This window comes from Bidens hawaiensis, unplaced genomic scaffold (genome assembly GCF_021521415.1).
Source record: "Bidens hawaiensis isolate Kalapana, Puna unplaced genomic scaffold, B.hawaiensis_p1.1 tig00035007_1, whole genome shotgun sequence".
NCBI classification, from domain to species: Eukaryota; Viridiplantae; Streptophyta; class Magnoliopsida; order Asterales; family Asteraceae; genus Bidens; species Bidens hawaiensis.
This window is the reverse complement of record NW_027496071.1, coordinates 71,959-144,047: the sequence shown is the minus strand read 5'-3', so window position 1 is coordinate 144,047 and position 72,089 is coordinate 71,959. Positions and strand designations below refer to the sequence as shown.

Sequence of the window (72,089 nt, the reverse complement as noted above, 5' to 3'; positions counted from 1 at the left end):
GAATGTGTAATTATAACCTACATAAATCAACCAATGGGAGGTTGTGTGAGTTAACTACAACCACTCAAAGTTGTTAGGATTGGTATTGGAGAAATCGAAGTCAATTCTAATCATTCTACTTTACCAACTGCTTATCTAGTTAAATTGACATTCTCGGGGTAGCATGCTATTAAGCATAGGATGGACTTGAAAATATGCATGCTATTATTCATTATGTCATAGAATGTGTTCACTCCAAAATAAGGATCATAATTCTATCATATATTATTAGGACAAGTCTATCACATGCTTAACTATTAATCATCAAGGAACAATGGAGTGGATTCTAGATATTAGATGGTAACCTTCGCATAATTGAATAATTCGTTTAGAATTTCTTATCTTGGTCACCTATATATTATCTATAAGTATTTATATTTTATAAAAAGTTCGAAAATCAATCCCAAAATGATTAAAACCTCTTATTAAAATAAAACGATTTATCATTAGAAACATTTGTGTCCACGGATCGATACTTGGTTCTTACCAATACTATTCTACATATACGATAGGTACACTTGCCTATTTTGTGTGTGTTTAGTCTTTGTAGAAATCACTTTTATAAATTTAAAACACGATCTTGTGCAAAAACTAAATATCCAATCCTTCATATTTTACTACTACACGCGCACACGCATCAGCTACACTGAGTGAGTTCTAGTTAATCATACAACATACAATCGGTTCACATACTTGCACACACGCCCGAAGGTGTGTACATTATTCATACTTACTTTTCATACCTAACTATCCATCCTATTTAAAGAGTCTTTCGCCCTATAACCTCACAGATATTATGAGGGTCTGGTCCCTAACATCACATATATTATAAAGGGTCTGGTCCCCACCATCACAGATATTATAAAGGGTCTGGTCCCCACCATCACAGATATTATGAGGGTCTGGTCCCTATCCTCACATATATTATTATGGTCTGGTCCATTTGTTTCCTGCAACTGTACCATACCTGTCTCTACATACCTTCCATGACGACACGTGCAATATCCAAAGATCGTTCACGTGCCATCAGCATATCATACATACATCATATACATTCATATGTTCATCATTTTCACATCTTATATATTTATCATATCTTTAACTTCCTCCTGACGGTACGTGCAATATCCGAAGATCGTTCACGCACCGTCAAGAAATCATCATACATAAATCATACAAGGCATACACTTACCACTTAAGGTAAGTGTATTAACTATCACATTGAGTATGCACATAGCATCGAAAACATAACAAGGAAGTGGGGCTAGAAACTCACATGAATACGGTTACGTTCACCGTTAATGGTAACCCCTTTCCTTAGTTGTGCACGACTAACTGTATCACAATTACACGTATCGATTACTATCACTACCATATCATCTTTCTAGTTTAATTATTACCCTCAACGAACGGGGGTCCGGGGGCAGCGCCCCTGGCAGTGGGGTTCTAGGGGCGGCAGCCCCTAGCGAGGTCCAAGGGGCAGAGCCCCTGGCTGGGGTTAAGCTGCCATGTTAGCTTGGAAAAATTTTATTTTCATTCGTTGTCTTAACACATTTTCCATTAGGATTTTAAATTATTTTCTAATTCGCTAACTCATTCTCTATAACGAATTAGGCCTGATTCGTTAACTAATTCGTTACTTTTCATTCAGATTCGTTACCCTTGTTCGTCTTTGATAAATCCCCATTCGTTAACCTGATTCGTCATCTTATTACCATCTGATTCGTTAGGTTAGTTCGCTACCTTTCCTGATCAGATTCGCTAGCTGATTCGTTATTCTGGTTCGCTGTCTAGTTCGTTATTTGGGCATAACGAAAGGGGTGAACTGATTCGTTGTTTGGGCATAACGAATTGGCGAACTGATTTGTTATCTCGCCTTAACGAATTGGTTAGTTGATTCGTTACCTTACACCAATCTTATCCAGACTTTGACCCTTGGGTCAAAATCAATAAGAACACGAATTGGTCAACCATAGCCAGATATGCAATTAGACCTTCAATACTTAACGAAAACCCACCAATCTGGTATCGTTGGATTCTGAATTGCAGCGCCTACAAACCCTAACCCTCTGTTCGTCCAAATAATCATGTTTAAGGGGTGCGATTTAGGCACATATGGGCGCGGTTCAACCCTCGATCAATTAAACACTCTAATGTTAACGAATTTCATTGTATAATGTTTCGTTTGATTCGTTTTCATCACTTTTATGCAGATCTAGGACTACCCCCAAACAAATCCGACCGTAATGAACGATTTCTAGTTATAACGTACCTTAAACGAGTCGGTATTCGAACATGAGCTGGTCTTTGATGTTGTTTTGGTCCGTCACTACGTTCCAGCACCAACAAGCTCGGGTTTTCGTCTTCGGATCTTGGTTCGGGTTTGTGTGTGTTTTCCAAGGTGTAGGCTATGGTGTAGAGATGGATAGAAATGGAAAGGTTTAGGGTTTAAGGGTATTTATACTCCTTTAAGCCCATATACCTAAGACCCATTCCATCTTTTATTCTATCTTTTAAAGTCCAAGTCCACCTTCTATAGTTTATGTATTTAAACCGATAACGACACACTATAAAATAAACGAAATTTATTTTATTAATTCTTATCAAAAGTAGGATGTTACAAATCACCAATGCTACCCCGGTTCTCAAATCAAATAGTAAGGAAACCGTAAAGAGAGAAGTAGTAGAGGCAGAGAGAGAATGAAAGAGCAAAGTTGTGGTGCATGGGTGTATGATGTGTTATTTATTACCCCCCCCCCCCCCCCACCCATACACCTAGGTTATTTACTGGGACTCATGGACCGGCCTAAATAGACAATTACATAGTTTATGTCCTTAGGCCCAATACAACAAGCTAAATGAAAGTAAATAAACAAATACATGATAAATCCATCTAATGCATAAATCTACTACAGTAAATAAACAAAACGAGACCTAACAAATAATAGCACCCTGCATGGTGTTATGGTTTGCCCGCCAATGTTGTGTTGAGATGGCAGGTGGATGCCTCTACCATCTCTACAATACATGATCTAAACTAGTTAAGAGTAATTATGATGGTTCTATCTTATTATTAAGATTGGTTAACTTCTTATAAAATAAATGAAAGTGAAAATATGGGTATATTTTGAATATATAAATTTCAAATAAGCATCTTGAGTATTGCTCTAAATATATGTTTATCATATCAATTCTAATATTTTATCATATTTATCATTAATTGTCTTCAGATTTTTATTTGTTATTTTATGTATTTTTTTTACTAAACTCATCACTAATAAACTCTATTCCATATTATTAGAGAATTTTGGCACCGAGATCTCTAACTTCTTTTTTTAAGGTTTCTAACAGCTATACAAAACTACATACAGAAAGTAGCATTGAGAGAAATTTGCCGTGAAAATTAGCTATCATATATTTCCGATAAAATAAATTAGGGAAAATCTCCAAAATAGTTGTTTTCACAAAACATTTTTCAACTTCAGCCAACAAAATATTCAAAATAGTCATTCTAATTCGTCAGATCCGACGGAAGCACAACCCCCACGGATGGGTGTTCAAATGTTCCGTCAGATATGACGGACATGGTGAAGGCTCCGACGGAAGATTAAATCGTCATCTCTGACGGTGTAAAACTTACTTTCGTCAGGTCCAACAGTTTCACCCATTACACTATGAACTCTAGGATTCATCACTTTCTTGCGTGGATTTCTCGACAACATACGTGATTTGACAAAAACAAACATTATGGTTTTTTCTCTTCGAAAAACTAAACGATTAATTTACACTATATATTTACTTAATTTTGTGGAGAAATAAGAAAGATGGAGATGAAGGTTGTTTATGGAGGTTTAGGGTTTAAGATGCAGGAGATGAAGTATTTCCTTGGAAGACACATCCTAATCCGTCGGACAACGAAACAACGTCGTGTTTCGTCGAATCTATTAATATGCTGACACGTGGCGAGATTTTTAACAGTTGTTGCTAATCCGTCGGAGGGGGCTGAGCTTCCTTTGGATATAACGGATTATAATGGCTATTTTGGGTATTTTATTAAAACCATGGCTAAAGTTAGAACTGGCTTGATTAAAATGACTATTTTAAGGATTTTTCCCAATAAATTATATATGTTACACATTTCATAATATTTATGATTTATGCCTGCAAATAAAATGAGAAATAATTAATTGTTAGACACTTATTCATCTAATATTAGATTCATGATGTGTTCTAGTCTATACATAAAAATATAACGAATTGATCCATATTTTAACTGGTTTTCTATTTCAAATTTGTTAAAAGTTTCGGTACTGAATTGTACGTTAAGTATAAATTTGCATATTTATATTTTTGTGGAGTTTGGAAGAAACAAAGACGGTTGTGTAGCGAATATTTGATTGCTGAAAAAGAAAATGAAGGATGATACGCACTATATTTATGGATATATATGACTAGGCATGGATGCATGACGATCAACATTATGAGCTAAACTTGTGTTATTCTCTAGGTTTTAAATGAATCTTAATTCGGCTTCACTTTTGCTTGACTTAATTTGCTTGGTTCTTAGGCCAAACGTAGTGGGTGAGGGTTGGGGGCGATTGGGGCGAGGAAGGGCTAGAACACCCCCCCCCCCCCCCCCGGGCGATAATTGGGCAAAAAAGGGGCGGGGCGGGGTTAGTTTGTCGCCAGGTGTAGAAGAAAATAATATTATTATATTAGTATGACCGTTGTAAAATGGTCAAATATTTATAAAAAAAATTAAAACAATATATATATATATATAAACATACACCTTCTTCATTTCATTTCCATTTCATACACAATTCATACCCAAATTCTTCAAAAAATTTAACAAAATGAATCCTACAAACAACCCGAACCAATCGACACTCGTGGAAGTCGCCGCTACCATGAGGGAAATCATCAAAAAACAAAAAAAGTGTGTCGAAGAACTCAACGATGTCATGAAAGAAACCAACAAACAACACGAAAAGATTGACCAAATGTTGGAATTGCGGGAATTGAGTGAAAAATACGAATCCCTCAAAGCGGCCAGGTTACACGAAGAGGCCGCATTATTGCAACGACAACGAATTGAAAAAATGCGCAAATATTATGGATATTAGTATGTTATTTAGTTATGTTTTTTAATATTTTTAGTTATGTATTTTTTTTATAATTTTAATGCATTATTAGTTATGTTTTATAATTTTTTTGTATTTATTTTTAATTTTAATGCATTTTATCTAATTATTTAAATAAATTGGTTTTTATTTAATTAGTTTAATTATAAAAAGAAAATAATAAAAAAAGACATTGTGGACCAAACTTGTAGCCCCTACACCATTACACCTTAAAAACAAATTTCCACTCCATGCTAACTGGGCGTCACGTGTCACAATTTGCCCCAAATTATAGGCCCTCCACTACACATGGTCTTATGAAACATTGTTGATTTTAGTAAAGCTTTGACTTTTGTCTCTTACATGTGTTTAATTGTATACATGTGTTTATTTTCTATATCATCAACTTGTGTGATTATGTTGATCATGAAATGTAGAACTACCCCCATGTGTTGATATAATTATATTTAGGTTGATGATTTTTATTTGCGATATAAGGTTTGAGACTAGAACTGGTAATTGACAAAATAGATTATATAACTGATTGATGAGGTAAGCTACATTATAATTTAGTCCAAATAAAAGATCTACTGTTAGGATCTTTCCTAGTTATTGTTTGGTTAATTAGAGGCTTACTAGCGTAAGTTGCGTTAACTTATTTGTGATTACGCAGTTCTAACTTATAAATTGGTTTGATCAGAACTTGCTTCTTTATTTGAGGTGGTTAACATGTGTCTATTGCGTATGGCTTTGCTTTTATCATGGGATTATGGCCCGTTGTAGGGATTTAGCCTTTATAAGCACTTCAACTATGAACTACATGTTGATTCTCATGGTAATTTGTCTTAAATGTGGCGAGACTTTTAGTCCAATTGTGAAGCCGATGAAAATTGTGACCGTACTTAGTATCGCTCTCTCATTCTTACAAAATTATTCAACAAGCGTCACAAATGCATTTCTCTATGCATGCTAAAGGAAACAATTTACATGTCTGACCCTTGGGTTTTCGGTTCTCATATTTTCTGAACATGTTTATGTACTTAAAAGGTTACTTGCATGGACATAGTACCAAAGATTCACTGAGTATATTCTTTCTCAACATTTTATTCTTGTGGGCACAATACCAAAAATATCATAGTACTAAAAGGTCAGTTCCACGGGCATAGTACCAAAAACATTGTGTGTATTCTTACCACATCCTTAGATGCTCTTCATCAACATTTTATGAATCTTCTTGTGAAATAATTTGCAACAAAGACCTAGGTCCCCTAAGTTACATCTTAGGAATTGTCTTCACGAGCCATAATAATGATCTTTTCTTGTCTCAACAAAGATATGCATCAGACTTTCTTAAACGTGCATGTGTGACCAACTGTAATCCAACAATCACTCGAGTACCAATATTAAACTTTAGCGTGGCATCTAGATAATTGATTGACGACTCTACCTCCACATGAGTCTCGTATAGGGTTTACAAGGCATAACATTCACTTAACCGTATATTACGTATTCAATGCAAAATGTGTGCATTCATATGCATGCATCTCATATCGTCTAGATTACAGCTCCCAAACGCATTAATTTGTATTTCAAATGAACTTTATCTTATGGCCTCGCTCTTTCTAAGTCCATAATCGCATCATTAGTATCCCACACAGATGCAGACCGAAGTGGATGCCCATGCACTCATAGATCGACATCGCGTAATTGTGTGTATTTGGGCTAGAACGTGCTTTCATTGTCATCCCAAAGGCAACCCACATTGTCTCGTTCTAGTACAAAGACGGAATATTGAGAGGTAGCCAATGTTACATCCAAATATGTTGGCTCCGTAATCTTCTTTTGGAACTTCTAATCCCATAAATCACGCCTCTATCGTTTATTGTGATAATATTATAACTATGATAAAAAATGTATGGTCTGATGTCGCGAACTTTTTATTGGTCCACATGGAAGCACGTGGTTATGCCATGGTAGCATGTTATTGCTGTTGTTATTATTATTATTATTATTATTATGTTTTTTTATTTTATGTTATTATTTATTATTTTTTTATATGTTATTTTTTGGGCTTACTAATTTATGTTTACTATTAAGTGCCAATACCGAACAAATTGGCGTCGGTTTGCCACCACAATGCGATACTTTTTTTTGCTTCCTCGCGGGTTTTGAGATTCCTTTTCTTATAATATGTGAAATTTGTTATATTTGGGCGTTAAAAGAATTTATTTTTGGCTTTAGTTTCAGTGTCGTAACCTGAAATCGACTAAATTCGCGCCAGTATGCGGCCACAACACGCAGGTCTTGTATGCACGTGTTCTTCATGTTCCATCAACGTACTAAACACATTAAATTGAATATTCTCTTTGTTTGAGATAAAGTCACACAAGACCAAGTATGCACGTGTTCTTCATGTTCCATCACGCTATCAAATCACACACACATATATATATATATATAAAAGGCTTGTCCCGTGTTATGTTTGATGATTTTCGGTCCATTATTAATATCCGTTAGCCATCTCCAAGGATTTAAATACCTCGGCCGAGTCGAAATAAAAATGCATGTAAGCCTTAACGAATAACGAAATACATAAGCTAATTTTTATAAACCATGATTAATGTTATAACAGTATATATAACAAAATATAATATCAATGTAATACCTAAATTTTCGAAACCATAAAACTTAATACTTATACGAGTTATTAATACAAAATTTATTAAATAAATATATAGTTATTTTAACATATACTTAATTTCTAAAAATTGTTTATAGGCTTTAAATGGTATGTTGAAATAAAAATTAAAGGTGATGTATAACTAAAACAAAGGGAAAATTATCCAAATAGACAAGTTTGACTAAAAAATTACCATAATAGGCATTTTTATTTAGCCTACATCTCTCCAATCATTGGTTTTTTAACCAATAAACAACTGGCACGTCACCGAAGTCGGCTAAGGCGGCTAAGCCTTAGCCACCACTATAAAAAATAGCTTAAACGAGTTGTTAGGTGCTGAAACAAACTGAAAAATCGCTTAAACGAGCTGTTAGGTGCTGAAACGAACTGAAAAATCGCTTAAACGAGCTTTTGCTATTAAAACGAGCTGTAACGTGTTGAAAACGCGCTGATTCGTTGGTTCAAAAAAAAAACTTACCCGAAACCCGTTTTGACCCGTTCCGACCTTGACCTGTTCTAACCCGAACCTCAATTTTCCGAACTCTTTTTGCAAATTTTCGGAATTTTCAAATTATATTTCGTATTTTTACTAATTTACGCAACTTTTAAAAGTTATTATGCAAAGTAAAAATATTGAAATATTAAAAAAAACCTAGATTACCTGCTATCCAGGTAAAATATCTATGATTAGAACAAAATGAAAGTTAGTGACCTGATTGGAACAAAAGTTTTTATCAGTGACCTGATTGAAACAACTTTCAAAATTGATTACTATTCTATGGAGTAATCCCAAAATAACATAACAAGCCGTCCCCTTTCCAATTCACTTTCCTAAAGTCCTCTTCAACAAGCTTAAAAGACACACATTAGTTTTCACTAGTGCGTTGGGTAACAAATATTTAATCAAAATTTATAAAAACACATTTGATTATGTGCTAGGTCTTTGCATTCCATATGTGAGTTTAACACTATACATTCGCCACCCATAGATCTTACACGACTCGAGCACTACTACAATGCATATTCACGGCTTACCTCACTTCATTGTTTTGTGTGTTCACCACTGTATATTCTAATCGCACGTAGCTACAAATATAGTTGGTACTTGTTAGTGTTTACACCAATATACATATTTGAATGCTTCTATATTATCATGCACTATATTAATCTAGAGTTGATCTTTTTTTAAGCAACTAACTCTATAAAATCCGCATTAACAAGCAGCTAAAGGGGAAACAAAACCAAAATTACATAACCAAAACGGGTTTTTAACCTATAAACAAAACTTATTCTAGCTTTAGAATACCATAAAAATGAATGATTAACAGTATCATCAAAGATAGAATCACGTTTATTTAGGCATGTAGCGAATATCATGTCGTTTTTATACTTCCAAATCATCCCCCAAATAACCATGATAATATCTGCAATGGATCTTCTTTATTAATTACTAATAGTAATAGTATTGATCCAAAAAGCCAAATATGAAGGAGCCAAAGACAAAGAAAAAGTCACCTCAAGCCAACAAGCTCTCGCTTTCCAAAGGTGAACAGCCACATTGTAATCTCCAAACATATGCTCAGTCGTCTCAAATTGCCTCGAGCAAACCTAACACATAATCGAAGGAATATCCAAACCACGATTACATAAATTTATTTTCGTAGGAAAACGGTATAAAAGAATTCCCCATGCCAAACTATTAACTTTCCTAGGCAACATCTGGTTTCTCATTGTTGGAGCTTCTACCTCCAGGCGAACGTGTAAGTCAATCAAGTTGTAGGCTAAGTTTAGCCGCCTTTGATAACCATAGATGTAGGCTAAGTTTAGCCGCCTTTGACACGTGTCGAATTTTTATTGGTTAAAGGTGGCACCCGTTTACTTTTTATAAAATTTCGTGCCCATAAAGTGAAGGCTAAGGCTTAGCCGCCTTAGCCGGCTTCGGTGACGTGGCAGTTGTTTATTGATTAAAAAACTAATGATTGGAGAGATGTAGGCTAAATAGACATGTCTATTTTGGTAATTTTTTAGTCAAACTTGTCTATTTGGATAATTTTTCCTAAAACAAAACTAAAAGGGTGAGTATGTAAATAATATATTAAAATATGAATTAAAGAGCCGAAGCTATTTTTGCCATTACTTGAAATTTGATTTTATTGTCATCTTCTCCACCAAGACTTTCCGTCAAAGTTATCCGATTAACCTATTTCCGGTGACTTTTAAACATCAAAATTAACGACCGATTCTACCAATTTACGATGTCGCTTGACTCAAGATCTTCTATATATCAAACATGTATATGTATAAATAAGTTTGGGCCTTTGAAACTTACGTGTCCCGGCTAGGGTACGGCTCGCACGCCCCCGGCCCGGCCCTGTCCTGTCCGTCTTGACCTCCTGCTTCGTTTGCGGTATATTAAGATATGTATTATATATTTAAAGTCGTGAATAATATCGAACTCCATTTTGATGTAATCGTTTTGGTCTAATTTAACCCCTAACTTAAATCACATAACAAGAATAAACAATATTTTACACCTCGTATCCTACCATATATAATTTACAGAATATAACATATCTCAACTAAAACTAGCACAAGACTTGAAAATGTTTACATCATATGCAAAAAAACACAATTCACTTGTTTACAAATACTGAAATACACATCAATTTATTTGTAAAAGATTCAACTTTGAAAGAGACGGTTGAATTTCAATTTTTAGTTAAAACCAACTCTTGTGAAACATGAACTTATATAACTTCAGTTTTCCTGACAAGACCTTTAAATTTGAATTTTCTAACAAGTTGCTTTGAACTCGCATGCCATGTTTATGCTGGACGGATCTACGATATAAAGTAAACATTTTTTTAATACATATATATTGTTGCTTTTCGACCAAAACTTGAAGTTTTTGTATGCTGAACCTTCGAAATTTTTAAACTTATTTAGAAAAAAATGAATCTATACATGTTGAATTAGAAATTTAAATGATTATCGGATGAGGCATTTTCTCATGGTCACAACTAACAAAGAAACTCCATCGTAACTCCTAGTTTTTACCAGTGATAAATTTAAGTTATTATTTTTAAATGGTTCGGTCCGAACCGAACTGAAAATTAGGACGCTGTGTTACGAGACATACAAGTACCAAAAAGACGACCCTATTGGAAAAAAAATCATAGTTCCATCGCTACATATGTGTTTACGTGAAGTTAATACGGTTTGGCTATGTATCCATACGCGTTGGTTGTTAACTTGAGATCTTGGCACAATTACAATGTAACATGAAAGAATTCATCGACTGAAATTTTCTAGACCCTTAGATTACAACGTGTTTTCAAATAAGGATGCACCTTTTGATATTTTTGTAGGTATCTAAATCTTATGTATTTTTCATTAAATTTTATATGTCAAATTCAAGTAATTAACCTTATTGTGTGATTTGTCATGTTCTAGAAAAACGACAATAATAAATACATAAATTGTTTTTAGCGTTTTCATCAAATCAATCATTTTCAGTGTTACACGGCTCTACCCCCATCTTTCAAAAACGATAACACAAATTCAAAACCTTGAACTTAAAAAAACGAACACATATTTTCAAATTTGTCGGCCTTTTATGTTTTGATCTTTGATAGGCAATTCAAAACTCTTTTACTTAGTTTTAAAGCGTAGCACATATGTATTACAAACCTAGTGATCATTACCATTTAGTTTATATATACTATATTTATGTAGCTTAACTTCATAATATCATGTATTTAAAAAAAATTGTTATATATTGTGTATCCCGGGTGATTAATATTTCACCATTACTAAAACTACAAAGCTTTCATAATTATCAATTAATCCATTGTTAATTGTTATATATTTTCCCTTACAAAACACTCATTTGGTGATTTTAGTCTTCTAAATATCATTTTATTATAATTGGATTTATATAAGACAAAATGAGAGTAAACATTGATATGAGTTAATAAATGTGAAATACACGATCTATCAAGTCTATTATGGTTTCGAGCTCAATAAAACATCAACAATTTAAAGGGATGAAGCCCCAATGCAATGAGGGTATAAAATGACAACGCATTGGCAGGGTTCAAAGCGGCGTCCCAAAGGGGTATCTAAGCCTATTCTCGGTTGAATCGGTCCGGACTAGTTTGAAAGACATAGGTAGTAACCCTCTAACGAAGTTCATACTAGTCAGACCTCACTTTGCACGAGGCTTAACGTGAACGATTAATACTAGAACTTAGCAGTGGAAACTTAAAATAATTCACTAGTCACTAGAAGTACAAGCGTTATACTGGAAATACATAATGCACCAGTGACAGATATACCACAAGGGGAGAGGTAGCCTCCGCTACGGCTCAACTTTTTACCGGTAGTGTAAAAAAAATTTGGCCAATTTTCGTGTTTCGTTACGGCTGGAAAAAAATAACGTTACCGCTAAGATTTTAAGCCCAACCAATCTATGTTTTAAACCCAATCAAAAGCCAAAACCCAAACAAAAAAACCCATTAACCCAACCAAACCACCTTTCACCACTTCACCTATCTATTTACAAAATAATAATAATAATACAGTAGCACAGTAGCAGCGCAGCTCTGCTACCTCCACGCCTCCACAGTCCACACTCCACACCACCGCCGGCGCACCTCCACGGCTCCACACCCACCGCCGACGAACCTCCACACCACCGCCGAACAACCACCACTGATGTGTGTCTAATGAATGCTTTTTTCTAAGTAACTCACAACTAAGCTTTAAATTTATAAAACAAGACTCCTAAAGAAACCACACAAAACCGGCAAGTGTACCGATCACTAATAGTATAGAACTAAGGAAGTCCGAGTATCGAACACAAGGACACGTGAAAACGTTTTAAATACTTAACCCTAACCAAGACTCACCTAAGAATATTTAAATGATTTTTAATAATTAACTACCCGACCTAACTTACTTTAACTAAATTAATTAACTAAACTTAACTTAACTTAACTAAACATTTGATAAAACTTACGGACTTAACTGCAATTGGAGAAAACGTCTACCTAGGTGAAGAGGTAGGTCCCAGCAGAGCCCAGTTGAACCCGCAAGACTCACCTTGAAGAGGGACGTCTGCGCAAAGACCAACTCTCTTCCTAAGTTTATTAAATTCTTGTAAGTTGAGTTATTTTATCCTTATTATTGAATTACCCCTCTCTTCCTAAGTTTGTAATTAGATCGAGCCTTAGTGAGGATTGTGATTTTGATACGGACCAAGTAATAAATCATTATGGTACGTAAATAAACAACCGTAAATTAAAAGGCTAAATAGACGTTGTTAGGTTTTCTGGTAAAACTGACCGTAGGGACCCAGTTGCCTTGATTACATCTATCTTAGTTCATCTTTAGAAGCCGGTTTCAAACACTTGTTACCACCTGAGCCATCCTATACCCGTTAAGTCATCTTACCTAGGTGATTCGTTTTCTCGGTATCGTTAAATTCCGTTAAGTTTCCAATTAGTTTTGTTAAGTTTCACCGTTAGTTAAGTTAAGTTAGTTTAGATATATAAGTTAAACAAATATATTATTTAGGCAGGACTTGAGTAGGGTTAGTAATCTGAGCCACCTCACGTGTCTTTGTGTTCGATACTCGGACTTCCTTAGTCCTTACTACATACGATCGGTACACTTGCCGGTTGTGTGAACTTAAGTTAGGATATTCCGTTTTAATTTAAAGCTTTGTTGTGAGTCGTAATTTTCATAGACACATTTTCGCACATCACTAATTCAATGTTAAACCAAACTTTTCATTAACAAATCAAGTCATGATGATCAACAATCCATATTACTCACTAAAACCTAACAATAAACACCTAAGCTTGGTAGAACTAACAAGTTTAGCCTAACATGATTTTTGGACAGCAGCATATACTTAATTTAAACATCATAAAACACAACCAAAACGTAATTAAACTCATTCAATAATCAATATCAATCAAGCACAACTCAATCTTCAATTTAATTGCAAAAACAATTCAAGTTAAAAGATCAAATCAACTAGTTATGAACATAAACAAGAAAGCAAAGTTTATAAGTGTTTTACTATCAAGTGTGGCTGAGTTATTTGCTAAAAACGATCTCGATCTGCTATCCCAAGTCTGCCTTAACGATCTCCTTCCCCTCATAGCCACCAAGAAGCTCACAAAAAAGATTTTTCTCTCCCTCTTTGCTGCCCACGGTTCCGATCGGAACTTCTTCCCAAGGTTGGGTATTAATTTTTTGTTATATTTTTGCTTTTGAGCTGCTTCCGTGAAATTCAACCACAACCACAACCACACAAACCTCAATTGAGCTTTTGTGTCCTCACAACAAACCTCAAAACAAACCGACCACACACAAACTATATTTCTTTTTTTTTTTCTACTTTTGTCCGATCGGCATACTTTCTAGGGTGTTAGGGTTCTTTATTTTTTTAATTATCTTCATATGTTATGCATGAAAGGCTTGGATCTTGTGGGCTTGGGTCGAGCCTTGACTTGTAGTATTCAATCTTGATCAAAAAGGCCCCTAAAGTCTTCAAACTTGACACTTTTCTTCATTAAAACTCAAAACCTACAATCAGTTATAAATCTTTATAAGATCATGCAAAAACAATCCATAACTTTTATTTATTAAACAATTAAGCATGTAAAACATGATAAAAAGATACGGAAAGTAAGTGTGTTTTACAACACATCAACCACACTAGTCATGTTACAACTCGGACTTTTCGAAATCTATATTTTTAATAAAAACCCGACCCATTTCGATGTTCGGGAAAGTTTATCGCTTTAATCGAGTTAATTAAACTATTATTATGTTATTATTTAACTAATTATATAAAACATATTTGTAACTTTAAAATTCACCCAAACTTAAACTTTAACCCCAAGTTGTTTCCACCTTCAAGCTACAGGGACCATATTGAAATTTTCAGTTATTATTATATTATAACCTATCCTGGATCCGTTTACCCGGATCCGTTTATCCGTCTCATACCCGTTTATATATCTTGATCAATAAGTTACTATAATCAAAATTTAATTGTGATTCGTTGATCTTATACCATAACCAGCCTACCGACATGTTTAATTAAAGAAACAAGATCATACAATATACGTATTTCTCGTATTATCTAACCGTCTTTAGCCCGTTTTCAATATACATGTAATCAATCATAAAAATTCAATTAAACATTCTTACACCTGCAGCTCCATCTCGCGACCAAACCATTATAAGTAATTTCATTATAGCAGTTTTATTATCGTGTTTGTGTTCGTCATATCAGCTACCAACTGCTGTCGTTGCTAGCCGTCGCTCCATCATCGTTAACTGTAATTGATTGGTCCTTTATGATCGTCGTTGATTAATTTACTAAAGCCCTAACCTCAATAGATCAAACTGATAACGGGATGGTCGATTGAATGATCTAGGGTTCTTAATTGTTTACGGTTCATCGAGTAGTCTGGCTACTGGGCTGGAAGGTGCGGGTTCGAGCCCCCTCCTGACCCGTTTTTGTTTTTTATTTTTATTTTTATTTTTATTTTTATTTTTATTTTTATTTTTCTTTTTCTTTTTATAAATCAACCATTTAATTGAAATATAAATACACTTTGACATTTTATAAATTATAAATTGACATTTTATATAAAACCGAGATATCAACCGGTCATATTTCCGAATCTTGGATTAAAACCATATATATGTATGTACAAATGTGTGTATATATATACTTTAGTTATTGAAATTTGTTAAATGTTTTAATTATTTAAAAAGGAGTTTTAACTTAATATATGTATATCATGTAAATTCACGTATTAAAAGTATAGTCCAAGTATTTTATAAAAAGATTTATATTTTATGTAATAATATTATTATTTATTATTTAATATAAGTATTTAAAAGAAATCTTTATTAATATATATATATATATATATATATATATATATAAACCTTAAACGTGGTTTTGGATTGAAATAAGCAATCCTCGTTATATAAACTATCCAAAAGTTTGTAAATATTTATTTAAGAATATTATTAAAAATATATTATTTAAGCCAATAAAATACCAATAAATCTTTGTAATATTAAAGTTTTATAGAGTGTATCCGATCATTGAATCTCGAACCTTTATTTAATCTTAGTTCTTTCATTCAAATTATATTTATTTCCGCAATTATTCTTTATTAGGATTTCTCGTCGGTAATTTCCGAAGAGCGTGACTCTTGTTTACTATCGTTCTTACCACATTCGTTTATCTCTTGCTTATTGCTAAGGTGAGTATTTCACTCCCATTTTTTACTTATTTTAGATCTTTTTGGGGACATATGTGTATCGTATCATATTTATCTATTATCTAGTATTCAAAACCGCAACTGTTTAATCCTTGTGTGTATATCAGTTTATACTTAACTTGCTATTTGCTTACTTGCTTTGTTTGAATGCTTCTTGCTTATTTCGGCAACCGATGTCCATTTTTATGGCAACGATTTAGTCCTTGCTTGGTAACCAATGTCCATTTATATTGATTGGTTGAGCCCTTTCTTTATGGTTGATTGCTTGTTTACATGTTATGGCTTAACTGTTTATTCTCACGGGAACAGTTTGCATCTTTCTTTATTTATTATATATTATTATTGTTGTGTCTTAAACTGGTGTTTTACTCACTCAACATGTGTTGTCGACAAAATTATATTTTATGCGCATATGCAGGTTATCGTAGAAATTTAATGCAGGTTGGTGAAGACTTAGTGAAGAATATAAGTTAGAAAATAATTAATCAAGATCATTTGTAATATAAGTTGTATTGTTGTATGATACTTGATTATGTACTTGTTTGTATTTGATTTATTTGATAATTGAATTTAATTAATAGATATTGTCATTTAAATATTGCATGATAGTAACCTTGTGACTTGTGGCAATTAGTCCACGCCCCGACATTTCCGTCTTAGGTTGGGGTGTGACAAGTCACCTGTCACCACCGGTCCACAATTACCGCGCACAGGTAGATTTTTCAATTTCTTGTTTAAATTAAAATTAATTTAGGATTTAGGGTTTAGGTTTAAATTGGAATTGAATAGGTACTTTGAATTTTGTTTAGGTTTTTGTTAGGTTATTGATTATTGGTTATTGATTATTGAATATTGGTTATTGATTATTGATATTGGTTATTGGCTATTGATATTAGGTTTTGTTTCAAATTTTGTTTAGGAACTTTGAATCTTTGAAGATTAGTAAACAAGCTCTTATTAAAAACCTGACGTCAAAGAAAAGAAAACGATGACATTAGTTCATCTTCACCAAGTTTAAATATTCCAACTTCATGTTCAAATATGGTTGATGATTTGCAAGAAAAATGAAGATATCGGTCCAAGTTCAAATAATCCTTCAACTTCAAGTCCTTCAATACGTTCAAAAATCAATTTGGATGATCTTCATTTGGATCCCGTCGATAGACCACCTATTACTAGTTTATCATCCTAATCAAATAGAGGGCGTATGAAGAGCATATCTTGTTAAAAAAGCTTTTCAACCACGAGGTCATAACTTTAAATGGTCAAACTATTCTAGTGTCCGGAGACATTTTAATGTCAAATGGTTTGATAAATATGATTGGTTGGAGTATATCACTAAACAAGAAAAAGTGTATTGCTTATGTTGTTTCTGGTTTAATGGAAGTGTTAGTAATCAAGGTGGAAGAGAGATTTTTGTTAGTGGAGGCTTTTGTAATTGGAGTAAACGAGTGCCTTAAAGGAACATGTTGGGGAAGTTAATAGTGTTCATAATAATTCGGTGCAAAAATGTGACAATCTTTTGAACCAAAAGCGATCCTATGAGGTGAATGTCACTAAGCATAGTAATGAAGAAAAGATTGCAAATTGGTATCGATTATTGGTTCTGTTCGTAGTTCGATATTTTTGTTAGAAAATAGTTTATCATTTCATGGTCATAATGAATCTGAAGACTCTTTTTCTAAGGCGCTTTTTCTTGCGGTTTTAAAGTTGATTTGTGAGAACAACTCGGATATTGGTAAGTATTGTTTAGGGAATGCAAAAAAGAATAATAAGTTAACAACTCCATCAATACAGAAAGAGATTATTGATTGCTTTGCGAAAGAAGTAACCAAAAGGGTTTGTGAAGAATTTAAAGATGATGTGTTGGGGTTGTTATCCGATGAGTCTAGTGACGTGTCTCAAAAAGAACAAATGGCCAAAGTTGTAAGATATGTTGATAAGCGCAGAGTTGTTAAAGAAAGTTTAACTGGAGTTGCTCACGTAAATAATACATCTTCTGCAACTCTTAAAGAAGCCATCGTTTGTTTATTATCAAATAACCAGTTGAGCATTGATCAAGTAAGTAATACGTATCATACTTTTGTTACATAAACTTTAATAAAAATGTATTATATATGTATCTTATACTTATAGTTTATAATTGTTCACACAGGTCATGGGTCAAGGTTATAATGGTGCAAGCAACATGCAAGGAAAGTTTAATGGATTAAAAGCTTTGATTTTAAGAGATAATCCATCACCACATTACATGCATTGCTTTGCTCATCAACTTCAGCTAATGATTGTGGCTGTTGCGAAAAAATATGCCGGTGTTAAAGAATTTTATGAATCTCTTGGCATGGTTGTTAATACGGTGGTGTAGCTTCTTGCAAAAGAAAAGATATGATGTTGGAGTTACAAAGAGCTATGGTGAAAAATGAAATTCTTCTTGGTGAGATTAAAACAGGAAAATGATTAAATAAAGAGGTTTCCCTTGCACGAGCCGGAGACACGCGATGGGGTTCTCATCATAGAACAATCACAAGTTTGTTTAAATTACTCCCGGAAGTTGTTGACGTACTTCAAATTTATTAAATTAGATGGAGATAGTGTGCAACAAAAATATAATGCGAAAGGTATTCTATCATATTTTAAGACTCTTGAATTTGTGTTTTTTATACACTTGTTGGACAAAAATTTACGCCTCACAAATGCTTTATCAAAACATCTTCAAAAAAAGAGTCAAGATTTGTTGGAAGCGTCTAAGTTGATAAGCGGGACAAATCAAACATTGAATAATCTAAGACAAATCGGATTTGACAAGATGTTGGCAAAAGTTACATCTTTTTGTAAAAAAAACAAGATTAAGATGTTAGATATAGAGGAAAGTTATGGTAATCAAAGAAACCGAAAGTATGTCATTACCAATCGACATCATTTTGAGGTTGAAGTTTTTAACACGGTCTTGGATATGCAAATTCAAGAACTTGGAAATAGATTTAGTGAGGTCTCAAATAGTTTGTTAGAAAATATGTCGGGTTTAAATCCTTGTGATTCGTTTTCCAAGTTTGACATATCTAAGATAGTGGTTTTTTCAGAGATGTATCTGTATGATTTTACTAACGAAGAAAGAGGGTGTATTCCGGGTGATCTTACGACCTTTTATTACACTTTAAAGGAAGATGCTATATTTGCAAAACTGGGTGGAATGGGTGATGTTGCCCGTGTAATGGTGTAAACTGGAAAACACACAACTTTTCCTTTGGTTTATCGAATATTGAAGCTAGCATTGGTTTTACCGGTTGCAACTGCAACCGTTGAAAAATGTTCTTCTAAAATGAAGCTTATCAAGACGGATTTGTGCAATCGAATGGGTAATGAGTATTTGAAAAATGCTTTAGTTTGTGTGGTCAAAAGAAAAACGTTTGATAAAGTAAATGAAGAAGATGTAATGGCTTGGTTTCAAGCTATTAAAAACCGAATAGGAGGTATTTACAGCCCAACCTAGATCCGCCATTGTTGGTTCGTTAAACCGGTTAGTTTAAATTTATTTATTGTCGTGTTTTTTATATTTGTTTCGTTAACATTGTATTAAATATGGGGGGAAAAAATTTGAGCGCTACGGCTCGATTTCGAGTCTAGATCCGCCATTGTAATGCACGCGGTGTTTTTAAAGTAAGTATTAATTATAAAATAAAGAGTAGTAATCTTCTACATCAAAATCTTAACCAACTTTGAAAGTTGTTCCAATCAAGTCACTGATAAAAACTTTTGTTCCAATCAGGTCATTGAACTTTCATTTTTGTTCCAATCCTAGATATTTTACCTGAATAGCAGGTAATCTAGGTTTTTTTAATTTTTCAATGTTTTTACTTTGCATAATAACTTTTAAATATTGCGAAAATTAGTAAAAATGCGAAATACAATTTTATAATTTCGAAAATTTGCAAAAAGTGTTCGGAAAATTGAGGTTCGGGTTAGAACGGGTCAAGGTCAAAACGGGTTTCAGGTCAGTTTTTTTTTCAACCAACAAATCAGCTCGGTTTCAACACGTTACAACTCATTTTAACAGCAAAAGCTCGTTTGAGCGATTTTTTAAGTTCGTTTAAGCACTTAACAGCTTGTTTAAGCGATTTTTCGGTTCAATTCAGCACCTAACAGCTCGTTTAAGCAATTTTTAAGTTTGTTTCAGCACCAAACAGCTCGTTTAAGCGATTTTTCAGTTCGTTTCAGCACCTATCAGCATGTTTCAGCACCAAATCGCTTAAACGAGTTGTTAGATGCTGAAACGAACTTAAAAACTGCTTAAACGAGCTGTTAGGTGCTGAAACGAACTGAAAAAACCGATTAAACGAGCTGTTAGGTGCTGAAACGAACTGAAAAAATCGCTTAAACGAGTTGTTGGGTGCTGAAACGAACTTAAAAATCGCTTAAATGAGCTGTTAGGTGTTGAAACGAACTGAAAAATTGCTTAAACGAGCTGTTAGGTGCTGAAACGAACTTAAAAACGCTTAAACGAGCTGTTAAGTGCTGAAACGAACTGAAAACCCGCTTAAACGAGCTGTTAGGTGCTGAAACGAACTTAAAAATCGCTTAAACGAGCTGTTAAGTGCTGAAACGAACAAAAAATAGCTTAAACGAGTTGTTAGGTGCTGAAACAAACTGAAAAATCGCTTAAACGAGCTGTTAGGTGCTGAAACGAACTGAAAAATCGCTTAAACGAGCTTTTGCTGTTAAAACGAGCTGTAACGTGTTGAAAACGCGCTGATTCGTTGGTTCAAAAAAAAAACTTACCCGAAACCCGTTTTGACCCGTTCCGACCTTGACCTGTTCTAACCCGAACCTCAATTTTCCGAACTCTTTTTGCAAATTTTCGGAATTTTCAAATTATATTTCGTATTTTTACTAATTTACGCAACTTTTAAAAGTTATTATGCAAAGTAAAAATATTGAAAAATTAAAAAAAAACTTAGATTATCTGCTATCCAGGTAAAATATCTAGGATTGGAACAAAATGAAAGTTAGTGACCTGATTGGAACAAAAGTTTTTATCAGTGACCTGATTGAAACAACTTTCAAAATTGGTTACTATTCTATGGAGTAATCCCAAAATTAAATAACAAGCCGTCCCCTTTCCGATTCACTTTCCTAAAGTCCTCTTCAACAAGCTTAAAAGACACACATTAGTTTTCACTAGTGCGTTGGGTAACAAATATTTAATCAAAATTTATAAAGACACATTTGATTATGTGCTAGGTCTTTGCATTCCATATGTGGTTTAACACTATACATTCGCCACCCATAGATCTTAAACGACTCGAGCACTACTACAATGCATATTCACGGCTTACCTCACTTCATTGTTTTGTGTGTTCGCCACTGTATATTCTAATCGCACGTAGCTACAAATATAGTTGGTACTTGTTAGTGTTTACACCAATATACATATTTGAATGCTTCTATATTATCATGCCCTATATTAATCTAGAGTTGATCTTTTTTAAGCAACTAACTCTATAAAATCCGCATTAACAAGCAGCTGAAGGGGAAACAAAACCAAAATTACATAACCAAAACGGGTTTTTAACCTATAAACAAAACTTATTCTAGCTTTAGAATACCATAAAAATGAATGATTAACAGTATCATCAAAGATAGAATCACGTTTATTTAGGCATGTAGCGAATATCATGTCGTTTTTATACTTCCAAATCATCCCCCAAATAACCATGATAATATCTGCAATCGATCTTCTTTATTAATTACTAATAGTAATAGTATTGATCCAAAAAGCCAAATATGAAGGAGCCAAAGACAAAGAAAAAGTCACCTCAAGCCAACAAGCTACCGCTTTCCAAAGGTGAACAGCCACATTGTAATCTCCAAACATATGCTCAGTCGTCTCAAATTGCCTCGAGCAAACCTAACACATAATCGAAGGAATATCCAAACCACGATTACATAAATTTATTTTCGTAGGAAAACGGTATAAAAGAATTCCCCATGCCAAACTATTAACTTTCCTAGGCAACATCTGGTTCCTCATAGTTGGAGCTTCTACCTCCAGGCGAACGTGTAAGTCAATCAAGTTTCTAACCGATTGAACTAAAAATTCCTTTTCTAACTCCAATTCCAGTTCCAACTATCCTGATCTTTATTTAAACTAACATGTCGAATATAATGACTCAAATCTATATGTTCAGATTCGTTAGTCCCCCCTCCCCACTTTTTCTATAGGCCGACACCATGACCACTCCCACACCCCCATTCACCAGTTGACTACTAAGCAAATAGTTTCTATCATTTTCTAACCTGAATAAACTAGGAAATCTTTCACTAAGAAGCTGATCACCTAACCGATATTACTTCCAAAAAAATGTAGAACCACCGTTTCCTAGTTTCGAGGTTGTTTTTTATTTTATTTTTTTAAATCACTTTCTTTAGCATTATCTAGTTTTGAGTTTTGCTTTTTTTTTAAACTCACCTATTTCGAGATGCTATAAATCTTTTCTTTGCGTTCCTATCACAAATTAACGGGTCACCACGTAACCTATTAAGTTACAAATATAGTATATTTAGTTTCTAGGTACCGTTTAGTCATTGATAATTTCTTAACACTTAATTTTGGCTAGTTATTGGTTGGCGCGAGTTCTATACGTGTTCAATAGCTTACATAGACCTACTTTTTATTCTGTCCAAAAGGCCTTACAAGTCGTATGTTGAATATCTAACTACTCATACGACCCGTGTAGTGACTATATGCCAAGACAGACTCTTCTAGTGTTATACGACATGTGCTTTGGAAAACCTCAAGATTTTAGGACTCGTATGGATCTCTGAATCAGTTATGAGTGTTTCGAGAGATCATCCCTAAATCCAAAACATGCAAAATAGCCAAGTTATGAGTGTTTTGAGGCAGCGCTTGGCATGTATGAATGACAGAGAAAATGAAGTGAGTCATTGTGAGAGAATGAAAATATATGTCTGGTTAGCCAACGTCCAGTGGAATGAAATCAGTCATTACACAAGTGTATCTCATTCCATCAAAACTATCCCCCCTCTCCTTTTTTTTAATTTTGTTTCTCTTTCACTCTACTCTTTTGACAACAACCCATGAGGACCACCACCACCCACGTTGCCGCCATTACCATTGCCACCACCCCCTGATGTAACATCCCGTTTTTGTTCGGTTAATATGATAATAATATTTGATGTTATGAGATGGGCTTGTGTTGGGTTAAGTAATATAGGTAATGGACTTGGGTTATTAAAGGAAAGACCATGGGCTTAAGCCCATGACCCATAATATACAAACTATAATCATCCATTAATCCATTCATTTTCACATATTACATACACCACCCAAAATACACACTTAAGCTCTCTCCCATATTTCTCTCTTTCTCTAACCGAAATCAAGAAGAAGAACCGATCCCGACCCGAGGTAATGATAGTATGAAATTGTATGGATCCAAACCCGCTAGATCTAGTCGCGAAACGACGAGCCGACACCCTCACCTTTAAAGTCACGAGATCCGGATGGAACATGGTATAAACCGGTCAAATAACGAGCTTAGGGGTCACCCTAGCTCAGATCTGGATCGAACGGGACGAAAAAAACGGTGAAAACGGTGCGAAAATACGTTTTTGCGGCCACCGCTCGTTTTTCCGGCGATGACGGCGCCGGAAAAGGTGTACGAGGTAAGGGAACGTCAGAGAATGTTTCTGAAGAATAACCCTAATTCGCTAACGGGGGAATACAAATTGACAACAGTTCGTTATGTCATTTCGTTAATGAAGAATAACGAACTAGCTTCATTCGTCAAGCAATTCGTTACGATTATTCGTTTTAGAGACTAATTCGTTACAAGGGGTCAACTCGTTATAAGGGGTCAGTTCGTTATATAGGTCAATTCGTTATAAGGGTCAGTTCGTTATAAAGGCTAATTCGTTATGAAAGAAAGCATTCGTTAGAGGGTAACGAAAGAGTTCCATTCGTTAAGGAACTGATAACGAATTAGAGGAACTGAATAACGAATTAAACTTTGAAAGAATGACAGAAAGGTCTCTGGACTTAGAAAAGAATGATTTAATTACATAATAGCCATTGGACTTTATTAATCGATGTAAGATACCTTAACGAATTAACGAGTTAACAATAAAATAATAGTTAAGAATTCTAATGAAAAAATGTGTTAAGAGAGTTAATGGAAATAAAATTGTTTTTTGTTTTCAATCCATCAGTTTTCAATCCCACGTCGTTGTCTCGTCTGCGTGTGGTGGGCTTATCCCCAATATCATCGTTGTCGTCGTTCTACCGTCGTTGTAACATCTCGGATGTTTCGTATTTGTATTCGTTTATGTTTACCCGACTCGGGAATGTGATTCGGAACTTTCTTATTAATAAAAACTTGTATTTATGGGTATTTAATTTTGTTTAATTCATTTTATATCCGCGTATTATTCAAACTCGTCAAAAATTCTATTTAATTATATGAATTACTTCAATAAATCAGTAGCTTAAACAAGTTTGAGAATTTTTATTAATTAAAGTCCCAAACTCGGGTTTAGGCGAATGTGAATCCGCTCGATCTTGGTATTAAACCAAGTTTGGTTCCAACACATCACAAACTTAGAAATTTAAATAATATGAAATGAAACTTATGTTAAAATGTTAGGAAATATTTTTGATGATTTAAACAGTGACTAGCTCGTTAAAACAAGAAGTTTGACTTTTATTCGGTTTTACCAGAAACTTGGTTTAATATGAAAATATTTAAAAAGTAAATTTAAAAGATTAGTCATAATAAAGCAAAAATAGACAAAATAAAAAAAATGAAAAGAAAAGAAAAGACAACAAAAAGATAAAAAAAAATTAAAATAAAAAATAAGAAAAGTACAAAATGACACAATTTTTAAGGGATATCTGACGGATTGATCATGACGAATTAAATGAGTGTTTTTAATTTTTCTTGGGTGGACTCTTAACTAAACATAACATGTAATATTTAGTTGACCCAATAATGACCCGTTTATCAAATAAAAAAAAAGAATCTTGACAAACATGTCGACGTTCGAGTGGTATTTTAAGAAAAAAAATAACGAATAAAAGTGAATCTTAACGAATAATACATACAATGAATCCAACCAAACATACATGTTAAAATAACGAGTGTGTGGAGAAGAGTGGTTCCTTCTAGACGCCTCTCAATACATTCATCCATTTTTCATAATCAGACTGTAAGTCTTTTAAGTTTCTTAACTTATTATTATGCACACACTTCAAATTCTCCAAATTCACGTAATTGCACACATGCAGATAGATGGATTAATTCAACTTTCATGCACCTTGATATTGTATAACCCCTCTATTTACAGCTAGATTTCGATTGTTTTGATGTTTAGAGTTAGTGAATTTTAATTTTGAATCAAAATTGATAAGAATATCCTGTGTTTTGATACTAAAATTGGAATTTTAGGCAAGAACAGTGTGAAACCTTTGATTTATACATGAATTTAGGGTTTTCTGTTACGGTAATGGTAACTAGCGAAAACCCGCAACCTGCAGCAGGGATGCGGCTCGAATTTGGTCGGTTCGGTTTGCTACAGTATCAGTACGATGCCTGCACTCGCTATAGTAACAGAGAGAAAAAAACCAAAATAAATAAACTCGTAATATGTTCAAAAGAATATTAAAACATGTTTTAAAAATTATTATTTAAAATTTAATTAAATAAAACAACATAATTATTAACAAAGCAAAACAAAAAAGACTATCATTTTGGACACAAATACCAAAAATGCACTATCAATATTATGTTATGGATATAAGATCTTGATCCATAAACTGTTTTAATGGTTTTTAAGCAGCAAGATTCAAGAACAGATAATTTTGTGCTGTGATAATCAATGGCATTAGTTCCAACAACCGAGACCGATACTGCTGCTGTGTTCACTGAAGTCAACATGGGTTCCCCTGATTCGGGCTCAACCGTTCGGGCCACTGTCATCCAGGCTGCAACCATCTTCTATGATACCCCTGCTACCCTCGGTTCGAGCCACATTTGTTTTAAATTTATTATGTAAATGGATAAATGTTGATTACAGTAACTAAAGTTGTTAATTGTATGAATTACAGATAAGGCTGAGAGGTTACTAGCTGAAGCTGCTTCATACGGGTCACAATTAGTTGTGTTTCCTGAAGCGTTTATTGGTGGTTATCCTCGCGGCTCGAATTTTGGTGTGACGATTGGTAACCGTACGCTTAAGGGGAAAGAAGATTTCAGGAAGTATCATGCTGCAGCCATTAATGTACCTGGTATAACTTTGCAAATATTGTTGCAAGTAAATAGGTTGATTAGAAACCACACTGTTAACTGAAATAACCAACTGGGCCGTTTAATTTACCTTTGGTTCAATTTTGAATTTTCTAAAGGCCAAAGTTCGGGCTAGTACAGTGTTAATCGACCTGTAACATATTATAAACAGACCTGTAACATGTTATATCGGGGCGAAAAATGCTGCTGCGCCATTAATAATTTGTATATATTACATTTATATATATTTATTGCATATATATCTTTATTAAGTTCATCACACTATTGGGCTGAAACAACTAGTTTGCCCACTATTGGGCTATTGGCCTAAAGTAAATGTGATTAACCAAAAAAAGACCATTTTGTGACCCATAACTCATTTTAACTGAACCATTCTTAACCAAAACGCTCGGTTTTTCATTTAAGTTTTAGTTAGCCATGTACATGGGTCGGTTTTAAGCTCAAACCGAACCAAAAACCGTAAATTTGGTTTTTGAGTTTTTGAAAGCCGTTCGCTTTTAGTTTTTCGGTTTTACCATTTGTGCTGGAATTTTTTGGCCTGAAAAAATTGGCCAGCAATATTGAATTTGGGCCTAAATCTGCTAATTAATTGTTTATTATACATCAGGCTAAAAGATTTTGGTTCCGCAATTTATTAAATTCTTATAAATTACTTAACATTCAAAATAAAATATGAAAAGCTTTCTGGTCTCGATTTTTGTATTGTGTTCAATTCGGTTTCACCATTTGGGCTGGGAAATTTTGAGCCACAAAAAAGTTGGCTCAAAATAATGAGAGATTTTGGTCTATATTTTTTTGCTAATTAATGATTAATTGTTTAGTTTAACATCTGACTAATATATATGTGTCACCAATATTTAATAAATTCTTATCAATTTCTTAACATTTAAAATGAAAATCCATATTCCCGGCTCACTTTTTTCGGTTTTAATTACATGCCAAGCCGAATCGCCAATTCAGTTTTTACGAAAATATAAAACTAAATTCTCTGTTTTTGTTCGGGTTCGGTTATTTCACCTCTAGTATTAGTTCATAAGCAACCTAAACCGACCCACCTGTGCTCACCCTTAATATAACTGTCGTCAAGAAAATAATTATATTTTTTGATGTGTTAACTTTTAAGTGTGTATTTGGTGATACATGCAGGTCCGGAAGTTGACCGATTGGTTGCAATGGCGGGAAAATACAAAGTTACTTTAGTGATGGGAGTTATAGAGAGAGATGGATACACTCTCTATTGTACGGTTTTGTTTTTTGATAATCAAGGATGTTACCTTGGTAAGCACAGGAAGCTTATGCCAACAGCTTTGGAGCGCATAATTTGGGGTTTTGGTGACGGGTCACATATACCCGTTTTTGATACCCCGGTTGGAAAAATCGGTGCTGCTATTTGTTGGGAGAATAAAATGCCATTGTTAAGGACCGCGATGTATGCTAAAGGTTTGTGACTTTGTTCTATATTCCAATTTAGAAGTAACAATTTGTTTTTTGTTATTTGTAAATGAGTCGGTTTTGGTTATGATTTATGTCAAATATTTAAATGTAAAAACTTAGTTGAAAAGAAAACGGTCGATCAAATGGTCCAAAGTGTCATAAAGTGCATTTTAACTTATTAGTGTACTTATATAGGTTTTATATCTCAACGTACATAGTCAAATAAAAAAAATAGCTATAAGAAATTGGATCGAATGGGTTAAAAGTTTAAAGTACATTTTATAGCGCATAACACGCTATATTTGTATTAAAACATTTAAATAATTATTGTAATAATATCATGCTTATCGTATGTCGAGAATTAACTATTTATAAAAGAATTCTAAAATTGACGGAATTTTGTAGTCCTACCTAAGGGCGTGAATTTCTGACACTTCACACAAAATTTGCAGGTTTGGGTTTAGACTAAATTGGTTCGAGTCAAATCTCAAGTTGAACCCTCAAACACCTTTAGACGTTAGTGTTAACTTTTTTGTAATTATCTTTATTAACTATTATGTTTATGGTTAAACAGGAATAGAAATATATTGTGCACCAACAGCTGATTCAAGGGATGTTTGGCAAGCATCGATGACACATATAGCCTTAGAGGGTGGATGTTTTGTTTTATCCGCAAACCAGTTTTGTAGAAGAAAAGATTACCCGCCTCCCCCCGAGTATGATTTTATTACTGGAACCGATGAAGAACTCACACCCGAATCTGTAGTTTGTGCTGGTGGCAGTGTTATCATTTCACCATCAGGAGCTGTTCTTGCGGGCCCGAATTATGATGGTGAAGCACTTATTACAGCCGATTTAGGTACGCTCAAAATGTTTGCATTAGAGGTGGTAAATTTTGCTGGTTAAAAAGGGTTACTTTTAGTGCTGGTTTAAATGTAGGGGTGCATATGAGACGAGACGTGTCTGAGCTTGACTAGGCTCGAGCTCGGCTCGTGAGTCGTGAGTAATTTTTCAAGCTCGAGTTGGGTCGGGATCAAATCGTTTATTGTTTTATTATCTATTTTAAATGCTTTTGTGATTTTTTTTGTATATATCTTAATTAAGATTTTTATGCATAACATAAAATATATATTATTTGTTAATTTATTATAAGTTTATACATTATAATGAATATTATTTGAATATATATATTTAATATGTTAGATAAAAGTTGTATAACTAATAAGCTCATTTGGGCTCGCGATCCAGTTCGAGCTCGATAAGTGAAGCTCTGGCTCGGCTCGTTTATTGTTTAAGTTTTAATTTAAGTACATTATAATTATTTTTATATATATTTTACTTATAATATGTATATGTAACATAATATGTAGTATTTGTTATTTTTATCATAATTTTATACATTTTAATAATTATTATCTAAATATATATTTTATATATTAAATCAAGTTGTATAAATGATAGGGTCGTTTAGGCCCGCGAGCCAACTCGAGCTCAATAACTGAAGTGGGGGCCCAGCAGCTCAGGCGCAGGCTCCTTTAAGCTCGGCTTGATTCAAGCTTTTAGTGAGCTCACAAACGACTTGGCTCGTTTACACCCCTAGTTAAATGAGACAGACCAGCAACCCATTAACATGTTTTATTAGTTTATTAAAATTAAACGCATTCTTTTAAAGTTTTTTGACGGTTTAAATGGCTAACATTTGGCATAGATCTTGGTGAAATCGCTCGGGCAAAGTTTGACTTTGATGTGGTTGGGCATTATGCAAGACCCGAAGTGCTTAGCTTGATTGTGAGAGACGATCCAGCAACCCCCGTCTCATTCACATCAGAGGGTTCTCACAAATAGTAATCTTCTTTATGTGTCGACTTGACAATTTGATGAAAATTAACGTTTTTATGCGCTTTTTCGATTATTAATAAATGAAAACTTTTGTATTGATTTAAACGCTTAATCGAGCAAATTACATATAACATCGAAGTTATTTCAAGAAAGAACGGAACCGGATACTATGCGATCTCTTAGATCTTTGATCATTTTGTATCTTTCCATTTCATCTTCATACTCTTTCGTTGTAGATGAACCAGAAAACCCTAAAATGCTCGCTTCCAAACACTTATTTAACTCTCCGCTCACATTTTTCATATCGAGCCCAAATTCCCACTCAATGCAATCGGAGTTACGCCCAGCAACCTCATTTTGCGCGTTTGTTATTTCAGCATTTACAACTTCAAGGGCGTTTTCGTCATTGACCATTTTTCCTATGATGTTTTTGTTTTTGTTCTCGCCTTTGTTGTAACCAGTGCTTTGATACCATGATAAAACTTTGGGTGTTATATGGTATATGCTGTTATCGGCTTCCAAAATTTCCTCGAGTTCACGTGCTAGAATATCCACTTGTTTATGTTTATCCTCATATTCGTGTTTTGCATCTATGAGCTTCATGTGAACTCGTTCCTCACGTAGCATATCAGCAACACGAAGCATTTCTCTCTCTTCTTCTATCTCTGCACGGACCCTTTCGGATTCTTTCTTTAGTTCTTCAAGCTCAACTCTATGTTCTTCAATGTTATGAACCATCTTTTGGCATAACCGATCCAAAACCTCGGTTACTTGTTTTTCTGATTCGGCTTCTTGTGTGGCTTTTGCTAAAGACGACTTTGTGTTTGCTAGCTCTCGGCCTAGTTTCTTGTTCATCCGCTCAGCTTGTCGTCTGAGTTTCCTTTCGGTCTCCAGTTCTCGTGATATGGTTTTGACTGCAAACCGGATCTTGTCTTGCTCTTCGGACTTGTGAGCACTTTGGTTTGATCGTTGTTCTTGGATTAACTTGTTGACGTGAGACCGGGCCTTGTTGAGCTCGTGATTCAATGTTGATGCTAGGGAAATGCTCGATGGATGGTTGCTAGTGTGGTCCGTGTCGTTGGTCCACATGTGAGCTAGAAGTTTGAGTATTTCTTTCGATACTGTGAGCGAGTGCTTGATTTCATCCAACCCATGGGTCGATTTTAACACACAGTCTTTGGTTACGGTTTCTATCTCGCCATATGGTCGTGATTTTCCCTAACGACAAGAAAAAAAATAATAGATAAGTTCAATCTATACAAACAAAGCTTTTTTACTACAACAGTTCACGCTACAGTGTTTATAAATCGTTAAAATTGACCAAACCGTTCAACGTGAAGCAAGTCAGTCGGTTTGAGATTCAAACGGTTTGGTTCTAACGGTTTCCATTTCAATGGCTTGGTCCATCTGTAACTCAGAACCAGCCATTTAACTTTTATTATTTGTAACAGTTATATATATGTTTTATAACTATAAACCACTTTGTCATTTTAAAAGTTAAATGTAAAATTTGTTAGAACCGCCAAATCAAAGCATTTAGCCGCCAAACCGGTGAAACCAGCCTACTTGGCCTAAGGCTGAGGGGTGTGGGGGGCGCGAGAGGGGGCGCGAGTGGGGGCGCCAGCCAATAATATTGTGACGTGTGGCAGAGAGAGAAACTTGATAAGATGGGTGTTGGTTGTGGTGCTCGCGCCCCGGGCCATGGTGTGGAGGGGCGCGAGAGGGGGCGCGAGCGGTTTATTTTTTTATTTTTTTATAAATGTATTAAAAAAACGTATTATTAAAAAAACAAGAAATTATTTAAAAAAACACACATTAATTAAAAAAACACATTAATATCTAAAAAAAATTAAAGTACTAAAAAAAACATTATTCTTATTCTTCGGCTTGGTCTTCTTCGATCAACCTCTTCCGGATACGTTCCTTTTGTTTTTCCATCAGCATTTGGTCGACCGGATTTAGGTTACTGAAGTCTCTTGTAAGGAAGTCCAAATCTCTCATTCTTTTTTTTTCCTTTTTGTCATTAGAGACCACCTCCTTTTTGTCATTAGAGACCATCAGCCATGTTTTTAAAAAAAGGTTTCGAAGATAGGGTGATTTTGGTATGTGATATTGGTTTTGGGTGTGGTATGTGAGAATGGTTTTGGGTGTGGTATGTATTGGTTTATATAGAGGAATATATATGTGATATATAGAGGAATATATATAGAGGAAAAAAAAAATTTTTTTTTTTAATACACATTAATATGAGCCAACGGCTCTATTCACGCTTCCCAAGCCTCCTTCACGCTACCCCCAGCCGCTACCCCTCTTGCGCCTGCCTCTTTTTCCGCGCTCGCGCCCCTCTCGCGCCCCTCTCACGCCTCGGTGGTGTGGTGCTCGCGCCCCGGGGCGCGAGCGGCTGTCCTCTTGCGCCCTTTCTCGCGCTCCACACCCCTCAGCCTAACCGTTAAACCTGGCTGGTTTGGCTTGGCCTATTCTCCAAACTTATAGTTAGCCTTTTTCATTTTTCTTTTTCTCAGCAGCTTAAATTACACCTTTTTTTTTGTCATTTACGGAATTTGAACCCTCATCGCACATTCAGTTAACGGTATTGCTTGGAAATTACTAAAATAGACTTAATTGTTCCATCAATGATGGCACGTAACGTATAAAGATAAAACAATTATTAGTTGCATTTTATTCAATATCATTGAATGTAACTTAATGAAATGGGGACACCATTTTTATGTAGAGACTGGCCCAAACCTTGGAGACAAAGTTACAAAATAATTGTAACGATCGGGCTGCATGTTAACATAATCATTTATTATTAGAAAAAAATAAATTGTCCTTCCGAAATTCTACTTAAAAATCATTTTAACAGATATTTGTCCATTTAAGTTTAAATTAGGTGCATTCAAGGAAAATGCATATTCTTTGAAAGTTTGAATTCACCTATGACAAAAACTAAATATTAACATCTAGACATGTTTTACGCAATTGAATAACTTAAATAACGTTCAACTAAAACACAACACATTGCAGAGACTTTGCATGATCGAACCTTTCTAACGCTCTTTAAGCTTCTTTTATCGAATAACAAAACGACACATCACGTGACATATCGTGGAAAAAAAATTAAAATTCGAGTAAAAGGTGAAACTATAAATACGTAATCTGACTTGTAACGTGTAGTGTTCTTGTTGTCTAAAAAGCTTAATGGGGGTAAAAGAAAAGAAAAAAGTTAAAATGTAGTTTGAAAAGGGTAAAAAGCTAGTACCACAAAAGTTTAAATCATGCAAGTTTTTTTTCTTCTATGTGTCGGTTTTTAACTAGTTTCTTGCCAATAATGTGATTTTTTGTTAACTTGTTTTTTTTTATTAAATGTGATTAAAATAACCAATTGAAAGATATTTGGTACATATAATCTTTTGAAGTTTGAACCCCATACTTTAGATTAGCTAAAATTCAACAACTAATTCAGAGTGTGACCCCACTATTTGCTGTCTCTCTGACTTATAGTGCAAGGGGTATGCACAAAAACAACAAATAATTAATACGTACCATTTAAAAAATATAATTAAGATTCTATTTTCTTCAAATATAAAAAAAGTCGTTATAAACATGTTGTACAACACTTGTGCAAACATTTGTTTTGTATAGATTACATAACTTTTATTTATGTATTTTATGATTCCGATAAAAACCAACACGCTCGACAAGTGTTCCTGGTTGTCATATCAGATATGACATAGCCACAATATAACATAGATCGAAAATCATGTCAAGAACATGAAACCAAACGTAATAAATGTATTTACGGGTTAAAATAACACGACACACTTAACTAAAAATATTTATGTGCCCGATCTGAAATTGAGTCGGATATACTTAGACTAAACCGAACCCTTTGAATTTTATGTTATGTTTTTGTTATTTCACAACTATGAATCTTTGAACTATACTAAGATTTTTATATAAATAATTTTATTGATATTAATTTGGCATGAAATAAGCAAAAGTCAAAATTACCTCATATGGTTTTGCATGGTAAGTCAATGGCATCCCCCCAAAGCTATTGTCTTTCTCCATAAAGCTACAAGATTGTCTGTATTGTGGATTTATTACCTGCAAAGCGCCAAAACGTTACAGACACGTGGGCATGTGAGTAGTAATTTTTAAACATTTTTATGAAATTTATAAGTCAATCCTGAAATTTTTGTAATGACTCAAATCGGTAAAATAATATTAAAATAATCAATTATAAGAAATACAAAATTCTTCAAAACGATTAAAAAAAACTATAAGTTGAATAATATGCCAAACATATGTTTAAAAATAACTTATAAATATATAATTGTTGAATGGTTGCGAAGCTTAGCGGAACCATTGCCAAATCAAATTTGAGCTGACTTGACTCATAATCTATAATCCAAGTGAAATCATGGTCAATTCAAACTTGAGCTAACTTGACTCATACTCTCTAATTAAAGCCAGAAGATCAGTTCGTATTCCCACAATACGAGACCAGTGGTGTCCCACTGGCCAGTGAGGTTTTTTATTCATTTATTTTAATGATTTTATATGTTTGTTTTTACATAAGTCTAAAATAACAAGTTAACAACAATCTCAGGTTATAAAAATATAGAAATTAACTTTTCGAGTTTTTACTAAGCTAAATACTAAAAATTACTAACAAGTTGCAAGCCACAAGTTACAGGCCACAAGTTACTTGACCTATGCTATATTAAGTTTAAACCTACCACCTTATTTTCCTAAAATGTTTTCATAAATATCAATTCCCCATGAAAAAAAACTATATAGACCTTGTTAAATGCATCAACTTGCTATTAGAAAAATAACAAACAACATAAGTGGAAAATGCATATCATAAAACTATACACTAAAAGTTACCAAACACCTTAATTTACTAAAAATCACCAAAACAAACCTCGGGAACCGAAACCTTGCCAGGGGAGCTACCAGTTTTGTTTCGAGATCGATCAACATTCGTACTAGATTTCTCCAAATTGACACATTTCTCATTTCGTGGCGAATCAGTTTTTTCGCCTGAATATTGCGCTAGAGTATTATTTGCAAACGATGACGATGAAGTGGTAGGAAACCGACGTTTTCTGATCTTTGATGGCATATCTGAGGCCCTGATATCCATATATGCAAATGGAAGATTATAAGCAATTGAGATTTTGAGAGAGAGAAATGAAGAAGGTGTTTGATGATACTAATAAAATGCCAAAGAGAAGAAGTGGCAAATACATGAATATAACGGGAACATGCATGTGGAAATTGACGGCTGGGATTTTGGATGGAACGAGGGTACCCACATTGATGATTTATTGGTATTTTATATTCCTCCTAACACGTTATATTGTTTGTTTTAATGTTTCGATAATTATTGGTTTTCTATGATTTTGGTGTAAAATAATGTTGATAAAGAGAATGGAATACAGAAGTATAGATTAGAGTTATTTATTTCTTAATAAAGTTACATAATACATATAGTTAAAAATATTTTTTTATGAAGTTCTAGGATATTTACATTCATTATATATACAGTGCATTAAATTATTTTTTTTTTCGTTTTCCAAATGATTATATCATTTGAGATTTTGAGTCTGTTGATATAATCTTAAGAACAAATTTAATTAAGAATTTTCTTAAATTTTTCATATGAAATGTCTTAGTAAATACTATTAAATTTTCACTCAACAAATTTGTTAAACAATAGACTTGGGGGGCGTAATATAAAGTGAAGGCTTTGAGCCTTCACTTATCCAAGAGCCAAATTATATAATAGAGGCAAATATTTACCGGTAACTAGAGTTTTGAGCTTAAAAGATTGCTGAAATATGTTATCGACAGTTGGGAGTCATTCGTCCGGAAGTAGAGCCAACTAAAAATACAAGGAATTAGGTTTGAAAAAAGACAAACAACCCGGCCAACCCAAGTAATCCCCCGTAACATTAATCGGTACCAAACTCGTCTAGTTGCCCTTATATATTGGTATTATACTTTTAAGGTATATTGTAATCAGTTGGCTTTATTCTAAGTTGACTAGTAACATGCATACTTCAGCCATCTCTAGAAGACACACAACTCACTCTAGGTAAATTGTATTCTACTGATAAATGCTAACATATCTAAATGATATATCAAGCTGTGAATGAACGATAACACCTAAACATGGCACTTTTGGACATAAATTTGCATTGACGTCAGGTTACCAACAATGTGAAACTACAATTTACATTAGTTAAAATTGAAGGTTGTTAATACAGATCTTGATAGTAAGAATTGTTATCAAATTATAAACCCAAAAGAAATTTTAAAATTCGAAAAAGTGATCATTACTTTCATAGTATTGTCACTTAACATGCTTTTGTTACCCGTGCAATGAATCAAAACATATAGTACAAATACATTTTGTATTTTGGTGTATATATTTTTAAGAGTGGATTTGACTATAGCTAATTGTGTGCCTATTCGTATAGGTAAGTGACAATTCGTGGTTGTTACAAGTTTGTAATTGTCATTTCAAGACATCATACATACACTGATAGACATTTTATCTTGGTTAATCACGACTTAAATGTTAACAAAAATTAATAATAACACTGTGATTTAAATATATTTGATTTTCATTCGATTCTTTCTCTTTTATAACAACTCTTTCAGCTCTAAATCGATCGAATATATTGTAGGAATTGTCTGAATTTTTGCCTTTTATACCAACAATGTGTGTCATTTACGCTGGAACCATGACTTTTTAGTTGGAGTCATCATAAAGGTCTTTACTCTATTGGATACAACCATCAGGTTGAACTCATGTTCATCTTAAAAAAAGAAAAAAAAAGCTCATACCGTCACTAAATCAACCCCCCCCCCCTTCCCAAAGTTAAACTGGTGGACGAGTAGTTAGTGTGTCCTCTTTATACCCCTTTGGATGGGCCCATCCACGTGTATCATCATATTCGCATGAGTTGAAATTCCAAGCAAGACGTGATTTTATATTAAGAAAAGATCTCAGTTTTATAATCTTTTTAGGACATCCTAAAAGATTGAGTCGTCCCTAATCTCGACAGGTTTTTAAAAAAATCTTCAAACAATAATGAATTGTTCTTATTTTGGGTTTTTTTTATAATTTATCATCGTGAGTGTGAGTAGACAATAATTACGATTATCTATAGAGGAAAGAAACATAAATATTTAGATACCAGCTATCCCTACAATATAATATTAGGGTAAAAAGTAGTTATAATTACGTTATCCATATTTAAAATTTAAGAATCACCATCGACCATCGTGGCTGCCATCCACTTTGTTATCGCGCCGCCTCTACCATCATCATCTCCATGTAGCCGCGGCCTGCTGTCAATGCTCGCAACTGCCAATAGATGCCACACAAACAATATATCGCATGAACTCCTTAATTTAAATACTTTTTTTTCTAACACAATTCTTAATCAGAATTTGTGTTTTTCGTTTTTTGGTTCAAAACTTGTTTTGACACGAACCCTATTAACATTTTTTAAAGCAACACGTTTTGTTCTGTTACTCGGTCTCATCACCCGTTTTGCCCTGCATATTAATGAATAAATCGGTATGAAGTCTTAGAAAATATCTAATGTTCCTGTTGATTATGGACACTAAGACTACTCGCTATGGGGCTCCGTTGGGTGATGTGGTGGGCGCCGTTGGGCGCCGAACACCGCCGTGAGGCGCGGTCCAACCAAGGGCGCCGAGGTAAAGGTGGTTGTGACGCTGGGCGCGGATGATGCTTTGATGGTGGGGCCCTCTCTCTCTCTATCTCTCAAACACACATACATACATATGTATATATGTATTAAAGGGGCTTCGAAGCCCCCGCACCATAGAGGGGCGACTTTCTGGTGGAGTTTCGAAGCCCCCAGTGCCCATGTGGCGCTGAGGTGGCACTGGGGAGGGGCTTCGAAACCCCTCACCGTAGCGAATAGTCTAATGAATGTAGTAGCTAGTAGCAGACTAGCAGGAGGTAGGTAATAGTCATAGGGAGCTCAACTGTTTTGTGACTTTGTGTCATAGTCATATTCGGTATCAATAATTCTCAATTACTCATGTATCTATACAAATGCAAAGATATTATAAGACACTTAAGCAAAAACAAAAGAGAGGAGACATGAAAAGAAGGCGATTTGAGTGGTGACTAATATGTAGATAAGGCCCCTATACCCTAAAGGAGACTACCAAGATCGAGTCCCACTAACTCTAACCCTTACGAGGTCATACATCACTAGGCTTTGGGGCGTACTCCCCTCTTCGCTTCCCTCCATTTTGTGTCACGTCAGCGCTACATCACACTGCATTCCACTCCACTCTCTTCCTCTCCATCATGAGTTAAATTGGACGGGGTGATTCGTGTGGAGAAGCCCATGTTAATCTCCACAATCTACTAACATTGGCCTTAATACGCTAATAATGAGATATGGTTTATGAATACATTAGTTTGAGGCCCGTGTACTACACATGTATTTCTTGAAAATACAATATTTAATAAATAATCAGTATATAAGAAACAATAAACCCCTTAAACATTATTAATAAAGCCGTTGTACAATAGTCTTTAAAACAATTTTAAAGTAAAAGATAATTATAAATATCAAATGTTTAAAAAAATAGGTTGTAAATATTAAATTAACAAATTTTGAAGCATAAATTTTAAGAATGATAACTATTATTTTACAATTATAAATTTGTTAAAAATAGTGAAGTTTAATATAGAAGTGATAAGTGGCAAAACATGTATTAGAGAGTAAAGATTCTTTAAATTTCATGTAGTTTGACTCATAGTTATTTAGTATATACACCACAATATTGGCTCAAACTTCGGTTTCGTTTCATGCCTAAAGAATAATCGAAAGATTATTTTAAAATCTAAATATCTAATATCTATAATTGTTGTTCCTTGCATCTTGTCTTTTCCTAGCATTATTTCTTGTTTGCTAGACAAAGTATATCATTATCTAGCATGTGATGAGTTATGTATTATTTTTTATATGGCCACAATTACACGAAACAAAAAAGATGTTACACATTCAAGGAGTAAATAACACTATTATTGCCACTCGATCTCTTTATCACTTAGCAAATTTACATTATTTTGGCCGTTCTTGTTTGTACACCAAAAGATCTTTGTTCGAGGTGGCGTTGATGCCTGCCCGTTATTGTATATATTGCATCATTGATGATTATTTACTTAACTAGATTAGCCGCATCAGTATCGATATAATCTTTAGTCAGGGATGATGGGTCGATGGCTTGATACAACTCTTATTTATGTACAATGTTTATTATACATAAATTGGCATTCTTTTTATACATTCATAGCTACTTACAAAGATTAGGGGTAACTAAGGGTACAAGCTCCTCAAATAAATACTTAATTATGATCAATTTATTTACTATTACACATACTTATGTGTTTGATTAATAATTTTATATGATGTTGCAGTATTCGTTATGCTTTCATATACACTTATATTGTTGCATATTAATACTTTTCATTTAAGTTTAATGCTACAATACAAAGACGATCTAGTCGCATTGAACTAAAGGACAACACCACATGGCCTTGTAATCTCTTGAGTAGACATTAAAATTTCAAGAATCCTCTGAGTGGCGAAAGTTTTTGTTGTTGACAAGCAAGAATTTGGGTCCAAAAAGAAGCCATCTTGCAACGTCTAGGCCTTAGCTCCGGAATTTGGAAAAAAGACTTGGGCAAGATTTAGACCTTGAATCCGAAAAAAAGGCCTTCTTGTAAGAATTGAACTTTGAGTCCAAAAAGAAGTCTACAAGAACAAGATTTTGACCTGAGTCCGGAAGAAGCCTTCGGGCAAGAATTGGAACTAGAGTTCAAAAAGAAGCATCTGGATAAAAATTAAACTTTAAGTAAAAAAAGAAGTCTTGTCCATGCAAGCGAAGCACGAGCCTAAGTTCTCAAAAAGTCTTTTACCCAAAAGTATTCGACCACTTAACTTACTACACTAATGTTTAAGTAAGGCCACCCGTAGTGGGCGGCGAATCCGGACGAAATCCGGCGATGATGGGCGAGAACACCCTCCCCCCACCTAACGATTTGTGGGGCGACAGGGGGGGCATCTATTTATCGCTGCTTCCCCTTTTAATTTATTATTATAATTGATTGTGTGTGGTATATATATAGGATCAGGATCATGAGAGAACTTTTTTGAAATTGAGAACTATGAGGACCATTTTAGACCACAAAAAACCCGAAAATAAAAAAAAATTATAAAATAAAAAAAAACACAAAAATCAAAAAAGTAAAAAAACCAAAATTCTTATTTTATCATCCCGGTTTCATAAAAAAAAACTAGGTTTAGCTAAATTATATACACATATGTATAATATATACATATATGTACATTTACATGTTTTTTTGTACACATGTGTATAATTTAAGATAAATGATACTATACATATGTGTATATTACGTAGCTAAAGATTATATAAAATTATACATATGTGTATAATACGACGTTTTTTATTACTTTATTTTTTTAATGAAACCGGAATGAAATATAAGAATTTTGGTTTTTTACTTTTTTAAAAATTTTATTATTTATTGTTTTATGATTTTTTTTAAATTTAAAGGTGTTTTTGGAGGTCCAAAATGGTTCTCAAAGTTCTTAATTTGCAAAGAGTTCTCTTAGGATTCATATACTATATATATATATATACTAGTTTTTATCCCCGTATTACGGGGATTGTTTTATATTTTTTGTTTTAATATTTATGTATTTTTTGAATTTATATTTTTTTATTATATGAAAGTTAATAATATACTTATGGTTTGATGATAAATTATTTCACAAATAAATGAGATGTTATAACCCGGTTTAAAAGCTATATGGTTTTGATGAGACCCAAGACCCGTTTATTTTTTTATTATAAAATTGGTTTTTTTAATTATAAATAATATTTATGAAAGTTAATAATATACTTATGGTTTGATGAGACCCAAGACCCATTTATTTTTTTTACTATAAAATTGGTTTTTTAATTTAAATTATATATATATATATATATATATATATATCTTTTTTAAAATAAATAAGATATTAATTTTTAGTATATCCTATTTTATAGGATTTTTACATCAATAATTTGGTTAGAATAATTTTTTATTTAATGAGATGTTATAACCCGTTTAAGGAATATCTGGGTTTGGTAAGACCCATATCCATGAATCCGGGTCAAATGCATGAGAAGCCTCCATTTAAAAATCAAGCAAATCTGGTGACTCCAAAAAAAGGGGGAGCGACCACATCGCGACACGTAGGATTTTTATGTTTTCGTTTATATATATTATAGATATATATGGTTACAACACTATTACACCCCAAAAACAAAAATCTGCCCTTTGCTGACTGGGTGTCACATGACGTAAAATGCCCCATTTTGTAGCACCTCCACTACACATAGCCTAAGGTATTACACTAATGTTTAAGTGTCACAAAGAGTATACTTTATTTTATTTAAACCAATAAACAAGGACAATAAGTCTTGAATGATTACAACCAGATTCGTCATTAACAGCACCGCTATACGAACAAGAAAAGCAAACAAACTACTAATTGTGGAAGAAGTGTTAATCGATTACGCTAGTAATAATAAAGAGTGTATTCTTATAAGGAGGCGACGACCCAATTGCACAAGGAAGGAATATACCGTTGACGTGGTATTCTAAAGATAAGCCCGAATAATTTGGTGTTTCCAAAGTCAGCACAAGACGCTCCATTCCAAACTAGAGGATGCGTCAATGAGAAGCTACACTTATAGGGTTGAAGACAACCAGGCTCACAATCAATTAACGATTTTCATAACAGTAACAAATTGACTCCTATGTAGCTCCAGCCCAATACTGAGATCCATATCATGTAATATCACCTCAATAATTAAACACATAAGATATTATTAGAAAGATTATAAGTAAAACAACTAATACTAATTTAACATTAAGACATTAATAACTTATGCAACGTTAGTCCCTATTGACAACATATGGTTTGAATTCGACATAATGTATTTAGCACCACATCTGATTCTAGATTAGCGGACCTGTCTATACCCATTTTCTACGATGAACCCACAAGATGACAAGATCAAACCAGCACTATAATCAAGCCCGTCGGTCAAAGCTCGTTATATTTAAGTTAAAGTTCATTCCCGGTCTCTTAAATAAAAGTGACCGTATACACATCTTAATGGAGAACCTTCCACCTCATCACAGAATGAGTCCTACACAACAAGTCATCAACACTAGTTGCACGATAACTTGCTTCAACTACAATCTTCTACCTCAAACCCAAAACCTAAACAAACCCATCTTAAAGAGATTACACCCTCAATTTCTCTCACACTCATCAACCAATAAAACTTTAGGGACCTTTTAGTCAAACCAACCAAACTCAAGTTCCTTTTTAATCAAAACCCACATGGGCAGGTGTAAATCCAATTCACCCTTGAAAGAGAAACCCACTTGCCAACCGACACCCTACCCGTGTTTTTTTAACTAACAAGTAGGACCCAACCAACACATAAAAGTAACAACCAGGGACTCAAACTGTACCAAATCCATAATCCCAGGGACCCAAAACCACCCAAATGTTATAAACACAATAATAATAATAATAATAATAATAATAATAATAATAATAATATAAAACACCGCGTGACAACAGTGCAGTTTTAACACTCAGATCTACCCCTACCTCTGTTTATATTGCCACTCATTATCCACACCTTACATCTCTTCTTCTTCTTCTTCTTCTTCTTCTTCTTCTTATTATTATTATTATTCATTCATTCAGACGGAAGTAAGTTCAATTCCTCTGTTTTTGTTCGGTAATTTCTTAGATCTGATTCCGAATTGCAGCTTTATTAGTTTTGAAATTCGTTAGGTTTTCGTATTTGATGTGATCTAATGTTATATTGTATGCGTATAGATTTGGCGGTAAATTGTACTGTGATTGAATCGTCTGATTAATTTAAACCTAGCGTAAGCATTGTATTTGCTGTAACTTATTGTTAATTTGTTACAATTAATTTGTGAATTATCAGCGAATGTTATGCTATGTTATGTAGTGAGCTGGTTGAGTAATTGTGGAATCTGTTGTTTTTTTATGACATTTTACCTTTATGTGATTGTGATGTTATAATTTGGTTACTTTTGAACTGTAAACGCGATCATGTAATTAAAGTTAGTTAATAGTTATTAATTAGATCTTGAAGTTATGATTCTTATTAATTAATAACATTAATAATAATAATGATCTTGTTTGACAACTCAAGTTAATTTAAGTGGATCTCGAATTAGTGAATATCATATCATAATATATTTTTAAAGTTTCATACAAACCTTACTAATACACATAGACTAACTAATACTTTGCGTACGATGCTGATACGTTTTCTTTTTGTTTAACAGTTGGTCGGACAACGAATCTGGTATCTGGAATATTGTATTATCTTTTGATTATAAGGGAGTCGGGTATCCACGAAATTAAGCATATTTTGGATAAACAATACTAAATTGTCTATTAAGAAAACAATGCAATTATTTTTGTGATAAAGTAATTGCATTTTAAGTCAAACTCATTAACGTTGTGGTGTATCAAACATAACGTTAATTATGAGAGGAAGAACAGACGGATCTAAGAAGCGTTTGCTTACTACTTTGGTTCTTGTGGGAGCTGCGCTTGTTTTTCTTTATTTGTACTTCGGTTCTCAGAGTGAAGGTGAGTCAGCTATAGAGTATGGTAGTCGGTCGCTAAGGAAGCTTGGGTCGTCTTACTTAGGTGGTGATGAAGAATCTGATCTTGGAATCAAGCAAGATGATTTTAAGTTTGGGGTCAATGATGAAGATGGTATTGTACCAAAAAGCTTTCCCGTGAGTTGTTTAACAATAAGTTTGGATCTTTGTGCGCTTCTTTACTTAATTTTGTATTTTAATCTTTTGTCTTTCTTTCTTGCAGGTTTGTGATGATCGATACTCTGAATTGATACCCTGTCTTGACCGACACCTTATCTACCAGATGAGATTGAAGTTGGATTTGTCTTTAATGGAGCACTATGAAAGACATTGCCCTCTGCCCGAAAGGCGTTTCAACTGTTTGATTCCTCCCCCATCAGGGTACAAGGTGTGGTTTTTATCAACTAGAAGTGGATAATGGACTGGGGTGACTTGGGTACTGGTTCATACATGTGGCTTATATAGGCCTGTAAAAGAACCAAATGAACACGACCTGAGCATGTTCTTGTTTGTTAACTTTAACTGAACAAATGATTGAACACGGACAACTGATTGAACAACATTTCTTGTTCGTGTTCATTCATTAAAAAATGGATGTGTTCGTTAACAGTATAAATGAATGAACATAGCTGAACATAGATAAGCGAACATAACTTGGCTTAAACCTATTAAAGTAAATGTGGACAACAATTTGCGGGGTTTAAAAAGTTATTATAAGTAGACTAAATTGTAATAGGGCTAAAATAATTAAATGAATATTTCAACAAACGTAAACGAATGAACTTTAACAAAAGTAAACTAACAAACACAAAAGAATATAGTGAACAAACATAAACGAATTTAAATAAACGAGCGTTCACGAACATAAATGAATGAACGTACGAACGAGACATGTGTTCATGTTCGTTCATTAAACTAACTGACCAATTTTTTTTTGTTCATATTCGTTCGTTTATTAGATAAATGAACTTCCCACTGAACGGTTCACTTAACGTTCGGTTAATTTACAGTCCTAGGCTTATGGTACCTGGTCAAACGGGCTGGGTAGACATGAGACGTTTTTGTACATTTTTGTTTTAATCCTTTTTTATAAGTAGTAGGCGTGGCGTGTCTATGTCCCACAGAAACCATATTGTTTTTTATAGTAATCTAAGCTTTTGAATAAAATGAGATTATGAGGTTTTGCACATCAATATATACTTTTGACCCATTTCGCTTGTTTACTTTTTTAAGCTAATTTTTGTTCTATTTATAAGTGTTTGAGATTGCCCCCTTTAACAACATTGGAATATTTTGATGCAGGTCCCCATCAAGTGGCCAAAAAGCAGAGATGAAGTATGGAAAGCAAACATACCACATACTCACCTTGCACACGAGAAATCAGACCAAAATTGGATGGTTGTAAAAGGTGAAAAGATCATATTCCCAGGTGGAGGAACTCATTTCCACTATGGAGCTGATAAGTACATCAAATCAATCGCAAATGTAACTATTTTCCCACATCTAGTTTGCCCTGCTTTATTCCATTTTCTTATTCTAACAAACAATCTAATCAATAGATGCTCAACTTCTCAAAAGACAACATGAACAATGAAGGAAACTTACGGACCGTACTCGATGTCGGTTGTGGTGTTGCAAGTTTTGGCGGTTACCTTCTATCATCCAACATCATTGCAATGTCATTAGCACCTAATGATGTGCATCAAAACCAAATCCAGTTTGCTTTAGAACGAGGCATTCCTGCATACCTTGGTGTTCTTGGAACAAAAAGACTTCCGTACCCGAGCAGATCTTTTGAACTTGCTCATTGTTCCCGTTGTAGAATCGATTGGCTTCAACGAGACGGGATTCTTTTACTTGAATTGGATCGGTTACTTAGACCAGGTGGTTACTTTGCCTACTCGTCTCCTGAAGCATATGCACAAGATGAAGAGGATCTTAGAATATGGAAAGAAATGAGCGCACTTGTTGAACGTATGTGCTGGAAAATAGCTGCAAAGAGAAACCAAACTGTTATTTGGGTCAAACCTTTGACTAATGATTGTTACATGGAACGAGCTCCCGGTACTCAACCACCTCTTTGTCGGTCAGATGATGATCCCGATGCTGTTTATGGAGTAAACATGGAAGCTTGCATTACCCCTTACTCTGAACGTAAGTAATCTTCCTGTCGGTTGAGTTTGTAAAATGTTTTTGACTTTCAAAAGTTAAACAAAGACTTATTAGTATAAAATACTTAAAAACTTTCATGCTTTTTTTTCGTCAGATGATCACACAACCAAAGGAAGCGGGTTGGCTCCATGGCCAGCTAGGCTAACTTCTCCTCCACCTCGTCTTGCTGACTTTGGCTATTCAAGTGACATGTTTGAAAAGGATACGGTAAAAATCATAATACATTTTCCTCTCATATTATTTCAATTTAAATGTTTATTAATTCACAAATTCTTGCATAATTTTATAGGAGCTGTGGCGTAAGAGGGTTGAGAACTACTGGGACCTGTTGAGCCCAAAAATATCAGCAAATACCATAAGGAATGTGATGGATATGAAGGCAAATTTGGGTTCGTTTGGTGCTGCTTTGGGGAACAAAGATGTTTGGGTGATGAATGTTGTCCCTGAAGATGGACCCAATACATTGAAGCTTATTTATGATAGAGGCTTAATCGGCTCAATTCATAACTGGTATGTATTAATCCTATTTATCATTTCTGTCATAATATTTACAAGCTCGTGGACCTTGCCTAAACTAGGCCCGACCTGAACTGTTCCCCAAATTGAAAATTAACTAGAGTTTGGCAGGAGTTATCAAAAAACTGATTAGCAGAAACTAAAATAACTGACAAAACCAAACCGAAATAACTCACCCAAAATAATAGCCGACGGATCCTTTTTTTTTTCAATTTAAAAACCGAAAATTATAGTTGGGTTTTGGTTATATCTCGTTCCAAAACCAAACTGAACTCTGGAACTGAACCAAACCGAACTTGTTTGAATGTTTATTCTTGCATTTATTGCACTAGCTCATTTTGGGCCAGAAGTTTTAGGCCCAAATTCATTAATAAGTGTTAAATGCTTTTGACCTTAAGCAGTGGCGAAGCTTGGACTAACACACCGGGGGGGCGGACTCAAAATGTATACAAAATTTCACAAACGAGGGGGGCCGGGCTCAAATTGCCGGCCGAAAATGGTCAAATTTACACTACGTATAAAAATTTTCGGACGAAAACGAGTAAATTTACACTACTACGCAAAAAAAAAACAGGGGGGGGGGGGGCACCCCCAGCCCTAACTAACCTTCGCCAGTGACCTTTTGTTTCGGGTCCAGATTCGTTATTTTGGCCCATTTTCTTTTGACACAAACATTTCAAGCCCAAATGTAAAACCAAAAGTCGGGTGCATTTCTTTCAGGTGTGAAGCATACTCAACATACCCACGTACGTACGATCTTCTCCACGCGAGCAACGTGTTCTCAGACATAATCGAAAAGAAAGGTTGCAGCAGTGAAGATCTGTTAATCGAGATCGACCGTATTCTCAGGCCCACGGGCTTCCTAATCGTTCGTGACAAAAAGCCCGTCACTGATTTCGTGAAGAAATATTTACCCGCAATACATTGGGAAACAGTTGCGGTCGCGGATTCGCCATCAGAATCAGATGGAGATGATGTTGTGCTCATAGTCCAAAAGAAACTATGGCTCACAAGTGAAAGCTTAAGGGAAACAGATTAAGTTTTGAACCTAAAAGGCCACTATTCTGTTTTGTAGCATCAAATTGTGACTTTAGTTTCTACTTGTGATTTAGTTGATTTATTTGCTATGATATACATTTGCATCTACAAACTCAATATTGTCTATTTTTGTTAGTATTTATTTAGCAGAGTTTGATTTAAATAATTAATCCAAATATGCATACGTTTTCATAAGTGTTTTTTTATATATGGATATGTGACTGATAAGTGACAAATTGTTTATATGTTTTAGCTCATATGTCATTAAGGAGATTTTATATATAAACATGTCATATTGATGAGTATTACATAAGAGGACATTTTGGTAATTTCATTTCACACTTAAAAGTAAGGGTTTAGAGTTATTTGAGACCAAACAAAATCCTAAAGTAATGGCACATATATCATGTTACTATGAACCCCTCTAAAAATGTTTATATCAAAACTTATAAAAACAAACCAATATGATTTTTAGCTTCTTTTAGAATAGCCATAGAGAAATACCAAAACCATTGTCAAAAAGACATATAATCATTGATCCAAATAATGGTGATGCATGGGGTATGGAGTATGGTTTAAGTTATTAATATTATTGTACCCTTGTCTTGTGCGTTGTTGTGTCCCCTTAATTTCCTCACTAGTAATAGTAAGTGTGGCATTTCCATTTCACGGCTTGAAATTTTTAAAACAACCCAATATATATTCTTTTCGAAAATAATCATATGAATATTATATATTTTAAAATCAATAAAAGGATATTCATTTGTATTTTTTATTCTTTATCTCTAAACATTTATAAAATCTGTTTGGACAGTTCGGGGACCATATAAATAAAGCTAATATACACGTTGCAGATTATATGGTTTTAAAGGCAGTGAGCCAGTGATATAATGATTGATTCTTTTATTATATCCTGTTTACAAAAGATATTATTAAAAATGCCATGACTGAAAAATATTGTGTTTATTTCTCAACTCATTTAAAGAAAATACATATTTCTATGAATCTAAAAATCAGTTTATTATAGTATATCGTTTTTAGAATTTAGACGTTATAAACTATAGTCCATCTCAAGATCGGTCTGTGACTTATGAAGCGGAGCATGTGTGACAGTGGGTGAAATAAGTTGGACTCGTTTTAGACGAGTCTCTCAATAGAGGCTGGGATGATATATTTGTGTGTTTATGCCGTACCCTTATCCAGTATCTATTCGTATGATCATGAATTTAATCTGTCAAAACTCAAAAGTGCCTATACTATGGTTTAAAAAAAAAAGAAAAGAAAAAAGAGTCAGTCATCCTAAATGTATACGAAGAGAAATGAAACTGGATCTCATTTATTGTCTTCACTAAGGAGGAGGGAAAATAACTTCAAACAAAATGGTTTGAAATTCCTTTTTATAAAGTTGGGCCAGCCCGAATGGGCCAATATGTAAACTTTCTTTCTTTTTTCTTTGTAACGCCTAAAGGGCTAAAGTTGCATAAATCGGGTTTTTCAAATACCTGGGATCGGGTATTGTAAAATCGGGTATTGGCTAGGGGTGCAAACGAGCCGAGCCGAGCTCGAGCTCGACTAGGCTCGAGCTCGGCTCGTTTAACTTACACAGAGCTCGAGCTCGGCTCGTTTCGAGCTCTATTTTCAAAGCTCGAGCTCACCTCGTGAATGGATTTTGAAGCTCGAGCTCGGCTCGGGCTCGACTCGTTTAGTATTTATCAATTATTTTTTTATATAATTATAATTATTTTATATATTATTTATAATTATAATTTTATGTATAAAAGAATATATATTATTTAGTTATTTTTATTTATTTTTTCATAACATTATATTTATTAATTAATAATTATTAAATATATATTATAAAAAAATATATATATAAAAATGGCAGGCTCGTTTAGGCTCGCGAGCCGGCTCGAGATCGATAAGTAAAGCTCGGGCTCGGGCTCGTTTATTAAACGAGCTTATTTTTAGGCTTGAGCTCGGGCTCGGGCTCGATAAAGCTCGGCTCGAACGAGCTTTTTAGCGAGCCGATCTCGAGTAGCTAGCGAGCAGCTCGGCTCATTTGTACCCCTAGTATTGGCAATACCCGGGTCGGGTTCGGATCCGGGTATTGCCTCTAAAAACGTACCCTATGTATCGGGTTCAGGTCGGGTATAGAACCGGGTATTTAAATACCCTATTTTCGGGTTTTGAAAAAATCATATTTTCGGGGTTTTTTCCGGGTATTTTTTATTGTATAGATTGGATTTAAGGGGTTGCACTTTTTAGGGCTATTTTTCAGGTAAGTTCGGGTATGGATCAGGCATTTTTGAAAACTGGTTTCGGGTATTGGAAAAACCCAGTTACGGTTTCGGGTATTATCGGGTACAAATCGGGTCCGGTTCGGGGTACGGGTTTTGGTACTGAAATGCATACCTTATCGTACCCTACGGGTAGGGTCGGGTACGAGTTCGGGTATAAAAAAAACGGTTCCGGGTTTTTTTTGGGTTCGGGTTTTTTGTGCACCTCTGTTAACACCCATTTGGATCATAACGGAACATTGGACACCTGATCATCTCCATTTCTTAAGTATGGAATCGTGGGATGTTAGGTTGACGCATCTTAAAAGGGAAGCTCGTACAACAGTCCACCACGTGAATCCTGAGCCGGAGACCACTCTCAAGAGGAAACACAGACTCAACCTCGAAACCCATATTTATTTTTATTTTTTTTTGTCATATGTGAGACTTGAACCCAAGATCACCTCCCCCATTTCATAAATGAAGTCTTTGGATGTCTTATCTCAACCACATAGGTCGTGGATCATTGACGAATACGTACTTTAACTAATATGTGGTGTTCCTTGTTATATTTTTAGAAAATAAAGACGTTAAGACATGATAAGACCACGTGTCATGGTCTGTATGGACGGTGATGAAGTTGCTACATAAATACCATGTTCATAGGAATATTGTGGTGGTATCCTTTAGCATGGATGTGGCTTTGTGTGCGTGGAGATGTTGGAGCCAATGCATGGGACCATCGAGAAGCATATAGTCGTTGAAAGGTTAGATTTATTTATTTTTTAAATTTACCCTATATATAGTTGGTAAATTTATAAAAATTTTACTAAACATTCTCCAACTTACTCTTCTTCACCAAACTTTATTAAGTTTTATAAAATCCAATTACTAAAAACCACCATGAACCCATACAATTGGTAAAATCCAAATGATTCTAGTGTTTACTTACCTAATTTGATTTTCTAAATCGCACCCTCTCCAGTTAAAGCTACAGATTCTCGAAACACAACCCGAACCTGAAGTGATTCTCGAAACTCAACATAAAACCATGAAAATGAAGAGTAAAATATGGGACTCCCCGAGTTTCATTTGAATAACTGACCTTCTCACGGTTTTATAACAAGAATTTGAACAACCCTAGAAGCGGATAAACACAACCGATCTTCTCACAATCTCGTTCAACGAGTATCGTGAACCGCAAGGTTCGAGGTTAATATGCTCAAAGATTGGTACTTGTTAAGGAACGAGGATTCTTCAAAATGGATGAACATAGCGTTGATGAGTCAATCAACATGAAAGAGATCAAGAACATCAATGTCAAACGATTATAGTAGCTCCACTACTTAAGAAGCACGTTGTCATGTTAACCTCAATGACACGGATGGTGAGGAAACAGTCTCGGTTGAACCTATCCGCCCATCCTGGAGGGATAAAGTGAAAAGGCCAGGAGGAGAAGAATGGATAATATTAGGGGTGACAATCTTGACCCATGGGTTGAATGGGTTGTATCAAAATGTATAATATGGGTCAGAATGAGTCAAACTAATCAAACTAAAAAAGAATATGATTGAAACGGGTCAAAACGGGTTGACATTTCTCGGGTTTTTTTATAGAACGAGAAAAACGGAAAAAACTTTTTTGTATTTTTACTTTTTACGTTTTTGATTTATATATCGATTTATAATTTTTTAATTATTTTTTTTGAATTTTTTGGTGATGAGTTTTGAAATGGGTCAAAATGGGCTGAGATTTCAAAACCCATTTCAAAACCCTCACCAAAAAATTCAAAAAAATAATTAAAAAATTACAACTCGAAATGTAAATCAAAAACTTAAAAAGTAAAAATACCAAAAAGTTTCTTCCGTTTTTCTCGTTCCATTAAAAAAACCGAGAAACGTCAACCCATTTTGACACGTTTCAATCATTTTCTTTTTTAGTTTGATTAGTTTGACCCATTTTGACACATCTTATATATTTTGATACAACCCATTCAACCCATGAGTCAAGATTGCCACCCTAGATAATATATCATATAAGATAGACAAGTTTAACACTCTAGTGGCCGAAAAGATGCATTATAAGGAAAACATAGAAATAAAAATAGGGGATTTAAGTTGCTTTGGGCCGATATCTCTCATTTGACGAGAAAATATCATTAAAAAGTCGACAAATCAAATTAACAAATCAGGAAAAAAATCAGAATAGAGGGTTGCGTTATTGTTTATTATTTCTGGTTGTTTATTATATCTATTTTTATTTATTTTAGTGGTTTTTATATTAATGTATTATTTCCTTAATAATTAAAAGCAAATAATGTTAAGCGTTTAAAACAATTAATGGATTAAACAAAATTAACCATCTTCACACTCACATTCACTAACCATAACATTCATTTTGTGAATGTAAACGTGAAAATTATCTTTCTTAGGTGGCATCTACTTGATGTACATGACATATTTTTCACACACAATCATATTCATTAACCATACCACATGATTTTAAACGTGTAAACAATATTCCTAAAGGCAAGGGCTAAAATGCATTATACAAAAGACAGGAGTAAAGTATTGTAATTATGGCAAACTCCAAGGGAAGTTCATAAAATATAAATCAAGTAAAGGAATTTTTGTCTCCAAAATATCGTATATCGCGAGATGATTGAAAGAATCGTGAATGCGCGTGGATTGAAAGTCATGTGATGAATGGAAAAAGAGAGGTCCAAAGGCAAAAGATGACGACTTTAATGAACCGGAGATTCTATACCAAATTATCTAAACATTTTATTTATTCTTTTGGGTAGGTAATATAAAGAAAATAAATAAAATACTTTTAATATTGTTTGTAGGTTAGTGACTCACTGTATCTTATCTAAGTGAATATTCGTTCATTTTCAATTTTTGTGTTTAGGCTTTTGTATGCAGTGGTTAAGTTTGGGTTTTGTTACGACGGTGACCGAAGTCACAGACCTAAGAATTTTCGGGTCGACGATTCGGTTCGGGTCAGATCAACAATATGACATCATATATCTAATTGCTTTCATTTATTTAAATGATTGTTCTTACAGTTAAAAAAACTAGATACTTTTTTAACCAACAAGACCTAAAGATTCATAATAATACAAGAACCGAGAGGAAAGGTGAGTACATTAGAAGAAAAATTACAAAGCAGTTCGACAAACTTTAAGATTTTTGAATTCCTCAATTATGGATTCCGAATCATATGTTTCGACAATTTCTTTTTCTATGTAAACCACCAAGCTATTCACGAGATGCTCATTTGACATCTTATTGTGGGGACGATTCTTGAATATTTTCATTGCTAAATCACCATGATTCACTACATTAGCATTTGACTGTGGTTGTGGAGCTTCCGAATCACCATGATTTTCTTGTTGATTTTCTTGGTTAAGATCCACATCATTAGTATCTAATTGTGGTTGTTGTGGAGCTTCAGAATTAACTGGCTCACTAGTTGAAGATCTGTAAAGTTTACTCGTTTGTTTATCATCCATTTTTTTGAAAAAAAGAATAAATAGTATCTTGCTTTTTCATGATTTACCTAATTAAGAAGATTCAAAAGAGTGAGTTAAAGTAGAACTTCACCATACAATACCAATTGCAAGCTTATTTGATCAATTTCCCAAAATCTTCAGTTCCACAATTACAAGCCCTAATTTTATAATCTTTGAACATTAATCAATATAAATGCAATACAATGTTTAATAATAACATAAAGAAGAAAGTTACCTTGCTGACACGGCTGAGCAACGAGTGGTAGGCGGTGGACGACAGATGGCAGTGGTTGTGGTTGTGGCCTGTGGTGGTGTCCGGTCCGGTAGGATCAGCCGGACAAGTTACAGGGGAGCAAGTGAGTTTTATAAAAATCCAAACCCTAATAAGTAATCAATCCCCGTTCTTTTTTTTTTTATGTTTTGTTTAAACAAGTTTTTATTTTTACAAAAAGCCTTCTCAATTTTGAGTTTTATAAAAAATGCGATGTTTTATAAAAAAAACAAATGATGGGGTATTATATTTAAAAAAATCAGTGGTGCCCAGTAACATTTTGGAAAAATACATCGGGGGTGACCGTGCTTAATATCTATAAAAATTTTCGAAAAAAATCATAAAATTTACCTTACTAACGGAGAAAACGGCAGTGGCCGGGGACACCCGGGTCCCCAAAGAGCTTCGCCCCTGTTTGTAGGAGAGCAGACATGACATGAAGGATATAGAAGGGGGTCAAGTTATTCTATAAATTAGGACAAAAATAAAAAGGATGATAAATATTTCTAGCAAAAACAAACCCCTCAAAAACATAATGAAAAATTAATAAAAAAAATCATAACTCAAAAATTTTATAAAAAAACGAAAAATGTAAAAACGTGTAGGTTCCCAGCCGGATCTACACATGAGTATCTCGTAACACGAGGGTGCGGAATCCCCACGTAATACTATACGAGCGTAAGATATATAATACGTTGAGACGATACAAAAACACACGTTACAATACTAATAAACACGTTGTATTGCAACACTTCAACACGTGATCTCCAATATCACTTACACGTTCTGGGAAAACCTAAACAAAACAAGCCGAAGCTGAGGTTATATAATCCTCGACAACTTCGCCTAACAGACTAGGTGAAGTTGTCACAACTTCGCTTGTCCACAAGTTCGCTTACATCAGGCGAAGTTGTGTTACACCATATCTAAAACCAAAACAACCAATTTAACACGATTACAGACACATACAAAACACTAGATACTGAACTACTGACATTATGCACCAACAGACTCCCCCTTGGCAGTAGCTTCATATCTCTATCTTCAATCACGTGTCTAGTAATCCCAAAATCTCGTGTCACTCGTCTTCAAGCATGAACGCCCTGTCTGACACAAACAGAGACCACCCTTTGGTATTTCTTGGCTTCATCTTTCCATGCAGGAATATAGAATATCTTCTTATCATTTAGCACCTGCAAGTCAGCTTGAGACAAATTTACCAAGTGCATGGGATCATACACTCTCAGAACTTCTTGTTCATCTTCATCTTCCATAACCGCTCCAGCTGTTTGACTATCAACATACCACCACTTTAGATTCTTTAAAACATCCTTGGGCATTGTCTTCATCGGCACTTCTTTTAAACACCGAACCGGTTTATATTTCATTACCATCCAAGGTTTACCATCAGCTCGCATTCCTCTTTCCTTATCTTCAACCAGCTTCCCTTTTTGCGGCTTTAACAATTCAAACTTCTTCTCTTTCAAACTTTCTTTCCACACAATCTTCCCAATTATTCTGGCCATATTATCATCACTTCTATTAATCAACCCTAATTTTGCCAAATCCTTCACCTCACACTCAGGCAAGGTATTGAGAGATCTCAACATCCTCTTAAAATACTGAATCCCATTAAAGCGTTTAATCACAAATAACCTCAACTGCTCATCATACAACCAGCAAATAATACCCTTCTTCGACTCAACATACCCTTTGATATTGTAACTTTTCTTGAACATGGTTGGAACCGCTGGCTTCTTTGTCTTTACAAACCACTGAGCGTATCCTTCTTTCCATCTCGGTTGCTCTTCCCACTCAGACTCATCTGTCACATCCATATCTTGACTCACATTTACTTTGTCAACGCCTGTAATATCATGTTCTACACTGTCATCCACAATCTCACCTTCTTCTATCTCACTTTCGATCACAATCTGTTCACCTATCTTTTCAATCTCTTCAACAGGTAACACATCGTCATCACCCACATCATCATCACCCAACGTTTTCTCATCATCCACAACCACAACATCTTCACCACCTGATCCACCTGCTGTACCAGTTGACTCCCCCTGAGATGTGGAAGTCCCAAGAGTTTGTTCAGTTCTTGGCAACTCACCACCTGCACCTTTCGATGCATTGGGATCATCGTCTCTATCATGACTCTTCTTTGTTCTCAATTCGTCGCCCTTGCAGCTCGTCTCCCCCTGAGATGCTAAGAACTGCTTTAGAGCATCAAAAAGTTTACCATGTTCAACAAGGAGGGACGATTGGATCTGATAGCATCCGGATCCAAAGTAATGTACATGTTGTGACTCGGAAAGAACTGTCGGTTGTTGTCACCACCTTCGTCACCACCAGCTCCTGCTACAGCTGCCATATCTGCACAAAAAACGGTCTAAGTTAGAACTTCGACAAAGCAGATCATAACTTCACTTGGTACCATAAGCGAAGTTATGATAACATCTTATGTGCAGGCGAAGTTAACCATATGGCGAAGTTGAGTACAACTTCGCCTTAAACATAACTTCGCCTGATAACAAACTAGAACTTTTAAATTAAATAAGATTAGCAGCAGGCGAAGTTATGCATAAGGCGAAGTTGAGTATAACTTCGCCTGAGAACAACCAGACTAATTAATTAATTAATTAATTATGAGCAGGAGAAGTTATGCCTAGGGCGAAGTTGAGAACAACTTCGCCTAAAGCTAACTTCGCCTGAATCTGAAACAGCGTAAAACAGAGGTCCGATCATGGTTTGTTTGGTGTTTTTTGTGATTGAAAACATGAAAAGATGTTACTATGGAGATCTAGACGATTTACTGAGTTACGAACACATTAGAAACAGATTGGTTTATCAATTGTTTAAAAGTTAGCATAAACAATGTCACACATCGAATCACCACGGCCCTTGATTATCACCATTAGTATGAATTACATGTAATACCGAGCCTACACACCTTTAACACGGATTGGAAACAGATAATACGGATTCAAGGATTAAGTACGCCGAGGGTTAGGAGTGTATATAAGTTCGCCGGGGGTTTGACCAGGTTGACCCTTATATAGGTTTGAAAATGCAAGGGCGAAGTTAACCTTAACTTCGCCCCTGTGACAACTTCGCTGGTCAACAGATTATCATTAACTTCGCTCAAGGTCAACCATGGTCAACTTCGCCTCTTTACAAGTTCGCCTAAAGTGTACTCGGAAGCAAAGTGTGCTCGGAAAACAAAGTGTACTCAGAAAACAAAGTGTGCTCGGAAGTAAAGTCTACTCGTAAAGCAAAACACTTGTATTTTTCAATTTTTAACTAGCACAAAGTGTACCTGGAAGCACTTTCCTAGCACAAAGTGTACCCGGAAGCACTTTCCTAGCACAAAGTGTACCCGGAAATCAAAACACTTGTGATTTTTCAATTTTCAACTAGCACAAAGTGTGCTCGGAAGTAAAGTCTACTCGGAAAGCAAAACACTTGTATTTTTCAATTTTTAACTAGCACAAAGTGTACCCGGAAATCAAAACACTTGTGATTTTTCAATTTTCAACTAGCACAAAGTGTGCTCGGAAGTAAAGTGTGCTCGGATTACTTAGTGCTCGAAAACAAAGTGTGCTCGGATTACTTAGTGCTTTTTCATTTTCTTTCACATAACACCAAGCATGCTCGGGAGCAAAAGTGTGCTCGGGAGCAAAAGTGTGCTCGGTAGCAAGGGTGTGCTCGGGAGTACTTGTGATTTTTCATTTTCTTTCACTTAACACCAAGCATGCTCGGGAGAAAAAGTGTGCTCGGAAGCAAAAGTGTGCTCGGTGGCAAGGGTGTGCTCGGGAGTACTTGTGATTTTTCATTTTCTTTCACTTAACACCAAGCATAGACAACTTCGCCTCTTTACCTTAACACAAGTTCGCCTAACTTAATTTACAAAACATGACCTTATAAATTTGATCAAAGTGCAACTGTCTTTTAAAATCCTCCGTTAAAGATTTAAACTTTACGATCAAATAACCAAGTGACCAAGTTTTAAACCATAAAACAAAATATGCGTGTGAAAATTGTAGTAAGTAAATAAAAGGGATCAAATTTCAGTCTTGACGAGAACCTGCATGTTTTAGAAAAGATTCGAATGAGAATCATACTAATTAAGTGGCTGTCACATAGATCCATGTTCAGCGGTGTTGTGACATAAAGAAACAGGTTGTAAGCAGGTATAAAACTTAGTATGGTTTTCATCGCTTCTGTGATACGGATTAGGTTCAATTAAGCTCAAAATTTAGATGGACATCACATGAGAGATTGTGATGCCTCCTATCTATTGTCAAAGCGTATTTGGCTTTCCCCAAGTCACCCCGAGTTGACTTCGACCCGTAGTGTCTGATTAAACAGTAAGTACATATCGATATTTAGAGTCTTCTTTCCGTTCTCTTTCTTGCCTCTTGGTTGATATTTGAAATAACATAAGCTTCAAAAAGGCTTAACAACATTTTTTTTTAAATAAAGATATTAATACAGCTTCAAATAGTAGACGACTGCAAGTCCCGAATCTGGATCACTGCAGGTACTTGACACACCATCTTCTCGGGAATCAGAACACTCACGGGCTCGTGTATGACAGGGTAATCACTTTTCTGCCTATCATTCGGAAAGATGTATATGGAGACATGCACAACTCAGAATGATTCTCCACATTAAATCAAGGAGATTTAGTTTGTATCACTTCTACTTTTACGCACCATATAAAGCTACCATAACTTACAATGGCTGTTCTAGAGTCTTTTAGGCCTAATAACTTCATCAGTTAAGCACACAAAATTAGTTTTTCTATCACTTTCCATGGTTGGATCAATTTTCTTTTAAACATTGTATTGAAACTTCTTACGAAGTTATAGACTTGAAAGATTATACATCTCCCCTAAAAAAATTTAAATTCTATCGCCCCGATCAAGTCAAAGTCTTCAGGTAAACGGGTATCCTGAAGATCCAATGGATCAGCTGGACCGACCACATACGAGTACGTGTCCTTCTAACTAAGTATGAACGACTACTTTTCAGCGAAAGAATAAAAACCCATCATAAACCGCTCCGGTCACTTTCAGTCATCTGGTTAATGGCTATCCTCATAATCTACTAGTAGAAGTAAAGACCAAACATATCCAGAGATGTGTCCTTCAAACTGAAGCAACCGACATAATTCTAAGCGATAGTGATGTTTTTTTTTAAGAAAAACGGAAAACAAGGTTACTCGGGATTGATCATCCCATTTAGCTCAACAAGATTTTGAAAACGGGATCGGTCAAACGCTTTAGTAAAAAGATCGGCGAAATTATCCCACGAATCAACCTTTTCAAGCACAATTAATTTCTTCTCAGCACAATCCCGTATAAAATGATGACGCATGTCAATATGTTTAGTTTTGCTGTGTTTGACGGGATTGTTAGTTACTGAGATTGCAGCAGTGTTATCAATGCAAATAGGAGTTTGAGTGAAATTCAGACCGTAATTGCGCAATTGCTGTTGTATCCAAAGAACATGGGAGCAGCAGTTCGATGCTGCCATGTACTCTGCTTCGCAGGTGGAAATGGCTACTGAGGTCTTCTTTTTGCACTGCCACGACACCAATCTTCCTGCCAGAAACTGACATCCATCGGTTGTTGACTTCCTGTTCTGATTGCAACCTCCATAGTCAGAATCTGTGTAAGCCACCAAATCCAGTTCTCCCCTTTCGTGTACCACAATCCCAGCTTAGGCTTGCCTTTGAGATACCGCAATATTCTCTTCACTCCCTTCATGTGAGATTCCTTCGGGCTTGCCTGAAAACGAGCACAAAGACAAACTGCAAACATAATATCAGGTCTAGATGCAGTTAAATACATTAAAGAACCTATGATTGCTCGATATTGGGTGGGATACACATCTTCATCACTGTCAGAATCTGCACCCAGTTTGTGGTTGACGCAAACAGGAGTGTCAAATGGGGTGCTATCGTCCAGCTTGAAGCGTTTGAGTACGTCATGGACATATTTTGTTTGATGAATAAACATCCCATCTTTCTTCTGATCAACCTGCAATCCCAAAAGGAAAGTTAATTCGCCCATGGCGCTCATTTCAAACCTCTTTTTCATGATTGCTTCAAATTCCTGACACATGACGACTTTAGATGCAACAAAAATGATGTCATCCACATAGACTTGCACTAGTAGAAAGTCTCCCCTTTTTCTCTTGACAAATAGCGTGCTGTCGATCTTTCCTCTTTCGAACCCATTCTCAAGCAAGTAATCAGACAGAGTTGCGTACCAGGCACGAGGAGCCTGATGTAGCCCATATAGAGCTTTACTCAGTTTGTACACATGATCAGGAAAATCTAGGTCAGGGAAACCCGGAGGCTGTTCAACGTACACCACCTCATCGACTTTACCATTAAGAAAGACACTTTTCACATCTAACTGGAACACCTTCATCTCTTTGTGTGAAGCATATGCCAGGAATAGTCGAATTGCCTCCAATCTTGCCACTGGTGCAAACACTTCGTTGTAGTCGATCCCTTCTTGCTGATTAAACCCTTTTACTACCAGCCTTGCCTTGTTCCTTATGATTATCCCTTTCTCATCTCTCTTACATTTAAAAACCCACTTTGTAACAATAGCATTTACATTCTCTGGTTTTTCAACTAATTTCCATACTTCCATCTTTTCGAACTGTGCTAACTCTTCTTGCATGGCTTCGACCCACGAACTATCCTTTAGAGCCATTTGATAATTCTTCGGTTCAACCTGGCTGATGAAGCAAGTGTACAAGCATTCATTTATGATACCCGTGTTTTTAATGCTTGCGTAAACACATGTGTGTTCTTCCAAGCTTCTTCTTGTTTGAACACCGTCAGATAGATTACCTATCACATTCCCCAAAGGGTGATTTTTGTGAATTGCAGTAGTCTGAATCGGACCGACTTCCAGATTGTTTTCTAAATTCGAAGAGAGTTCATCAGTGGGTGATTGATGTTGAGAATGAAATGGGTTGTAGAATTCTTCTTCAGTAGAGGCAGCAGGAGTATCAACGGCACACTCAACAAGTTATGCTTCAACTCTTCTACAAAATTCACCTTTTCTAACTTCATTTTTCCATTTGTTACCGTTCCTATTCCAGTGATTCTACCTCCACTCTCGCCAGCGAAACTAACCCTTCCTCCTTGAACAGGTTTCCAGTCACGTAACAAATTCTTGTTACCAGTCATGTGCCGGGAACATCCACTGTCCACAACCCACAGATTGTTTACAGCCCTGTTCGACTGTTCCTGCACAATTAAAGAAAAAGATTAAAATCTGGGGACCCAAGACCTACTGGTCTTGGGTCGATTAAATCTGTTGACCGGCATCCAGTACTTTGGTTGCCCAAAGTCAGTTTGAGGATGATTTCTGTAAGTTCTAAAAGGAAACCTTCTTGAGAATTGACTATGAGGCCATCCAAACCTTAGTGAATTAACTGAGTTATAATTGTTGGTTTGGTTGTTAACTGGGAAAAACTGAGACCGATTTCTTTGAAATCTTGGATTAGTCCAATATCTGAAATTTGATGAGTTCGCAATATTACACGTATTATAATTAAAATTCCTTTTATTCTCAATTTTCGAAGGCCTCATACCTCTAAATATTCTCTGGTTTAGAGGACAATCAGCAATAAGGTGTCCTATTTGATTGCATCTGTAACAACTTCTGTGTTCAACTTTCGTCTCAACAGTTGTTGCAGATGTCGAGGTTGCATTACTACCCGTTTGTCTAACATATGGTGGGACGAACGGGTTTAGGGAAGAATTCTTTTCATCAGGCTTATATTCCTCCCCACGTTTTAGTAACACTACCTCTTCTTTTATCTCACCCGATTCGGATGACTTGTCCGAATTTGATGAGACAGAGCTAGGAACAGAAATCTCAACATTGGAAATTGGCTTACTCGTTTCTCTCTTATTAACTTCAGGTTCTTTAGTCGAAATTTTGACAGGAACTGTCTGACTAATCTCAACATCAGCAGATTTCTGATTACTAGGATTATAGGTATAGTTATTGTTATACGGTGTTGGAACTTCAGAAAATCCAATTCCCCCTTTGTTAACCGGGGAATGTTGAACACTTATGATGTGATCTAGCATAGCTGATGAATTTCTAAATTGTTCAATTTTTCTGTTTAGTTCCACCACTTTTACCTGGTAATCAGCTATCTGTTTATCTCTTTCAGCAATTAGTTTGGTTTTTTCTTCTAACACTTCATAGCTAAGATCAATTACTTGTATTTTATCAGCTAGACTTGCTTTAAGACTTCTGATATCCTTTTCACTAGCTTTTATTTTTACCGAGTAACTGTTTTCTCTAGTTTTAGTGTAGTGATGATCTTCTTTTAACGTTTTAAATTGTGCATCCTAACTAATAAACTGATCAGTTACTGTTTTCAATTGTTCAGGCAGATTTTCACATTGTATACAATGAGGTTCAGAACTTACCTCAGAGAGCTGATCGTTCACTTCTACCATATATGCTTGATTTTCTCCCGTCTCTCGCTCACTTCCTCCAGTTTCGATGTTTACCAAATTAGCCTGTTCGAACACTTCCTCAACTTGTATATTCCAGTTGTATCCACCATTCTGTCTAGATACCATAGCTCTATTCTCACTACCACCCCCATTCTGTTGTGCAGGCCTGTTCTGACTTCGTTCGACTCTCTCATTTGTACATTCCTTAGCAAAGTGACCATTCTGTTGACAGTTGTAACATCGAACCTTTGATTTATCAAACACTGGTCTTTCTCCAACGAACTTTCTACCCGTTTTCTTCATGAATCTCTTTACCCTTCTTACTATCATAGCCATATGCCACTGCAGATCCATCTCCTCCAAATCATCAGCATCGATCTGATCATAGTCTTCATCCAAAGTTGCAGGGTCGACTATTTTACCTTTGATGTAGTTCTCATAAAATGCAATGAAGGATGCATAAAGAGCAAACTGTTGTTCAGCTGATTTAACACTCATGGGCATCTGTGAGTAGTTGTGGCTCGGAACATTTGACGAGAAATTTCCAGTTGTGGCTTGAGGTTTTGAAGGATTACTACCTCCAGCTATGAAACATACGTCGCCATCCATATTGAGAATCACATGACCATCACGAGTTGAGTTTGAATTTGATTCTCCCTTTGAGTAGTAGGTAGAGGATTCTGACTTTGAACTTGAACTTGAAGTGACTTTCGCACCATACATTCCCGGATCCTGAACCTGATCAGTTGGTGTCTCCTTCCGAACCATGTTAAGTTCAAAATTTCGTAACTTATTGACTGCTGTTTCCAAATCAATATTGGCAAATTCTTTATCCTCTCTCATCAAAACCGTATACATTTCCCATTTCGGTGGAAGAACATCAAGAAGTTTCTCTACTATCTCTTCTTCTTTGTATTCAATGGAGTAATTACTGAGTTCGGTCATCAAGTGATAATATCTGGTGATGATATCGTTAAGTGATTCATTTTTCAAGTACTTGAATACAGAGAATCGGGTTTTTAGCAGCTTTGTCTTGGAAGCACGTATCCCCACATTACCTTAATAACGATTTTCTAGTGATTCCCATAGCTCTCTAGCAGTTTTGTACTTCTTGAAGGTATGAAGAATCTCATGTGGAAGAGCCATAGTTATTGCTGCATGAGCTTTACTCTCTGCCTCATACATTTTCTTTTCCTCCTCTTCCATCTTACTGTACTTCTTAATTTGATCACGACCTTCAAACAAGGATGTTGGTGGAATGTATCCATCTTGAATGCAAACCCACATCTTAGCGTCTTGATACTTCACGTACTGTTCAAACCGATCTTTCCATGCAACGAAATCGGTACCCTTAAGCATTTTTGGAGCTTTAGTTGTTGAACCGGCTTCAACCTCCATTTTTACCAGTTCTGTAATGTTTATCGAAGTCATAGTTGAAAGAAACACATCTCGAAATACAAAGAAAGTATTAAATTTTTCTTTATTTTGAACACTGATCAGATGGCGAAGTTGTGCTTAACTTCGCTTGAGCTTAACTTCGCCTGCTTAACTTCGCTGCTTCTTCCTATCTTCGCTTGTCCTTAACTTCGCTTTCACTATAACTTCGCTTAACAACTTAACTTCGCTTAACTTCCCAACTTCGCTGTTGACAACTTCGCCTTCTCTATAATTTCGCTTAAACCTTATAAGTTCGCTTAAACCCTACAAACGATGACGGCAACTTCGCCTGATGAACACAAGGTTTTTGCAGGTTTTAATTTGACGTATTGCGAGGTATGTGAAGGTGTAATGGGTTATATTTGATGGTGGGAGATAGGTAAGACACAAAAACTAGGTATTTCAACGTAAACTCGTTCCGCGAATAGTCAAACGGAACGATCTTGACACCCGTGTGATAATCCCGAACCACACAATCACGAGGAGCAAATGCTCTGATACCAACGTAAAAATGTTTCCACCGTCTTCCTTGTTCTAAAAAAAACCCAAAAAAGACACAATGTTGAGAAAAAAACATCATTGTATCTTTTTAGTTATCATTGTTTTTTATGTTTATTTTCATATTATGTTATATTACTCAACATTGTGTTATGTTTTGTTCGACATTATGTTAAATTTTGCGACTTATTGTGCCTTTTTTTTATTTATCGTTATGTTGTTTGTTCATTTTCGGCATTGTGTCTTTTCGTCTTTTTATATTATATTATTTTATTTTTTTTGGAACGGGAACAACGGGTGAAACATTTTGGTTTTTAAACTTTTTTCGTTTTTTTATATTTTAAGTTATGACTTTTTATTTTTTATTTTTTGAGTGATTTTTTGTGTGGCCACAAATACCTCCCACACTTCTCATTTTTGTCTCCCTTTATATTTTAACTTCACCCTAAAAAAGGGTTGGTTTTGTCAAATGTATTCTAAAGCACGTTATATGGTTGAAGGAAAAAGGAATTTTAGTTTTTTTAGTGATAAGGACAACTAATTTGATCTCAACTTGATTTTGAGACTCACTATCGTGAATGCTTTTGGATGTTAGGGCACACAGTATGGAAGCAACGGCGACACATGAGCATGCGAGACTAATGAGAACATTGTCTCGCCCTTGTGGTTCCGCTAAAAAGCTTTATTGTTTGAGACTTAAAAATTATTTGCTTTTTAAATCAGTCGAAATCTTAAATATACCAACTCAAATCTCGATTTTGTTTCCTGTCAATCTTAATCCCACTTTCTATATCAAGGATCACTTTAAAATCTCGTTATCTATCATCAAGTTCATCGTCTAGTGATACAAATGTTCGTAACTTTCAGTTTCGCTCTACAATTGTTCAAGCATCGTTACATCATTAACTAGTTGAAGATACCGCAAGGGTAAGTGTTTGTGTATTTAACGATTGTGAAGCCTCGCATGATCGTCTCATGCATGATTATTTCGTTGGTACTACAAGTTTGCGTAATGAGAATTTTAGAAGAAGGATTCATATGCAAAAAAGTTTGTGGCATCTTTGAATATTTTCATACAAGTTGGGATGCTTGATGGAAAGAAGGAACTTTGAATATTTTCATACAAGTGGAGATGCCTGATGGAAAATATGTTTTATGAAATTAAAAAAGTGCACATCAATGATATGCCAAACTAGCATACATGAATGCTTCTGGCGCCTATAATGAGTACTTGAATATGTCCTAAAGAACTTTTGGTGAAAGTTACAATACATTTGTAAGTGTGTTATTTAGTTCTATGAAAAAGAATATTTGTATAGACCGACTTCTGACACACATGACTTTTGTACGACAAACATGAACAAACATGGATTCCATAGAATGCTAGATAGCATTGACTATGCACATTAGGCTTGGAAAAATTGCCTAATAGAATAATAAGGTCAATGTATGAAAGGGGAGCACAAGTAGCCTACGATTATCCTTGAAGTTGTGGTCTTACAAGATTTATGGATTTGACATTCATTCTTTGGTGTTATCGATTCCAACAATGACCTGAATGTTCTCCATAAATTTCCTTTAAGGTTGTAAAAGGTCGGTGGGCTATAGTAAAACTCCATGCACGATCACTACACCAATCTAATGGGAAACATATGTACGCTTTGTCACACCTGTAAAACTTGGTGCAATACCAACTTGAAGGACCCGAATGTTTAAATACGAAAAGTGTAAGGGTGGTACGTAAGATCTCAAGGGGCGGTTTGGTGGAGATCCAAAGTTCAGGGACCAGGTTGAATAACTTGGTGACATAATTATCTTTTACTTATTATTAAATAAATTAAAGGTCTAGTTTAATTGTGATTCCTAGTTTGAGTAGTATTAGAATTGTGGGTGTTATATAAACCCATCAAAGGTTTTATTTGTGTAGAGAAAAGAAAAGAGAGTAGAGAAGAGTAGAGAGAGTAGAAAAGTATTGTATTCTTGTTTCTTATTAATGAAAAGAGTCGCATAAACGTTTTATGCAAAATCGTCTTTGGTGTTCTTGATTCACTTGTCTAAGGTTTAACAAGTGGTATCAGAGCCTAACGATCCAGGCTCGTGTTTCCGATTGGTGGCAAGTCTTGATTGCATTAGTAGTTCCGATCAAAGACATAAGAGGCCAAGAAACCGATCATAGGCAAGATACGGTTCAAGATTGGGAGTGTGTATCCAGAAGCGAGTAAAAGCTGGTCGGTGAGTTTTGTTTGTTCAATCGTAGGTAGCCAAGATTACTGTTACACGGAGAACACATCGTAGAGAAAGAAAAAGGAAAGAAGGCAGGGACGATATATTAATATTGTTTATGGTTGTTGTCCATCGGAGAAAAAAAAAGGGTTTTTTGTTTTGTGTGGATTTTGTGTTCGTTACAACCAGGAGGAGGTGAAAGCAATTCTTTTTATAGTTTTGTTTTGGTGAAGTTAATCCGCTAACGTGAGCGATAATACCACAGTCATCATCAATTATTCCTCAAAAGTCAATATTGCAACTTTGGTAACTCCTTTTTTGCTCGTGAAATATCCAAAGTCACCATTCAACATTATATTATAATTCTTCTTGTGTGAGATTATAATATTGGAAGTTGCTCCTGTTCGTAAGAAGACACAACCGCCGACCTGTATTTGGTTTAGCATACCATAAGTCGATTAATAAGAATTTGAGGCACCTGTTTTAATCAATCAAGAAACCATAATAATGACAGATTTACAAGTCATAGGAGGAATCAAGAAGTTGAACCAGAGTAACTACAAACAATGGTCGACATGTATTAAATCGTATCTTCAATGTCAAGATCTTTGGCATTTAACGAATGGTACCAAGACGAGACAACCTGTGAACGATATTAACGGTAGTATCGGAAAGTGGCAGGTGAAATCAGTCCGTGCAATGTTTATTATCAAGACAACGGTGGATGATGATGTTCTTGATCACATTCAAGATCTTGAATACCCAAAGCAAGCGTGGGATACGTTGGAGACCTTATTTACGAAGAAGAACGATGCTCGATTGCAACTAGTCGAAGGTGAGTTGATGACGATTTCTCAAGGTGATCTTCCTATTTCACAATATTTTTGTAAAGTGAAGAATTTGTGTCACGAAATTGGAGAACTCGATCCACAATCTCGAGTTAGCGATGCTCGTATGAAGCGGATACTCATCCATGGTTTAAGGCCGGAGTATCGTAGCTTCGTCACCGCTATTCAAGGGCGGGCGACCCAACCGAGTATTACCGAGTTCGAAAATATTCTTGCTGGACAAGAAGCCTTGGCAAAACAGTTAGCCGGTGTGTCGATTAAAACCGAGAGCGAAGCCTTGTATGTCGGAAGAAAGGAGAAGCATCGGTTTAATAAAAATCATAACCGTGATGGTGATAAAGGCAAGGGAAAATATTGGGAAAATGAGAAACGTGACCGACCGAAGATAAGAGAATGGAATCGGAAGGGCCGGGTTGACAACTTTGAAGAAGATTCATCGGACGAAGAGAACCGAGACAAAGAATCAAGGTACCAACCAAAACAGTTTCCTTTTAGGTGCCATACATGTGGACAAAAAGGGCATATGGCAAAATACTGTCGAGAACCTAAGGAGGAAGGTAATGCGGCTGTTGTTAGAGAAGAAGAACCGTGGGATGTGGAGGCTAATATGGCCGAGGTTCAAGGAAAATACACAGTTGATACCGAATTCAAACCGAACTTGGTAGATGAATGGTTTGAAGTAGGCTCCTGTTGGTGGACAAGTCCGAAGGAAGTGCCAGAGACGTCGTTAAAGGTAACCATGGAATCATCTATTGTTATTTTGAATCTAGATGATGAGGAAATCATGGTTGAAGAAGAAAATACGGTTGATCAAGACGTAACGGTGACTGGAACCGAACAAGACGAGAGAGAAACCGTGTTGGAAGAAGTGCACGAGGAGGTAGCTCCGTCTCATGTTACGGGTTGTCATGGTGGAATAGAAAACGTTGAAGATCAACAAACCAACAAAGTTGACGTTGGAGTTTGCATGAGGTTCATGCAATGTTCGGGTGATCCGAATGAACGAACAAATGAAGGAGTTGAGTTCGAGAGGGAGCATGCATCAAGTGGAGATGGAAGAATTGCTTTGAGTGCCATGATAGTTGGTCATGAAGTTGAGAAAGCAAAAGTTGTTTCTTATCTGAAAACGGGTGATGTGTAATAACTCGGTTTTCGAACTTGTACATTTACCCGACTCGGTTTGATGTTCGGGTTATTTTTGTTAAACATATCACGCTTATCAAACTAAATTGAGTATTAAATTAATATTTAATTATTTATAAATAAATCTTTAGTGTATTTACCCTTTTAGCCCAAAATATATAGTTTAAACCATTTTGTTTCCACCTTAAATTTCAAGGGACTAAACTACAATTTTGTTATAACCCTTATTGCATTCTGGATAATCCATTTATCAAACCCGACCTGTATTCTTGTTTCTTGTACCCGAATTCAAGAATCATAGCTTGGACCTTAATTCTCGTAACCAACATGGAATCAAATCAAAATCTATGTTATATATATTAAAATCGGCCTAACTATTCATGTAATTATGAAAACTCGATCTCGTTGATTCATTTTACCATAAAACTCTTAACCGACCTAAACCCGTTTATAGTTATGCAATGAATCGAGCATAATAATCAAATTAAACCTAGTTATGCAATCCATACAACCGCGCCAACATAACACCCAACAATAATTTCATTATCGGAAACCTTATACCGTCGTTCTTAATCCATGGCGAATCGACATTGTCGTGTTCAATTACACCTCATCTGCTAATCGTTAAAGGTAATACTTATATGTATTGAACTCGCCTTTCAATCCTCTGCAATAACCCCATACTTAATTTGTTTAACAATAACAGGATGAAACGATTACGATTTCTAGGGTTCATGTTGTTTTGGGGGTAACTTTTCTGTTGTTTATATATTTTTGAATCTGGGTTTTAAACAGTTGATCACCAGCCTGGTTGGCTGGTGCAACACTGGCTGAATCATTGTGGACGACTGGTCGGGGTTCGAACCCCCAGCCCGTCCAGTTTGCTATTTTTTGGTATTTTTTCCATAATAATCTTTAAGTAATAATAATAAATGATAAATAAATTATATTTTTTTATAAATAGATGACAAGATTACGTATTATAGTTCCACCTATTTTCTAAACATCCATGTGTGTATTTAAGTGTCTATATGAATATATATATAATGTTTTTCTTTTTTAAAATAAATATTTAAAGTTGATAAATAAAGATTTGTTATAAACTTACTACTAATGTTGTCTAAATAATTAAACTAACTTTTTATACATATATTATATATACGTATTTTTGCACAATAAACTTTCTACTTAAAATATATTGATAAGATCTATAAATAGGTTCAAATACTACAATAATCGTCTAACCCTCAAATCCTAATATCCGACAACTTCGTATATTTATTTGCATTCTATTTTTCTTATTAGGCTTTATCGTCAACGCGCATGATCCGCTTTCGTCATTCTTATTGTTATCTATTCACTTTTGTTCGTCTTCTAAGGTGAGTACCACATTCCCCTATTTTACTTCTTTTCCACGTTTTGGGGACATATGCGTAAATATATTTCTCATTATATATTATACTTAAAACTGCAACTTTGTATTATGTGTTAACAACTTATACCTTACTTGTTTATGTGCTTATTTGATTTTTATGCTTTCGCATTCGGAGAGGTCCAACATAATCTCAGTCTAGTATGATCATAAGCCAGTCGTTATAGCCTTTGTGCTTCTCGACATCTCATTTATACTTGCTCATTTGGTTAATTTGTTATTCTCATATTACTTGTTGCAAATACTTATTTTTATACTATACTATATGTACACTTAAACTGGTGTGTTGCTCACTCAACATGTGTTGTTGACAAAATTCTATTTTATGCGCATTTGCAGGTTGGTGAAGACTTAGTGAAGACTTTAGTTAGAAGAATATTTTAATCAAGAAGCATAGAATTTGTATTGTTGTATAAATGATGTACTTGTTTGTATTTTGATTTATTTGATAATTGAATTAAATTAATAGATATTGTCATTTAAATATTGCATGATAGTAACCTTTGAAAAGCTGTGAGCAATCAATCCGCCCCGGCATTTCCGCCGTAGGTTGGGGTGTGACATGATGCGGTTTTAAACAGTGGTAAACTCGAAACTAGAATAGTCGTAACCAGGAAAAAGAAATCTGAAGGTAGTGTTATAAATTCGAATCCAAGAATCAAGCTCAAGGAGGTGAGAGCGTTACAAGGTGTGAAAGATTTTGGAGGGACAATGGAATTTGGTATTGAGAGGGAGTGTAAAACTTGGTGCAATACCAACTTGAATGACCCGAATGGTTAAATACGAAAAGTATAAGGGTGGTACGGAAGATCTCAAAGGGCGGTTTGGTGGAGATCCAAAGTTCAGGGACCAGGTTGAATAACTTGGTGTCATAATTATCTTTTACTTATTATTAAATAAATTAAAGGTCTAGTTTAATTGTGATTCGTAGTTTGAGTAGGATTAGAATTATGGGTGTTATATAAACTCATCAAAGGTTTTATTTGTGTAGAGAAAATAAAAGAGAGTAGAGAAAAGTAGAGAGAGTAGAAAAGTATTGTATTCTTGTCTCTTATTAATGAAAAGAGTCGCATAAACGTTTTATGCAAAATCGTCTTTGGTGTTCTTGATTCACTTGTCTAAGGTTTAACAACACCCCGCCATAACCAACCATTGGACGGATGTGCGAGACGAGGTTGGTACCAATTTATAAGTCACGTCGTAAAGTAAAACTCCATGCATGGTCAATACATCAATCTAATTAGAAACATGTGTGAGCTTTGTCACACCCCACCATAACCAACCATTGGACGGATGTGTGAGACGAGGTAAGTCAAGTCGTTATTTTTATATGGTGTTAGCATTACAAAGTAAGAAAACATATTAGATAAACATGCATAAAACACTATTTAATATTTCCATAATACATATTAAAACAAAACGTTTGTCCAAGTTAAGACTTAGGATTTATAAGGTCGTTTGCAAGGTAACACAAAATCCGTCATTTCAAAAGTTGTTGTCTTTGATTAGATTTCATAGAAAAATCCGATTATATACGAACATGAGCCATCCGTTTTGAAATCCATGGTATCAAAAAGCCTACTAACTTTGATTCCCACCAAACATAATTCAAGTTATAAAAGAGTATGTTAGTGATAAGCCGGTGCATACAGTAAATGGACACAATTTATAGATTATGCTTGAAGTATATTTATATGAAAAGTAAAACAACTTGGTAATATACTATCGATAGCCTAAACAAACAACACCCCTGTTTCAGCCTGAGTAACCAACTATGATACACACTAGTCTGTCAGAGCACCTAGAGGTTTCACGTATGCCTACAACTTTGTCACACACACATCTAATGAGTTATTTTTTTTCATACTTTAACACCAACAACTATTATTAAATAGATCAAGTATCTTTAAAATAAAAATATAACTTAAAGATAATTTATTTTTATTAAACGATTGCTTAAAGATAATATTAGTTGAAACTTTTTGTTGAGAGCTCTACGGAAATAGTTAATAAGATCAAAAAGTATTCTTTTTTGAAAACAACTCAACTTTCGTCACAATTTATGTTGGAACGTCCAGGAAAAATTATATGCATTTCAACTTTTTAACGAATACGAATAATTCGAGAAAACAAATGACCATGTGTCTTCATTTCATTGGATGGATGGCCACTTTTCCAATTCAATCTCACTTTTGTGACGCTCTTATGGCTCACATAACATTCACATAAAACTGATTTGATGTTTATGTGAGTGTGGATTTAAATGACTGGACTGATATTAACTTTATAAATATGATGCATATGAATGACACATGATATAACATTTTTAAGACACTCTCACGAGATATTCATTTTTGTTCATCCTTAATGCATGGTTTATCTATTTATTTATACATAATTTAGGTTATTGTTATCTAACAAAAAAAAATTAAAATAAAATAAAAAAATTAACTGTTTTCATCTACCTCATCTCAACTAACAAATGGGGCAAACAGTAATTTCATTTAATAATGATAATCGAAAATTCGAAATATTAATTTATTTAATTCATCTTGTTGAAATGATGAAAACTTGAAAGTAAAGCGCTTGTAATTTATTAAAGAAGTCAAACTAAAAGTGACATGAGAGTGGAAACATGACCGCA

The 72,089-nt window shown here is 34.9% G+C and overlaps 4 protein-coding genes across 5 annotated transcripts; 3 read left to right on the top strand and 1 right to left on the bottom strand.

Annotated features, from left to right (window-relative positions):
- The first annotated feature begins 17,477 nt into the window (after window positions 1-17,477).
- On the top strand, window positions 17,478-18,525 carry LOC143586843 (uncharacterized). The gene is made up of 3 exons (XM_077068303.1): window positions 17,478-17,637; window positions 17,794-18,221; window positions 18,316-18,525. The coding sequence occupies exons 1-3, from the start codon at window positions 17,478-17,480 to the stop codon at window positions 18,523-18,525; spliced, it is 798 nt and encodes a 265-aa protein (XP_076924418.1).
- A 6,807-nt stretch (window positions 18,526-25,332) lies between these two features.
- LOC143586847 (bifunctional nitrilase/nitrile hydratase NIT4B-like) lies at window positions 25,333-30,151 on the top strand. 2 transcript variants are annotated; one of them, XM_077068306.1, is made up of 6 exons: window positions 25,333-25,382; window positions 26,013-26,193; window positions 26,281-26,460; window positions 27,626-27,919; window positions 28,488-28,772; window positions 29,622-30,151. In XM_077068306.1, the coding sequence occupies exons 2-6, from the start codon at window positions 26,052-26,054 to the stop codon at window positions 29,756-29,758; spliced, it is 1,038 nt and encodes a 345-aa protein (XP_076924421.1). In that variant the 5' UTR covers window positions 25,333-25,382; window positions 26,013-26,051; the 3' UTR covers window positions 29,759-30,151. The 2 variants fall into 2 exon arrangements, with proteins under 2 accessions (XP_076924421.1, XP_076924422.1); XM_077068307.1 differs by lacking the exon at window positions 25,333-25,382 and adding an exon at window positions 25,464-25,548.
- Window positions 29,897-35,246, bottom strand: LOC143586842 (uncharacterized). The gene is made up of 3 exons (XM_077068302.1): window positions 34,686-35,246; window positions 33,767-33,862; window positions 29,897-30,970 (listed from the first exon to the last, which is right to left on the bottom strand). Exons 1-3 carry the CDS (start codon window positions 34,905-34,907, stop codon window positions 29,897-29,899), a joined length of 1,392 nt encoding a protein of 463 aa, XP_076924417.1. The 5' UTR covers window positions 34,908-35,246.
- Window positions 35,247-43,238: 7,992 nt separating this feature from the next.
- On the top strand, window positions 43,239-47,430 carry LOC143586846 (putative methyltransferase PMT3). The gene is made up of 7 exons (XM_077068305.1): window positions 43,239-43,700; window positions 43,786-43,950; window positions 44,865-45,047; window positions 45,122-45,716; window positions 45,829-45,941; window positions 46,024-46,244; window positions 46,971-47,430. Exons 1-7 carry the CDS (start codon window positions 43,443-43,445, stop codon window positions 47,287-47,289), a joined length of 1,854 nt encoding a protein of 617 aa, XP_076924420.1. The 5' UTR covers window positions 43,239-43,442; the 3' UTR covers window positions 47,290-47,430.
- Window positions 47,431-72,089: the final 24,659 nt, after the last annotated feature.

Excerpts from the sequence above, each read along its gene's own strand:
- LOC143586843 (XM_077068303.1), top strand. The coding sequence starts at position 17,478 with ATGATTGGTTGGAGTATATCACTAAACAAGAAAAAGTGTATTGCTTAT. Across the intron at positions 17,638-17,793 it reads TAAAGGAACATGTTGGGGAA|AAAATAGTTTATCATTTCAT; the intron begins GTTAATAGTGTT and ends TATTTTTGTTAG. Across the intron at positions 18,222-18,315 it reads ACCAGTTGAGCATTGATCAA|GTCATGGGTCAAGGTTATAA; the intron begins GTAAGTAATACG and ends TTGTTCACACAG.
- LOC143586847 (XM_077068306.1), top strand. The coding sequence starts at position 26,052 with ATGGCATTAGTTCCAACAACCGAGACCGATACTGCTGCTGTGTTCACT. Across the intron at positions 26,461-27,625 it reads TGCAGCCATTAATGTACCTG|GTCCGGAAGTTGACCGATTG; the intron begins GTATAACTTTGC and ends TGATACATGCAG. Across the intron at positions 28,773-29,621 it reads ACTTATTACAGCCGATTTAG|ATCTTGGTGAAATCGCTCGG; the intron begins GTACGCTCAAAA and ends CATTTGGCATAG.
- LOC143586842 (XM_077068302.1), bottom strand. The coding sequence starts at position 34,907 with ATGGATATCAGGGCCTCAGATATGCCATCAAAGATCAGAAAACGTCGG. Across the intron at positions 33,863-34,685 it reads GCAAGGTTTCGGTTCCCGAG|GTAATAAATCCACAATACAG; the intron begins GTTTGTTTTGGT and ends GGCGCTTTGCAG. Across the intron at positions 30,971-33,766 it reads ACCATGCAAAACCATATGAG|GGAAAATCACGACCATATGG; the intron begins GTAATTTTGACT and ends TCTTGTCGTTAG.
- LOC143586846 (XM_077068305.1), top strand. The coding sequence starts at position 43,443 with ATGAGAGGAAGAACAGACGGATCTAAGAAGCGTTTGCTTACTACTTTG. Across the intron at positions 45,942-46,023 it reads ACATGTTTGAAAAGGATACG|GAGCTGTGGCGTAAGAGGGT; the intron begins GTAAAAATCATA and ends ATAATTTTATAG. Across the intron at positions 46,245-46,970 it reads ATCGGCTCAATTCATAACTG|GTGTGAAGCATACTCAACAT; the intron begins GTATGTATTAAT and ends CATTTCTTTCAG.